The sequence below is a fragment of the Hippopotamus amphibius genome, chromosome 4 (assembly GCF_030028045.1).
Source record: "Hippopotamus amphibius kiboko isolate mHipAmp2 chromosome 4, mHipAmp2.hap2, whole genome shotgun sequence".
Classification (NCBI taxonomy): Eukaryota; Metazoa; Chordata; class Mammalia; order Artiodactyla; family Hippopotamidae; genus Hippopotamus; species Hippopotamus amphibius.
In genome coordinates, this window is record NC_080189.1 from 19,479,425 (window position 1) to 19,551,513 (window position 72,089).

The window sequence follows — 72,089 nt, forward strand, 5'->3', positions numbered from 1 at the left end:
AAGGAAGTGGGGAGGGTGTTCCTATTGTAGATGGGTGGCCAGATACAGTGTGTCTAACAAGTTGGTGTTTAAGCAGAAAGCTGAATGCAGTGAGGAAGTGAGCCACGTGGATATTGGAGGGAGAAGCATCCCAGGCAGAGGGAACAGCAAAAGGCAGAGTCTCAGCACTGCTCAGTGTCGCAGTCACAAAAGGGACAAGGATGTGCCTCCTCCAGTGGAGGCTGAGAAAGCTGAGGTCCAGAGAGAGGCAGGGACCCGGCCCAATCCCTGAGCATCCAGGGTCTGGAGGGAAGCAGGGTAGAGACCTGGAGGTCTGATTGCTGTCCATGGTCCCTGCCATTCTGGCAGGTAGCTGACAACCTGAGCCTGTGTTCAGAGCTGAGCTGCGGCAGCCTCTATGGTTTTCTGAGATGTATTTCTCGGACTATGAAGGTCTTCTACTTTTTTCTGTAAAACAGGGTTGAATTTTGTGTGTCTCTGTAAATGGCAGTGGAAAACCTGGTAAGCGGTCTTACTTTTACAAAACAACCATCTCGTCCACCTCCACTCCGCCCAGTGGGCAGCGGGCAAAACACAGCCAGGGCCCTGCACTTCATATGCAAAGTGCCCATTACCATCTCACTAAATATTATTTTTTTGCAAAAGCTTTAGCTAAATTGCAAGCCATTTTATAGCCTGAATACATCCCACTGTAGGGTGTATATTATACTGAGCTATAAAATGTTTTGAGGTTTCTGAGGATGGGAATAGGTATAAAATTACAGTCCATTATTATTATATATTTCTTTTCATTACTCTTTGTTATATTTCTTAGGTCTAACCAAAATAATTCTTACTCTGCTGACTGTGTACAACCTTCAGATATGAGTAGATGGTCCCCAAGTTCCCCCAGAGCATCATTTATGGAGCTCTACCATTCAGCTCTTTTAATCTTTCTTCATAAATCCAGTTTTCCTCCTCCATCACTCTTGTATCTTTCCTCCCAACACTCACCCCATTTGTCGGTACCCGGCTGGTAATTAGATGCTCAGAGCTGAGCACAGTCTTCCAGGTGGGGTCTCAGCAGGGTCGTCTGTTTCTCCAAGAATTGCCTTGCAAATCCATTTCTTTTTTACCCTGGGCCCCACATTTCACTCCAGACAGGATAAGCCAAAGAGAGCACAAAGGAGAAAAGCACAAATATTACCCAGACCCAGTGGGTCGTGGGAGGGAAGATGACAAAACTTCTTCACACCTCTCTGGCTGTGTTCCACTTACAGCCCAGAAGCGGTCTCAGGAAGATGGTGTAAGGAGAGCAGGGATCCATTTTCTCCTCCATCTTCAGCAGCAGAGACATTTTGTCTTAAATGTTATTAACCTCTGCATGGGGCTGAGCATTCTCGGTTCTCATTCTAGAAGTCACCAGTAGCGTCCTCTATGGTGAGGTGAGATGCAGGGAGGAAGGTCCCATTCCAGGAGCGTGCTGAGGGCAGCACTCAGCACTGTCCACACCCCTCACCTCTGCACCTACTCCTTCCTCTCCCAAGGCACCTCAAGAGCACTTTCCTAGCTACTCATTCACCATGATCTGGGATTCATTCATTTTTTCATCAGCAGGTTTATGGAAGGAGAGAAAACCACATCAGCAGATAGCCTGGATGAGTTTGCATGAATCAATTACACTTCTCTGGCAATTTTTAAGCCCTGTTTTTCCTCCCCTTGGGTGCTCACCCCAGCCCTGTATGTCACATGTATCACAGTGCAGGTATCTGATAAACCCTTCGGAGATGGCTCAAAACAGTGGGTTAGGATGCGCTTTTAAAGCAGACAGCACTGGGCCTGATGCCTCATTCTGTCAGCCGTGGGAATTGGGATAGGTTACCTCCCCATCCAGGCCTCAGTGTCCTCATCAATAAGACAGAAGCAATCATCTCATTGGAGTTCTATGAGATATGAGAGGGCAGAAGTAAAGCCCCTGACATATAACAGACATTTATATGATTTTAGTGTCTCTCCCTTGGAGGGAAACCCGATAACAGTGGCTGGCTCTGGTAGCCCTCACAATCCCTCAAGCTTACAAAATTTCTGTAATCATCTCTGCTTAGGGAAAGTTAGTGTTTGGAGAGGAAAAAAAATTCAAAGAATACAGTGAGTCTAATCCATTAGCAAGACAGCACAGAAGTTCATAACCCAGCTTTGATCTGCAATTTGGAGGAAGGAGTTTCCAAATACTTGGGGGATCATTTCTCCCCCTTGACGTGATGTTGGAATTTAACTCCCATTAACCATTACAGGCTTAATGAGTCACATCCAGGGGAAACATACCTTCTAGTGCCTAATGAACACAAAATAAAACATTTCCTTTTATCTTCGACATCTACCAAAGGCATTTGAATAATGATTTTCATATTCATGATGCGTAAGACCCTTCCATCAGCTCAGAATTGTCACTAAGGCTCCTGTAGAATGCCAATAAGGATGCCGAGATCTTTTTGATGACACTGTGGCAGGGAGGCGGCTGCTGCGGGTGAACCACGGGGTCCCAGGTCAATAGAAGGTAAGAGACATTCTACAGTCTCTGTGTCTTTCCACTCAAACCAGTGGAATTTGGTGACCTCGAAATGATAACCTCCAGGTAGAGCACAAATCAGCTTTAACCCAGCAGGTATGCTCTACCACCTGATAAGATCAAAACAGGGCAGAGGCAATAGTGAAGGCCCTTCCCCAAGCATGAGGTTCTGCAGTTTGCCCAGCTGGGACTAGAAGGGGCAGACTTGGGGGCTTTAAAAGGACTGGGGAGGGACCAGCACAAATAAAGACACAGAGGTGGTACAGGAAGTGGGGGTAGATGGTTCTAGAACAGCACTGTGCCGTAGAACTTTCTGTTCTGTTCTGATTTGCTGGTCATGGAATGTTCTCTACATCGTTCCAACACAAGCCATACATTTCTATTGAGTACTTGGAATGTGGCTCACGTGACTAAGAGCTGAATTTTCCATTTTATTTGTTTTTAAATTCTTTACGTTTACATAGCCACACGAGGCTAGCAGCTACCACATTGGTCAATGCAGTTCTAGAAGGAAAGGTTAGGGGAGGGTTCACAGAGCAAGAGGGCCACAGATCTGATGCCACACTTCAGACCTTATCCTGTGGGCCATGGGAAGCCACTGAGGAGTGTCAGTCTGGAAATGACTGGTGGTCAGATCTGTGCAGCACTGTGCAGGATACACAAAGCACGGGGTGCCACAGGAGCTTTCAAGACGGAGCCCCAACTCAGGATGTGGTCAGGGGAAACTGCCCGGAAGAGGAGGTCACACCTGAGCAGAATTGAAGAAATGAGCAGACATTTGCCAGGTGACTCTAAAGCGAGGGCTTTAAAAGTTCTTAAAAATAAATAAATAAATAAAATAAAGTGAGGGCTTTGGAGACGGAAATAATAGATGTAAGACAGCAAGGGCCGGACGAAGGTGGTCTGCACATGCTCGGGGAGGCCCAGGGGCTCCTTGTAGCCCAAGCCCTGGTGCATGGGATAGCGTGAAATGAGGCTGGGAAGACAGGGCGAGAAGGGCCCTGGAAGGAAGTTTGGATTTTTTTTTTTTTTTCTGTAAAGATATAGGAGATCAATGAAGCCTTTTAAATAGAGAAGTGAATTTTAGGTAAGTAACCTTGAGTTAGCTATCAACCCCTTTGAGCATCTATGTCACTGGGGATTGCAAAACTGCGGATAATGAGGTCCACCCCACAGATCTGTGTAAGGACTGCCCTGCAGCCGAGTAGTTTCACAGAAACGCTAGTTTCCTAGGCTCCCCCAGCTGCCCCATCCACACATGGCATCTCGGGATGAGCTGCAGCCTCCTTTCTCAACTGTCACCCCCACAGTCCTGACGCTGAGCAGACTAGCACTTCCTTTTTTCAAATCCACCCCCCACCCTGTACCACGCCTCACATTGTTGCATGAAATTGTGGGTGTTGGGGTTCTGGGGCAGGAAGCCAATGCTGACTCTATAACAATAACAAAAAGAGCATCTGTATAGTTACAGGGTTTGTTAATAATGAAATGCTGAAACTTCTATTTTTGACAAAAACTCAGACTACCACATTGGTCCCTCAGGGGAAAGAGAGTTGATGTTAATTCCGGGTTGTTTTGATTTTGCATGAAAGAACCACCTTCCCAAACCCTTCTCCTCAAGACCAAGCTAAAGCTAATGGGGTAGTTTTGTTAGAGATGGAATCTTCCAGGTCCACATTCAGAGAATGGTTATTCTCCAGCAGGAGATCAGGGACTGACGCTGTGCTTTCCAAGGGCATGATGCAACCTCCAGCAATCAGAGCTGTGTGAGGAAAGCAGAATGCAAATCCCACACTTGGAAAAAAAAAAACCTGTTGACACATCATCAAAAACTTTGGAAAATATTCTATGTTGGAACACGTTTCCTTGTTTTTAAGAAGTAGGCAGGAACACAAAACCTTGGAGGTCCTCTGACCACTCCTTGTTACTGCTTAGCAGAGTGATTTATTCCTTATAAGCCATCTGTCACGGCTGAAATAAAAAGTAAGGGAAGCTAAAGCATCCTGGAGGAAATCGGCCCTGGACCAGCAGCTGTTCTGTATGCTACCCTGGTGAGACTGTGCTGTAGACACTAGGATGAAGCTTGAAAAGCTCATCTTCTAGTTATCTTCTCTGTCCTCTTAGAACCTGTTAAAATGTGCAAAATGAAAGAGAAGCTACTTTCTGCTAAAAGTTATAGAGAAATAGACTGCAGCTATGCCGGAAATAAAAGCCCTGGGAGAATGAACTCTCAGGACATAATCTGTAGTGGGAAAGGGCATGTTCACATCCCCCTTCGGCCACTAACTGTCCTGGAGCAGGTTAATCAACCTATCCAAATGTCGGTTTCCTTGTCTATGCCTGTAAAATGAGAAGAAAATAATATACCTTTCTCATAGGGATGTGGCAAAGTAATATATGAGATGCTGTAACATGAAACATCTGGCAAAATGCCTGGCACAGAAATGCTGTTCAATACTTGCCAATTATCTTAAAGAACAATTATCTTAATGATCTTAATTGGTTCATTCGACAGGTATATTAAGTGCTACTATATACCAGGCACTGTTTTTGTTGCTGGAGGTACACACAAAGTCCCTGGCTTCCTGGAGTCTGCTATCTAGTGGAAGACACAGAAAATAAAAAAAATAAATAAGTCTTTAAAAAAGTAATTACCATCATGTTAGTAGGAATTGGTAAAATAAAGAAAATAAAGCAGGGCAGGGCCAGATAGAACGTCAGAGGATGCTATTTTAGATATGGTGGTGAAAAACGGTCTCTCTGAGGAAGTAACATTTAAGCACAAAATTGAATGAAATGAGGAAGAAAGTCAGGGGTGTACCTGGGGGAAGAGTGTTCCAGGCAGAAGGAATAGCAAGTGCAAAGGCCCTGGGGCAGGAATGTGCTCAGCATCCTGCAAAAAAAGCAAGGAACCCAGAGTGGCTGGAGAGCAGATGCACAGGAAGAGTGGTAGATGAGCAGAAGAGAGGTAACAGGGGCTGGGTTATAGCTGGACTGTTCTGGGACACCTTGGTGGTTTCATGGGTGTTTATCTTGTCTCTGATGAAACAGAAAACTTCGTGGGTCAGTGGAGCAGAGCAGTTATGACTCTGGTGTCTAGTATCAGACAGATCTGGGTGTTAGCCAAGCTCACAACTGTACATCACCTTGGAAAGATCTCAACCTCTCTAAGCCTCACTTTCCTCCCCTAAAAAATGGAGATCATAATAGTTCCTATGCCTATCTCATTGGATTTTTATGAAGATGAAGTGAGATAATTTGGGAAAGGTGCCCGGCGTTAAGTGCTCCAAATGTTAGCTATTATTATTGAGGGCAGTGGACCCATGCTCTGCACTTTTCCTTTATCCATCAACAGATCCGTATGAAGCACTTACCATGGGCAAACCTTGTGATGTATAATCCCCTACTTCCTAGCATCGTGTTGACCACATAACCCAGCACCTCATGAATTTTTGTAGACTTACAAAACAGCAGTAACTTTCTAACCCAGCAATTAGCTGACTGACAACTCTATTCAGAACCCAAGAACCAGAAGGAAAACAAAATATGTCTTTAAATTCCCAAAACACCTGTCAGAAAGATGAAGAGCTTAAGGTTAGAAATTTGAATCTTGCAGAGCTCTCTATTCCTAACTTGTATTTAAACGTGCTTAATCAGTCGGGTTTCTTAGGTTACACAGAGTTGGAAGGGACAGTGGCCAAAGCCCAACAGGCTTAATGTAACAATGTATAGAGAGCAGCAGTGCGAAAGATCAAATGAAAACCATAAAAAGCAGGGAGAACTCAAAAAAGAAATAGAGGAAGCTATTCACTTACTCCATTCAATTCAATAATTCATTCACTCAACAAATATTTATGGGTGACTACTGTTGGCTCAGGCACTATTATCGAGAGCTGGGTGCACAAAAGTGGCAAGAACCTCACCCTTGCCCTCACACAGCTTGCAGTGTTGGTGGGGGAAGACCCCCAAGGGAAAAATTTCAATCCAGTGTTAAGTGATAGACCAGGGTGAGAACAGGACACTAGAGGGCGCTAGAGGAGCATCGCTCAGCCTTCATCTGGCAGAATGCGTTTCCTGGAGAAAATCTGAGGCCATTCGGTATCAGGGCACTCAGAGGCCGTGGTTCACGCAGTGACTCGGTAAGAATCACCACACTGCAATAATGGATGCTCAAAACCGCAATGCACAAGATAAGGATAGTCAGTGTTCCCTGTATTATATTTGATAAAGCAGGGAATAACATGAAGATTTCCATTAAAAATTATTTCAGTACAATTTTCAGTTCTTAAATCGATGCGTTATCTGGAAATTTTTGCTTGGTTGGAATCTTGCCCTTGTGGCACTAACATTTATTTCCTAGTGATATTAGATCTATGAGGAATTATTGTTAGGCCATAGTTTTTCAGACAATGTATGAGGCGTGCTATATAATATTTTGTCCTGTACCTAAATATTAGATTAAGTATCTACTTTGTTTTTTTTAACTATCTGGTTATGGGAAAGGGTTTAGGAAGAAGTATCCTCCTCTGTGAGAGTCCTGTGAAAGCTTGGCACTATTTTTTTTCCAATTTTTTTATTTTAGTAAAAAGATAAATAATATTTTAATGCAATGCTTTAAAAAAAATCAAAATCAATGCAGAAAAATCCACAATGAATGAGTAACAGTAAGGTGGGTGAGGTGCATTTGCAGACTGAGGGTTGGTTCCTGGTGTTTTGTTTTGTTTTTATTGATGTATGATTGACATACACTATTACATTCGTTTCAGGTGTGCACCATGACGATTCATTTGTATACGCTGAGAAATGATCACCAGAATAATTCCAAGTGTCATATGTCATGATAGAAAGTTACTGTAATATTATTGACTGCATTCCGCATGAGGTACTGTACATCCCCATGACATTTATTTCATAACTGGAAGCTTGTACTTTTTGATCCCCTTCACCTGTTTTGCACCGCCCCAACTTGCCTCCCCTCTAGAAACCACCAATCTGTTCTCTGTACCTATGAGTCTGGGTTTTTTGTTTTGTATGTTTGTTTTGTTTTTTTAGATTCCGCGTGTAAGTGAAATCATGTGGTATTTGTCTTTCTCTGACTTATTTCACTTAGCATAAAACCCTCAAGGTCCATCTATGTTGTTGAAAATGGCAAGATCTCATTCTTTTTTATGGCTGAGTAGTGTTCCATTGTGTGTGTGTGTGTGTGTGTGTGTGTGTGTGTGTAACATCTTCTTTCATCCGTTGATGGGCATTTAGGTTGTTTCCATACCTTGACTATCGTAAATAATGCTGCATTGAAAAAGCTTGGTACTATTAATGGTACCAGTCTAAAACATGAATCTAAAACATGAGTCAGTCAGTTAACGGGACTATGTTTCCTAGCTAAGTCATGACCAATTGTCCACTTCTTCAGTTTACTCAAAAATACATACCATTGGGATTCAATGCAGTGCTATTTGTTAGAGCAAAATATTGCAAGCAACCTAAAGATCCAACAACAGGGAACTGGTGAAATAAAGGATAGCACCTCCATAAATAGAATATTATATGGTTATTAAAAAGAACAACACAATGCTACAATGGAATATTCTCCAAGATGTATTGTTAAAGAAAAAAAAATAGCGTCTCCGTGAGAAAAACCTACATATTTTGTAGCAAATGGGAGATGCACAAAACATCAGTGACAATGGTAGCCTCAAAGTAGGGGTGCTGGGTGACTGGGGTTTAGGAAAGGAAAGCAAATTGTATTACACTGGTATCCTTTGTGCCTTTTGAATTTTGTACCATATGCATGTGTTACAAATTCAAAAATAAATCTACAAAAAGTTTTTTTTTTAAATGAAGAAAAAGCAAGAGATGTCATCACTCACAAAGGGAACCTGCTTGGGTGAGGTGGTGGAGCAGACTGAGCAGGTGCCAAATGAGGGCTGGGCAAGGGCCGCCTCCCCCTCGTCCTGGGCCCGTCCCTTAGGGCATGACCCGGGGTCAGAAGCCATCAGCCTGCAGAAAGAACCTGACTCAAAACTCCATGCTTTAAAACTGTGAATTCGAAGGACTTGAATTCATGTTTCTCCAAAGCAGATATACAAATGGCTGGTGAGCACATGAAAAGATGCTCAATTCACTAATCACTAGAGAAAAGCAAATCAAAACCACCCACGAGATACCACCTCACACTTATTAGGATGGCTACTATTGAAAACAAACTAACAAAAAACAGAAAATAAGCGTTGGCGAGGAGACAGAAAAATGCGAATCTTTGTGCACTGTTGGTAGAAATAGAAAGTGGTGTGGCTGCTGTGGAAAATAGTATGATGGTTTCTCAAAAAATTAAACATAGAATTACCATCTGATCCAGCAATTCCATTTCTGAGTATATTCACAATAGAATTGAAAGCAGGGTCTCAAAGAGATATTTGTACACCCATGTTCATAACACCATTACTGACAACAGCCAAGAGATGGAAGCAACTCAAGTGTCCCTAAGTTAATGAATGGACAAACAAATTGTGGTGTATACAGACAGTGGAATAGTATTCACCCTTAAAAATGGAAGGAAATTCTGACACCTGCTACCACATGGATGAACCTTGAGGACGTTATGTTAAGTGAATAAGACCATCATAAAAAGACAAATACTGTGTGATTCTTTTCCCATGAAGTATCTAGAGTAGTCAAATTCACAGAAGCGGAAACTAGAATGGTGGTTGCCAGGGGCTAGGGGGGAGGAAGGAAGGCTGAATGGTTGTTTAATGGAGACAGAGTTTCACTTTTGCAAGATAAAAAAGTTCTGGGCATGGATGGTGGTGATGGTTGCAGAGCAGTGCAAATGTATTTAATACCATGGAACTGTGCACTTAAGAGCAATTAAGATGGTAAAGTGTAATATACATGTTACCACAATTAAAAATAACATTAAAAAATTTGAATTTGAATGTGCCCAGACACGGTTTACACCTTCTGATTCCCCCTAAAAAACAATGCATTTTGCAGTCAGTTTCACACATTTGCCTTGAAAATCAGTTTCACATTGAGCTCACCTGCCTGGCCCCACATGCATTCAAATTTGTGAGCCTTAGCAAATGTATTTAAACTTTTGACCCTCAGATTTTCTGGTAGGAATAATAATCCCCATCTACCTCACATAATTGACGTAGGGGTAGATGGGCCCTGTGCGGAAGTGTATAGAAACTGAAGCAGTCACTGTCATGTGCAGCATTCAACCCCCGGGGAATAGCAGATCGACGCGTGTTTCAGCAGGTGGGTTAGGAACATTGTTTAATGCCTGAGATGGGGAAAAGGTGATGGAACCAGGGTAGGAAAATCAACATGTAATGACCCCATGGGTTAGTATTATTCCTTTAAAATATTATCAATTATCCTAGGAGTGGGGGAAGGTAGAACATAGTAACTTAGAGACATGTCACACCTGATGCAAACACCTGATTCTCTGACATCATTTTTTTCCTACAAGTGGTTTAACAGTATCTTTTCCTCATGGTGAGATTTACCACCTCAACTCAATAATACAATTTCACAAACATCAGTTCAGCAACAATGAAGGGGGAAACAGGGAGGCACACAGATCAAGTAGACATAGTTCCTGCCATCAGGAGCTCGACCATAGGCCTGAGCACTCAGGACTATTTCTTCAGGTTTTTAACCTGCTTAGTAGTTTCCACCATAGCAGGTACCATTTTCAACCCCTCACGTGTTTTGTATATAAGTTTCTTAAATAGGCACTGGTTTTTCTAAAGGTCCTTCATCCTTCCTCCCTCCCTCCATCCCTCCCTCTCCCCCTCACTCTGTCCCTCCATCCCTCTGTCCCTCAATTCCTTTCTTCCCTCCTTTCTACCTCCCACTCATATTCAGTGAGCATCTGCTATATGCCAGATGCCATCGAGATGTGGAAGGTACGTGGCTAATAAGACAAAGTCCTTGACCTTATGCCACCCACACTCTGGTCGAGAAAGTTTCCTTCCTGGCCAAAACTCTATGTGCCTTAACTATAGTACTCTGAAAAAGGTCATCTGTCTTTGAAAAACATCCTTGAAGAAGCTAGATTACATAAATCCATCAACACACTGGAGCATTGCTTGAATCTGACTTATGAAACAAGTAACAAAAAATATTTGACTTTATAAATAATACCTTATATATATTTACAGTGTGCCTTTCCTGTGCACAGCTCCAAGCATCTCAAGATTTATGTGATAGAGGAGAAAATCATCCTCACGTGATAGATATGAAAACGGATTTTTAAAAAAATCAAGTGACAGATCTCTGTAGCATTGTCAACTTGAGGACACTTGTCAAGCAGTATCCCACAGGAGTCATCTTAATTTTTGTCAACAACTTGGTTAAGTGGATTTAATAAATGATTCAAAATACCTCTGAGTGGCTGGAGCTAGAAGCACAAATGGCTTCGAAGACAAGCTTGACAGCTTTTTCCTGCTGACAACACAGGGGCAAGATGATGAACGTTCCCAAAGCGTGAGGTCCTTCCACACAAGGGAAGCGGATTGTGTGAAGGTGTAAACACATTGAGCCCAGCTGCCAAGATGCCGCTGTCCATTCAAAGATGCTAGAATTTTGAACTCAGAGGGGAACGCAGAAAAAAGCCTGGGAGATGAAGCCTTGCCTGCACTTCATCACTTTGGTTTGATGATGAAACAATGAAAATATGGAAGTTGAAATGACCCCCACCACCCCTCCCCGCTCCCCGGGGAGTCCCGGTTGTCGAGTTACAGCTCCAGATCCACCCCTCCCATCCCCGCTTGTGTTGCTGCAGCTACACCCTCTGGCCATTTCTCCTCTGCCAGGTGGCGCGATGCGGACCTTTGTCACCACACGCTGCAGGAGCACTACGGGTGGAAGGGTCTTGCCTCCCTGGTTCTGGTGTTTTTTCCTCTCTTCTTGTCCCTGCAACACATGGGACATGCCTTGGTATTCGCCTCAGTGACTTCAGTGGTACCCTCCCAGGTGATTACCAGGAAATTCTCCAGAGTGCCAGCTAGCTTCCTGGAAAGCACAACACCCCCACAGCAGCTTCCCAATGACTTGGCCAGTGCCCCTGCCAGACCCCAGAGGGTGGTTCATAGCTAGTTTTATCAGCATCTTACTGAACTTCACTAGCCAGAGGGCTATAACCATGTCTTCTTCAGTAAAGCCTGAGTCTCAGTTTACAAGAGGGAAGGCCCTCTTCCAAATCAATTCCTTCCTCAAGTGGTCTGCTTCAGTCCTAGGCTGTAGCTACTATTCCTATAATCTTGGGACTTTCTTAACCCCTTATGGTAACTAATCCTCTGTTATTGGTAATAATTCTTTACATTAAACTTTCCCTGTTTGTTACTGTATGATTTCTGTTTCTTGACTAAGGACCTTGATTAATCAACGGATATCCAACAGAAATGTGTTTATGTTCACCAAAAGTTATGTACAAGTTATTTCAGGGGCTTCCCTGGTAGCACAGTGGTTAAGAATCCACCTGCCAATGCAGGGGACACTGGTTTGATCCTTGGTCCAGGAAGATCCCACATGCCTCGGAGCAACTAAGCCCGTGCACCACAACTACTGAGCCTGCACTCTAGGGCCTGAGAGCCACAACTACTGAGCCCACGCTCCACAACTACTGAAGCCACCACAATGAGAAGCCTGTGCACCGCAACGGAGAGTAGCCCCCACTCGCTGCAACTACAGAAAGCCTATGGGCAGCAATGAAGACACAAGGCAGCCAATAAGTAAAAATAAATAAATAAATACATTTATTAAAAAAAAAAAAAGAAATTTCATAGTTGCACTATTGATAATAGCCAAAATGTCCATCACCAGGAGAAGAGGTAAATTGTGGTACATTCATCCAAAGGGAAGTTATCCAGCAATGAGAATAAATGAACTACAAGTAAATACATGCAACAACACAGATGACCTGACAAATAATGTTGAGTGAAAGAAGCAGACACATATGAAAATATTCTGTATGATTCCATTTATGTGAAGTCCAAAACCAGGGAAAACTAATCTCTGGTTCTAGAAAGTAAAAAATGGGGTTATTCCTGGAGGGGATTAGTGATTTGAAGGGGGCACAGGGATCTTCTGGGGTGCTGGTAGTGTTCTGTTTCCTGGCCAAGGGCATTGGTTATATATCATTGTTTACGCAAATTCACTGAGCTGTGTATTTTTGATGTGTACATTTTAGAGATGAGTCAAGCTGAGAAATATATATTTATTGAATTTATGAGGTTTGAATTATTTAACCCAAATAATGAAGTCAAGCTCATTCATTCATTCATTTATTCAACAAAAAGTATATGTAGATATTATATACCAGTCACTGTAAATGATGCTAAGGATCTAGAGATGAATTAATTATTCTTGGTTCCTGTCCACAAAGGGACATGGTCTAAAGGGGGAGACCAGCATGAACATGTATAACTACAGTACAACATGATTCACGGATTGGTTTAGGTATAGATGCAGTGCTAGAGGAGGGCGCTGTGAATGGTACACTGAAAAACTACACACAGAAAGGTGATGTCTGAGCAGGGGACCTTCCCCCTGTACAGTGTAGAAGTATCTACTCACTCCTCTGTCCTCCGCTGCCATAAGAGGATGAGTAGGAGTTGGCCAAAGAGGAAAGGGTATTCAGAGCAGGCAGAACAGCATGTGCACAGATGTGAATTTTGAAAGTCACTATGAACTCAGGGAACAGAGCGTTTAATGTGGCAGGGGTCCAGGTAGCACTGGAAAGAATAGCAGGAGAGGAAATTACAAAGGTAAACTGAGGCTTGATGGTGATATGTTTGTATACCTAATACAGAGTGTGAATTTCACACAAGGCGCCAAGAAGCATCATATTACTAGTCTTTGAAGATGCCTCTCCTCCTCCCCGCCCACCCCCAACACGCAGCTGATGCTTTTGCTAGTCCTCTCCCACAATGAATCTGTGTTGGCCAATGGAACCAAGAGAATTTGGTGCACGTGACACTGTGTGACATCTGAGGCCATTACAGCTTCTGACTTGATTTCTTGGAACGCTTGTTCTAGGGATAGCTAGTCATCTTGTAAGAAGTCTGGCTATCCTGAGTCCACAATATTGTGAGGAAGCACAGCCTAAGAGATGCCATGAGGAGAGAGCCATTCATCAGTGCAGTCAAGCCTTCGGATGACTCCAGCCTCAGCTAACATCTGGCCACAACTGCATCTGAAACCCCAATGGAGAACGGACTAGCTGTGTGTCAAACGTTGTCAACATACAGAACTGCGGGCAAGAGAAAATCTTTTTGTTCTATACTACATTTTGAATCACCACATTTGGGGGCGGTTTGTTACACAGTACTAGTAATTGAAACAGACATCTTGGAATAGCAGCGTGACAAAGAGTTTGAGTTTGTTTTTGGAAACAGTGTGGAGACAGCATGGAAGATGGGTTGAAGAAGGCAGAGGCTGAAGGCACCAAGATATGTTAGGAGGATAAGTGGACATCAATGTAAACAGAAAGGAGAGACTGGAATCTAGAAATACTTTTGTGGTAGAACTGACAGGATGTAGAGATAAAATAAATGTGTGATGGGATGGAAAGGAAGACTGAATATCTTTCAGGTTTTTGCCCAAAGAGAACAGGTGGTGGATAATGTCCTTAATAGAAATAAGGGCCGATTTGGGAGGGTAGATAATGAACTGTGTGTATGCTGATGTTGAGGGGTTTTACAAGGATTTATTGGTGAAAATGTCTAATAAGCAGTTGGAAACTTTGATTTAAGGCACACAGGAGACTGGGGCTGTATGTATACATGCACATATGATCTCAGTTACATATGGTGAGGTTGAAGTTATGGAGATGAGATCACCAATAGAAAGTGTTTAGGGCCACAAGAGGAGGCACAGATGATGGAGCTTTGTTAGGAGAACTCAGTGCGCAGAGGAGGAAAACCACAAAAAGAAAACTGAAAAAAATAAATCAGAGAAGTAGGAAGAGAAACAGGACGCCCATGTCTTATAAGCAGAGGGACAAGAGAATATCAAGAGGATTGAGATTTCCTGTCAAAAGCCGTCGCAAGACCAAGTAAGATGAGCCTGTGGTATTTGCTTTTGACCATTAAGAGGTCATTAGGGCTCTAAATGAGACTACCTTCAATAACCTGGCTTTGATAAGAGTAAAAAGCAGAGGCCGTGAATATAGATTACCCTTTAAAGATATTCGCTGTTAAAGTGAAGGAGAAGGACAAGTTAGTTTGAGCGTGATTGTAGGCTACAGGGAAAGGGGAACCTGCTCGGCTGGTTGGCTGGCAGAAAGTCCCTGAGCCAATGAGACGAATGGGATAGAAAGGTCTCCAGAGTCAGCTGGTTTACAGGCATGTGATCGTCAAAGGTGGCAGACAGATCTATAGCATCACTGACACCTGGAAACTTGTTGGAAGTGCAGGACCTCAGGCCCCACTGCGGGTCTAGTGAATCAGAACCTGCCTTTTCACAAGATCCCCAGGTGATCATAGCTTTTAATCCTCACAGCAAGCAGGTAAGATGGGCATTACTGTTTCCATCTTCACCTATGATGAGAAAGCGGTTGCCCAAGATAGGCGAGCTGATTAGTGGCTGAGCCAAGATTCAATCCCAGAACTTCCTGAGTGCAATGTTCTTTTCCAAAGGTAGAGAAGGAAGCTCAGAGAATTTATACTTTCTCCCAATTCAGGAGAATTTTCAGATACTAGAGCATCTCTAACGATCAATCAATCACTGACGTGCAGTTCCAGGGCCGTCAGCTGTGTGTTTGCCGTGAAAGTGATGGACGAATACCTTTCAGAGCCTTAGGGCCGCCTGGTAGGAAACAACATCGACAGCTTTGGAACTTCACATCCCAGCAAGCCCCGCAGCCTGCTGCCGCGCGAGGCATGACGGGCACCTCGCGCCGCTCTCCGGTGGAGCTACCGGGTAGAGGCGGGATACGTCGCAGCCTGACGTAGAGGCTCGCGGCATTCTGGGAAGTGTAGTCTGACCCGGATTCGGACGCCCCCTCGAATGAATGGGGCCTCGGCTGACTGCGAACTACAGCTCCTCCGCCGGCAGCGTTGGGGGCGGCCTCTGAGACAAGGGAGACCGCGACGGCCCCGGGAGAGCAGCGCTCCGGGACGGTGGTGATGTTCAGCGCCGCGGCGAGATAGCAGCCGGGCTTCTTGGGGTAGTGGTCTACGCGGGCGCTGCGCGCTCGCTCCCTTTCTCCTGCCCCGGCCATGCGCCCGGCCTTGGCGGTGGGCCTGGTTTTCTCAGGCTGCTGCAGTAACGTGATCTTCTTAGAGCTGCTGGCCCGGTGAGTGACCCCCGCCGGTTGCACTAAAGAAGCCAGAGGAGGCACCCCCCCCCCCCCCCCCGCCAGAGGTGCGGGGCCGGGGTGGGACCGCCCGCGCCCAGGGTCCGCTCTGGGCTGCCTGGGACCCGGCAGAGACGGCTGTGCCGTCATTCTGCGCGCCGTCCGCTCTCCCGCCCCGTAGTTTCTCAGCCTCCCTCGAGAGGATCACCGGGGGTGTTTGCTGTCGTCACCCGCTTTTCACACCTTTGGGGATTGAAGCCTGGAGAGTTTTTTTTCCCAAGGTCGGCAGGGAGCTCGCGGCAGAACCCAGGGTTCCTCCAGCTCTTTTCTCGATCCTGCTAATGCCACATATATGACTTGAGAAAAGCTTGGATTTAGAAAGCAGTCTGATTTGGTACACGCTGCAAAGAAAGTTTCAGTTGTATTAAAGTAACCTGCATAGCGTTTGTTTTATTGGCCTTAGAGATGTTTATGAGTATTTTGCCCAACATACCTCTCGGGGATGCAGTAGAACGAATTCTTATGCAGAAGGTCGGTCCAGTTGACCCGAGATAGCCTTTCCAGCCTTAAGCTATTAAATCAGGAAGCTTGCATTTTGAGGCGTAACTTTATAAGTTAAGATTGGTTATGACACTTTCCCAAAGGGACACGAGGGTAACTTTATCGAGGCGGCACGTAAATAATGTTGAGTAATAATGTACAAAGTTCACTGAGTAGAAGCTGTTACAGAAAAGGCAACAGGTGGACTTTTGAGATAATTATTTCTTGGCCTGTGTTAAGAAAAACACAGGACTGAAAATCTCTAGAGTTTCAATCTTTGGCTCCGTCATTCTGTGGCTGTGTGATGTTTTCAAGTTATTTAGCCTCTCTGGATTTCCTTTTTCCACCTCTGAAATAGTATCTATGGTGCTGTTTTGCACCATGTTTTTAAATCTGCACATTATCTCCATTGACCATCAGAACAATCTTGTGTACAAAATAGGTCAAAAATTATATTCTCTGTGTTACCGGAAGTGAAACAGCTCTCAAGAAGTTAAGTGCCTCTTACTGCTTGTAAGTGGCAGAACCAGAACTGGAATCCAGTCCAATACCTTTTTCAACTTTCCTGTTATTTTTGAACTTGAGCAACCCATAGGCTTTGGACACCCAATTCCTCGGGTGGTGCCTACTAGAGATGTATTTTATTTTTACCATACCATTGATTTTTTTGTTTGTTTTTTTTTGATACTATTTATTGTCATTCTGAAGCAACCATTTTGCTTAAGCTAAACTCTGGGGGTGGGGGGGTAATTTTTGCGATTACAGAGCTTGAAATTTTATGATGCAAAAAATGTTAAGGTGTGTCATTTGTCATTCCTGGGCATAGGTGGTGAGAGATATGAAAATGGAAAAAATGTATCCCGATGTCAGCTGGTACACTTCAAAGGAAGGTCACTTTGGAAATTGGTTTAAAAATATAAAAATGTGATAAAATCAGGCCAGCCATGGAAATGAAGGTCAGAGAATAATGGTGTAATGTTTGTGTTGAGTATGCCATTAAGTTAAACCTTGCCAGAGGCTGTGTGACATTGTAATCCGGTAGCAACTGAGGGCATTTTTTTTTTTTTTTTAAATACCAGTTCTGAGCCCTTAGCTAAATTACTTGGTCTCTCTGAGTCTGTTCTCTCAGCTGTGAAAGGGTGGTGATGACTCTGCCAGCCTAGCGGGGTTTTGAAGGATTAAATGAGATGCAGGTGCAAAGCCTGAAGCTCATAGTGGGTTCCCCTTCTAACAACTCTTGTTTCAGTATACGTATATCCTGTTTTATGGGCTGTTGCTGAAAAGTTGTGGGTAAATCTAACTTTACAGAATGTTTTTCTGCATTATTGGAGCTTCTATTTAGAATACTTGGAATAATTTGTAAAAAAAAAAAAAAAATCATTCCTAATCTCTCTTGTACAACTGAATGTTTGCATACACCGATGGGTTTTCATAAAGCGGTAAGAGGTACATTTGTTAATTTAATGAGTGGTACCCCAAACTGAAGAGCAGCCTTTTCCTCATTTGCTTGGGCAAAATTATCCAACTTATCCACTTTATCATGTTTCAGATCAAGATATCAGAGCTGGTTGGACCAGATGGTCTTTAAGGTTCTTTGTAGATTTGGCCTTCTCATAATTTATGACTTTATCTTGGGACATCACAGTGGAAAGCTAATAAATTTTTATAGAGCAGGAACTGTGCTTCTTATATAGCTTCCTTGGAACACTAAGTGTGAATGGAAATGCTAAAGTGACTTGTAAGAAGTGAGCATTTTTAACCATTTTCCCCCAAATTGGAAAACGAATTTAAGTTTTTCATTCTGATTTCCTATCAATAATTGGGACCTATAATATAAAGCACCCATGCAGTGTACAGGGCAGATGTGAAGTAATGAATAAGTAGTACCTTGATCTCCCTCCTGAGAGACTTTATATTCTACCTTGGAAACAAGATACACATCAGCTCACTAACTAGGAGGTGTCTTAGGAAGACAATCTGAAACGCTTTCTTTTTCGCATTTTATTTTTGAATCAAGTGCCTATGTTGAATCAATAAGGAGATTTTCTAAGTCTGGAATAAGAAATACAGAAGCCATAAACTGTCTGCCTAATTCTTTCTCTTCAGAGTTGCTTCTTTTTTTAAAAGTAAAAATTTGAATTCTTGCCAAAGAAAGTTCAAAGAGAAACTGTTTGCAGTTAGTGATTATAATACCTGAGGAATAAAGTTCAAGAAAACAAGCAATTTAGGGGAAAAGGATCCAGGTTTGTACTCTGAAGTTTTTAAATGAATTATTCAAGTTAAATTAAATCGTTCCATTGGTAGCTATACAGCATTGTGTTCTTAAAAAGCTCTGTAAGTTGTTTTTTTTTAATTGAATCATGTGAGTACATTAGGGAGATTTAAAAATCCTATGGCAATAGAGACAAAGTAGATTAAAATTGTCAAGGGGAGGGGGAAATGGGGAGTGATTCCTAATGGGTATGGGATTTCTTTGGAAGTGTCCTAAAATTAAATAATGGTAATGGCTACACAACTCTAAATATACTAAAAACCACTGAATTGTAAATAATAATAATAATAATGATAATTATAAGGGGGTCTGCAAACACCATTTATTTGCCAAGTGGCCCTGGGAGACTTACCTTACTCGGTACCATTTGGCCCTCAGTGTGTTTGGCAATGAAATGGGCATAATAATAGCTACCTCCATAAAATAAAGATACAATGAAAAATTATTATGATGCCTTTTATCTTTTTAACTTTTTTAATGTTTTCAATAACTTTAACTTTTTTTTATTGGAATATAATTGCTTTATACTCTTGTACCAGCTTTTGAGGTACACCAAAGTCAATCAGCTGTATTTATACACATATCCCCATATTCCCTCCCTCCTGTGACTCCCCTCCACCCTCCCCGTCCTGGCCCTCTAATGCATCATCCATCATCGAGTAATAACTTTAACTTTTTTATACCTTTATTGAGGTGTAATTCATAAACAAAAATTGGACACATTTAATATCTACAATTTGATGAGTACGTGTACACCTCTGAAACCATCATCATAATCAAGGTAATAAGCATCACCTCCAAAATTTCCTTGTGCTCCCTTTTTCTTTATGGTAAAAAAACTGAACATGAGATGTACCCTCTTAACAAATGCTTAAGTGTACAGTACTGAATTGTTAACCATATGCACTACCATGTACGAAGATCTTTTGAACTTATTCACCTTGTATAACTGAAAACTTATGCCCATTGAACAACTCCCCTTTTTCCCTTTCCTCTTGACCCTGGCAGTCCCCATTCTATTGCCTGCTTCTGTAAGTTTGACTATTTTAGGTGCTTCGTGTAAGAAGAATCATGCAGTTCTTTTGTCCTTTTGTGACTGATTGACTTCATTTAGCATGTCTTCCATGTTGTTGCAAATGGTATCATTTCCTTCTTTTTAAAGGCTGAATAATATTTATTGTATGTTTATACCGCATTTTCTGTATCCATTCACCTGTCCATGGACATTTCAGTTGTTTCTCTATCTTCACTAGGTATTGCAAATAGTGCTGCAGTGAATATGGGGGTGGAGCTAACACTTCAAGATCCTGATTTCAATTATGTATGTTTAACATTTCTTTTTTTTTTAAATTCAAGTATAGTTGATTTACAATGTTGTGCCAATCTCTGCTGTACAGCATAGTGACTCAGTTGTACACACATATACATTCTTTTTTAAATATTCCTTTCCATTATGGTTTATCCCAGGAGTTTGGATATAGTTTTCTGTGCTATACAGTAGGACCTTGTTGTTTGTCCATCCTAAATATAATAGTTTGCATCTACCAACCCCAAACTCCCAGGCCATCCTTCCCCCTCCCCACCCTCCTTGGCAACCACAAGTCTGATCTATGTCTGTGCGTCTGTTTCTCTCTCTTTCTATTTCATATATAGGTTCATTTGTGCCATATTTTAGATTCCACATATAAGTGATACCATATGGCATTTGTCTTTCTCTCTCTGACTTCACTCAGTATGATAATCTCTAGTTGCATCCATATTGCTGCAAATGGCATTATTTCATTCTTTTTTATGGCTGAGTAGTATTCCATTATGTATGTGTACCACATCTTCTTTCTCTCTTCCTCTGTCAATGGACATTTAGGTTGTGTCCATGTTTTGGCTATTGTGAATAGTGCTGCTATGAGCACAGGGGTGCATGTATCTTTTTGAATTATAGTCTTGTCCAGGTATTTGCCCAGGAGTGGGATTGCTGGATTATATGGTAATTCTCTTTTTAGTTTTCTGAGGAACCTCCATACTGTTTTCCACAGTCTCTGCACCAACTTATATTCTCACCAACAGTGTAGGAGGCTTCCATTTTCTCCACACCCTCTCCAGCGTTTGTTATTTGTAGACTTTTTTTTAAAATTTATTTATTTATTTTATTTATTTATTGGCTGCATTGGGTCTTCGTTGCTGCACACGGGCTTTCTCTAGTTGCTGTGAGTGGGGGCTACTCTTCATTGTGGTGCGCAGGTTCCTCGTTGTAGTGGCTTCTCTTATTGTGGAGCATGGGCCCTAGGCACGTGAGCTTCAATAGTTGTGGCACATGGGCTCAGTATTTGTGGCTCACGGGCTGTAGAGCACAGGTTCAGTAGTTGCGGCACATGGGCTTAGTTGCTCCATAACATGTGGAATCTTCCCAGGGCAGGGCTCGAACCCGTGTCCCCTGCATTAGCAGGCAGATTCTTTACCACTGCACCACCTAAGAAGTCCATTTGTAGACTTTTTAATAATGGCCTTTCTGACCAGTGTGAGGTGGTACCTCATTGTAGTTTTGATTTGCATTTCTCTAATAATTAGTGATGTTGAGCATCTTTTCATGTGCCTACTGGCCATCTGTATGTCTTCTTTGGAGAAATGTCTATTAAGGTCTTCTGCCCACTAGGTTGTTTGTTTTTGTCATTGTTGTTAAGTTGTGTGAGCTGTTTGTATATTTTGGAGATTAAACCCTTGTTGGTTGTATCATTTTGCAAATATTTTCTCCCATTCTGTAGGTTGTCTTTTCTTTCTTTCTTTCTTTCTTCTTTTTTTTTTTTTGTTTTGCTGTGCAAAAGCTTTTAAGTTTGATTAGGTCCCATTTGTTTATTTTTGTTTTTATTTCTATTGCCTTGGGAGACTGACCTAAGAAAACATTGGTACTATTTATGTCAGAGAATGATTTGCCTATGCTCTCTTATAAGAGTTTTATGGTGTCGTGTCTTATGTTTAAGTCTTTAAGCCATTTTGAGTTTATTTTTGTGCTTGGTGTGAGGGTGTGTTCTAAATTCCTTGCTTTACATGCAGCTGTCCAGCTTTCCTAGCACCACTAACTGAAGAGACTGTCTTTTTCCCATTTTGTATTCTTGCCTCCCTTGTCAAAGCTTGATTGACTGTAGGTGTGTGGGTTTATTTCTGGGCTCTCTATTCTGTACCATTGATCCCTATATCTGTTTTTGTACCAATACCACACTGTTTTGATTACTGTAGCTTTGTAGCATTGTGTGAAGTCTGGGAGAGTTATGTCTCCTGCTTTTGTTTTTTTTTTTTTTGTTTGTTTTCCTCAAGATTGCTGTGGCAATTCTGGGTCTTTTATGGTTCCATATAAATTTTTGGATTATTTGTTCTAATTATGTGAAAAATGTCATGGGTAATTTGATAGGGATCGCATTAAATCTGTAGATTGCTTGGGTAGTATTGCCATTTTAACAATATTAATTCTTACAATCCAAGAGTATGATACATCTTTCCATTTCTTTGAATCCTCTAATTTCTTTTATTAATGTTTTATAGTTCTCAGTGTATAAATGTTTCACCTCCTTGGTCAGGTTTATTCCTGGGTGGTTTTTGTGTGTGTATGTGTGATTTTTTTTTTTTTTGGCACACGGGCTTAGTTGCTCTGCGGCATGTGGGATCTTCCTGGAGCTAGGATCGAACCCGTGACCTCTGCATTGGCAGGTGGACTCTTAACCACTGAGCCACCTAGGAAGCCCTGTGTGATTTTTAAAAGGTATTTTTTTTACATTCCCTTTCTGATATTTTATTAGTGTAAAGAAATGCAGCTGATTTCTGAATGTTAATCTTGTATCCTGCTACTTTCCTGAATTCATTTATTAGATCTAGTGGCTTTTGTATGGAATCCTTAGGGTTATATATATATATATATAATCATGTCATTTGCATATAGTGACAGTTTTACTTCTTTCCTTCCAATTTGGATACGTTTTATTTCTCTTTCTTGTCTAACTGCTACGGGTAGGACTTCCAATACTATGTTGAACAGAATTGGTGAGAGTGGGCATCTTTGTCTTGTTGCATATTTTAGCAGGAAGGCTGTCAGCTTTTCACCATTGAGTATTATATTGGCTGTGGGCTTGTCATAAATGGCTTTTATTATGTTGAGATATGTTCCCTCTGTACCCACTTGGTAAGAGTTTTTATCATGAATGGATGTTGAATTTTGTCAAATGCTTTTTCAGCATCTGTTGAGATGATCATGTGGTTTTTGACTTTTCTTTCGTTAATGTGGTGTATTACATTGATTGATTTGCATGTGTTGAACCATCCTTGTGAACCTGGGATAAATCCCACTTGGTTGTGGTGTATGAGCTTTTTTATGTGTTGCGGGATTCAATTTGCCAGTATTTTGTTGAGAATTTTTGCATCTATATTCATCCAAGATACTGGCCTGTAATTTTCTTTTTCTGGTGGTATCTTTGTCTGGTTTTGATATCAGGGTCATGGTGGCTTGGTAAAATGTCTGTGGGAGTGTTCCCTCCTCTTTAATCCTTTGGAAGAGTTTGAGAACAATCAAGTATAAGTTCTTATTTGTATGTTTGGTAGAATTTGCCTGTGAAGTCATCTGGTCCTGGACTTTTGTTTGTAGGGCTTTTTTTGTTTTTAAGGTTTATTTTTAATGTGGACCATTTTTAAAGTATTGAATTGGTTACAATATTGCTTCTGTTTTATGTTTTGGTTTCTTGGCCATGAGGCAAATGGGGTCTTAACTCCCTGATCAGGGATCAGACCTGCACCCCCTGCATTGGAAGGCGAAGTCTTAACCTCTGGACCACCAGGGAAGTCCATGTAGGATGTTTTTTTAAATTACAGATTCTACTTCACTTGCAGTGGTTGGTCTGTTCAAATTATCTATTTCTTTTTGATTCAGTTTGGTGGGCTGTATGTTTCTAGAAAGTTGTCCATTTCTTCTAGGTTTTCATATTTGTTGGCATATAATCATTTATTCTCTTACAGTTTTTTGTATTTGTGCAGTATCAGTTTGAGATTTCTCCTTTTTCATTTCTTATTTTGTTTATTTGGGTTCTCTTTCTTTTTTTCTTGGTAAGCCTGACCAGAGGTTTGTCAGTTTTGTTTACCCTTTCAGAGAATCAGCTCTTGGTTTTATTGATTTTTTTTCTATTGTTTTTTTAATCTCTATTCTATTTATTTCCCCCCTGATCTTTATTATTTCCTTCCTTCTGCTGACTTCAGGGTTTGTTTGTTCTTTTTCTAATTCATTTAGGTAGTAGGTTACATTGTGTATTTGAGATTTTTCTTGTTTTTTGAGGAAGGCCTGTATCACTATGAACTTCCCTCTAAGAACTGCTTTTGCTGCATCACATAGATTTTGTGTGGTTGTATTTTCATTGTCATTTGTATCAAGGTGTTTTTTAATTTCCTTTTTGATTCCCTCATTGACCCATTGGCTTTTTAGTAGCATGTTTAGTCCCCATGTAATCGTTTTTTTCTCATTTCTTTTCCTCATTTCTTTGTGGTTGATTTCTAGTTTCATGCCTTTGTGGTCAGAAAAGATGCTTGAAAGAATTTCTGTACTCTTAAATTTGTTGAGATTAGTTTTGTGCCCTAGTATGTGGTCAATCCTAGAGACTGTTCCATGTGCACTTGAAAAGAATGTGTATTCTGGTTTTTTTGGATATGATGTTCTGAAAATATCAATTAGATCTAACTGTTCTATTGTATCATATAGGATCTCTGTCCATTGATGTGAGTAGGGTGTTAAAATCTCCTACTATTATTGTATTCCCATCAATTTCTCCTTTATGTCTGTTAGTATTTGTTTTATGTATTTGGGTGCTTCTTTACTAGGTACTTATAAGTTGATGAGTGTAAAATCCTTTTTTTAAACCATTATTTTTATTTTATTTATTGTCTACTTATTTTGGCTGCATTGGGTCTTAGTTGCAGCATGCAGGAACTTTGTTGAGGCATGTGGGATCTTTTCATTGTGGTGCTTGGACTTCTCTCTGTTGCAGCGCTTGGGCTTCTCTCTAGTTGTGGCATGCGGGTTTTCTCTCTCTAGTTGTGGTGCACGAGCTCCAGGGCATGTGGGCTCTGTAGTTTGCGGCACGTGGGCACTCTCTCATTGAGGCTCCTGAGCTCAGTAGTTGTGGCATGCAGGCTTAGTTGCCTTGTGGCATGTGGGATCTTAGTTCCCTGACCAGGGATCAAACCTGAGTCCCCTGCATTGCAAGACAGATTCTTTACCACTGGATCACCAGGGAAGTCCCAGCTCTCATTTTTTTAATCCAGTCTGCCACTCTATGTCTTTTGATTGGAGCATTCAGTTCATTGACATTTAAGGTAATTATTGACACATATGTCTATACTTATTGCCATTTTAAATCTTTTCTAGTTGATTATTTCTTCTTTGTTTTTCTTTTTGTGGTTTGATGATTTCCTTTTATTTTATGCTTGTGTTCTTTTTGGTTTTTGTGGATCTATTGTATGTTTTTGATTTGCGGTTGCGCTGGTTTTCAAGTACGTTAACCCCTTCCTATCTCTGCTTGCTTTAGACTGATAGTCATATAGGCTCAAACACATTCTAAAAAAAAAAAAAGTCTGCATTTTCTTACTCTCCTTCCCCAGATTTGTTGATTTTGATGTCTTTTTTACATCTTCACGTTTATCCTTTTGCTGTTCCTTATGTTTATCTTCACTTTCACAGAGTTTTTTTGTTTTCTGTTTTAAATCTGGCTAATTTAAGTGATTTGCTTTCCAATTGTGATTTCCTCCTTCCTATATCTTCTTGCTTTTCTATTTAGAGAAGACCTTTCAATATTACTTTTAAGATAGGTTTAGAATTGCGGTATTCTTTTAGTTTTTGCTTGTCTGAGAAATTCTTTATTTCTCCTCCCTTTCAAGACTTTGAATATATTTTGCCACTCCCTTCTGACTTGCAGTGTTTCTGTAGAGATAGCCTTACCTCCATAAGGTTCCTTTGTAATTAACTCTTTGTTTTTTGCTTACTGCCTTTAGAATCCTCTCTTTATCTTTAACTTTTGCCATTTTTATTATGACATGTCTTGGTGTGGGTCTGTTTGGGTTCGTCTTGTTTGGGACTCTCTGTGCTTCCTGTATCTGGACGTCTGTTTCCTTCTTCAGGTTTGGGAAGCTTTCAGCCATAATTTCTTCAAATACATTTTAAACCCCCTTTTTGCTTTCTTCTCCTTCTGGAATCCCTGTTATGCATAGATTGGCACCCTTTATATTATCCCACAGGTCTCTTACATTGCTTTCATTTTTTTTTTCATTTGGCTTCCTGTCTGCTGTTTTGATTGGGTGATTTCCATTCTGTCTTCCAGACCACTTATTCTTTCTTCTGCGTTATTCATTCTAGTCATTGCCTTTAGCTCAGCTTTTGTCTTGGCAAATGAACTTTTAAATTTTTAATATTTTCTTGTCTCCTCCTTATAGCATCTAGTTCCTTTTTACAGTAATTTGCATTCCTGTCCGTAGCCTTTCTTAGTTCTTTCAGTGTTTTCATTATCTCTTTTTGGAGCTCAGTGTCTGTTAGACTGAAAAGGTCTGTTTCACTGGTTGTTCCTTCAGGGGAATTTTCTTGGTCTTTTCACTGGGAGGGGTTCCTCTGCTTCTTCATTTTGCTTTTAGTTCTCTTATTCTGTGAGTTTAGGGGAAACAATTAGCGACTGTAGTCTTGGAGGGCTATTTATATGCGGGAGTGTCCCTGCGTCGCTTGTGTGGGTTTAATATTTTTTGGCGTGAGGGCTGTTTTGGCTGGGATGCTTACTGTCTCTTTCCTCGGCATGTGCTGGCCGGTATCCCCTTGATAGGGGGTGTTGGGGGGTGTGCGGGTACCCAGCCTGAGTGCACTCCCAGGAGGGTGGGGGCAGCAGTTGGGGCTGGGTCACTGGCCCCCCCTCTCCTGACACCCCCCCCAGCAGCAGCCCCTTGCCTCTCTGGCAGGTCCAGTCTTCTCCCCCTGCTCCCTCGCTTGCGGCACTCGTGGCGCACCGCACCCTAGCCAGCCCCCTCAGTCTGTCTCCTCACAGCCAGCCCCAGTCCTCTCTCCAGGGTCTGACCTCCGAAGCCGGAGCCTCAGCACCCAGCCCCCGCCCGCCCCAGCGGACAAGTGACCCGGGCCGGGGCACACCGGGCAGCACTGACCACTTACGCGGGTCCCTCTCTGCCTTGCCCTCCGCAAACAGGTTGTCGCGCTTCCCTCCGAGCGTCCCCCTCTGTCCCGGCTGATCTCCTCACCAGTGAGGGGACTTCCCTGGGCGCAGGAACATTTCCTCCTTCACAGCTCCCTGCTAGGGGCAGAGATCCCATCCCGATTCCTTTCTCTCTTTTTTATCTTTTTTCTTTCGCCCTACCTAGTTACGTAGAGGTCTTCTAGCCCTTTTGGAAGTCTGAGGTCTTCTGCCAGCGTTCGGTAGATAGTCTGTGAGAATCATTCCACGTGTCGATGTATTTTTGAAGTATTTGTGGGAGAAGGTGAGCTACATGTCCTACGCCTCCACCATCTTGACCTGATCCTATTATGATGCCTTTTAAAACATCCTGTGAAGAATACACATTTAAAGTGAATCCTTTTTTGCAATAGTTTCTAAGTTTCATACAGTCCTAATATTCTAGATTGTTTCCTTCAAGTGAGGCACCCCACATTCATTCAGCTGCTTGAGGGAAGGCCGGACTCGGTGCCCAGAGATTGGTGGTGTGAAGATGAATAGGACGGTCCTCTAACCATCCCCACAGGGCACTGGGGTCCTACTGCCTCGTACTCTGTGTTTGGCAGGGATCAGGTCTCATTCAACTGGGAGCTCCCTTGCAGCCAGCACCTACCTGCACACACAGTAGGCTCTTGATAATTATTCTTCAATTGAATTGTCCTAAGCTTTTGGTAAAGAGAAAATGGAAGGGAAAACAAGATGTATAATGAGCCCTTTTGGGACCAAATCTTGTGCTTGGCGATTTATGTGTATTTTCTCATTGAATCCTTACGATGACGTTAAAAACACACCACTTCTATTTCACAGGTGAGAAAAATTGGTCAACATAAATGTCTTTACAAGGGTTCCTATACTTAGATTGAAGGTATCCTAGTGTTCTAGTCTTTGCCTTTTTCCCTCTAAGTGCTTTTCAAGGACTGGCGTATTTACTCTACAACAAACCAATGAGAGACGCCCTAATACTGTTCCCATTTTAAAGATAAGAAAACTAAACTTAGGTAGGGTAATTGACTTCTGCTGTCATAAGGTTAGCGGCATAGCTGGATCCTGCATGTCACTGTGTGCTTTTAAGCACTGTGGAGCACACTGGCTCTCAACCCTGTGACAGCACGTAAGATACGCATGCACGCACGCACGCACACACACACACACACACACCTCCCAGCCCTTTCCCCAGACCTACACTAGTGGTTTTCAGTTCTCGATGTACATTAGGACCTAGTGAGAGGCTTTCAAACGTACAGATTCCAGGGCCCCACCCCACCTGGGAGGGTGAAGCTTCTCAGGCCTGTGGGGTTTTTTGGTTTTGTTTTGTTTTAAACACACTTTTTAAAAAAAAAAAAATTATTTTTGGCTGTATTGGGATTTCGTTGCTTTCTCTAGTTGTGACAAGTGGGGGCTGCTCTTTGTTGCAATGCACGGGCTTCTGAGTGCAGTGACTTCTCCTGTTGCGGAGCACGGGCTCTAGGCGTGCCGGCTTCAGTAGTTGCAGCACACAGGCTCAGTAGTTGTGGCACGTGGGTCCTGGGGCACATGGGCTTCGGTAGTTGTGGCGCGCTCAGTAGTTGTGGTGCACGGGCTTAGTTGCTCTGTGGCACGTGGGATCTTCCCAGACCAGGACTCGAACCCGTGTCCCCTGCATTGGCAGGCGGATTCTTAACCCCTGCGCCACCAGGGAAGTCTCCGTTTATGGGGTTTTAAAGAGTCAGAGTTGGAAAGCACTGCGCTGGGAGCTACCTGGAGCCCAAGTTCCCTCTGTGGTTGCTCATATTTCATTAGCTCCTTGAATGAGGTAGATGTTTTACGTGATTATTTATGGACTCCTGCAACGTTTAGCCCTGTCCCTCGAACATAAGGAGCGCGAAAAGAAATCGTTGAATTAGATACAGAGCAGTAGTTTTCAAGGAAACCGTCATAGGCAGTAGAGCCTAAAGAGGAGCAACAGTTCTGCTTCAGATGGTAAGCACAGCTCTGTACAGGAATGGCTTATGCTTGGCCTGGTTTATTTTTGTTTATTATGCCTGATGGGGGTATTTAAGAATGTGATCCTTGGCATTGCCGTTTAATATTAATACCACCAATAGAGAATGGAGTTGTTTTTAATAAATAGCATCATATTAAAGTATAATAATACAGTTAAATCCCGCTAATCATTAGGTTTGGGTAAATGTCTTTGGTTAAGATGAAAGTACAGAATAGGGCACTGTATTTTGTAATACGGGATTACTGGTAACGTGGAAACTCTGGGGGCCTCCGGAGAACAAAAACAACTGCTCACTTTGTCCTTCTACCAGTGACTGGGCAGCACCTCATGGAGGACAAGCTCAAGAAAGCCACAGCATTTTAAGTAACCAACTGTCACAGAGTGCCTCAAGAGGGGTGCCAGAGGAATTTTTCTACCTTGTAGACGTGTTCCTAACAAGCACTGTGGAAGATTCCCCAGCCCTTGCATAGATCACAGAAGAGGTTCCCTTGAATTCCACGAACGTTTGTTGAGTGCCTGATACGTTTGTGTGAAGGGTGGTGGAGACTGGTAGACTGTAGCAGCGCTCCTCAGTCTCGTCTTCATTATTGCCCCTCCCCCCAACCCCCACCAAAGACCCCTTTGTAGACTTTTTCCCCTAATCATCCCTCTGCAGATTCACTGTATATGGACTTATATGCTATATGTTTATCCTGTGCTTTATACTTAGCAAAATAGTAACTTACACCCCCACCCCCACCAAACCATTGTTGCCCCCTTGGGGGCTCTGTCTATGGTGACATCCCTGTCATTAACTGGATAGGAGTCTTTGATTGACAGCAGTCTCGGAGATTCCTGGTGGGGAGGATATGTAAACATCCCAGGAGACCTGAGCGCATTTCTGTGCTTGGGCTTTGCGCCCAAGCTGAGGAGGATCTGGACTAAAGTTACCCTCTTGGGTTAAGAGAGGATCCCAGCGAGAACCTGTGACCAACTTCCTACAGTTTACTGGGAAAGTTGTATCATAGTTCTAAATGGGCACCTGCAGAAGAGTAAAGGAAGAAAGTTGACGTTCTTCTCTGTGGGTCTGTTGCTAAGCATGTGTGATATGAAAACTGAAATAAAGAAGGACAGTGGGTAATAGAAATCCATCTTCCCTGTTATTCTGAACTATGAATAAAACAAGTCTCAGTCCCCTTTATCTCAGTCTTCTGTGCCGTTTTTTTTCATTTTTCTTTTTGTTATTCGCTACACAGGAAGCATCCAGGATGCGGGAACATCGTGACATTTGCACAGTTTTTATTTATCGCTGCGGAAGGCTTCCTCTTTGAAGCTGATTTGGGAAGGAAGCGTCCAGCTATCCCAATAAGGTATGGCACATGGAAGTCTCTCTTTTTTTTTTTTTGGAAGTCTCTTTTTAACCCTTTTTTATTTTTAGGTTAAGAGCTTTTCTGGTACCTATACAAAAGGAATATGAGGCATCCTTTTATAAGATTTGTATCAAAGAGATCAGTAGAATAATTCATTTTCTAAATTTAATATGTTGTGAAACTCCAGGGAGCCTATTTTTAGAATAAAATTCCTGTCACAACACATAACTCTGATGGAGACAACTGTGTGTGTATGTGTCTGTCTGTCTGTATCTGTCTAGAATATGGTCAGTGAAAGGCCTAGTGTGACAACCAAGTTTTAAATAGTTATGTATGTTCTCCTTATGTTGGTAAAGTTATCAAATATGGTAAGAGTGATATCATTGTTACTTTTAAAAAACTAGTGGCTTTTGGAGATAGAGGAGGTAGTTATGCAACTTTGTAAGTGTCCTAAATACCACTGAATTGTTCAATTTAAAATGGTGGATTTTATGTTTTGTGAATTTCACCTCAATCAAAAGAAAATGAATGGCAAGTTAAGGTAAAATTGTTGCTTCCAGACCTCCATCTATAAGTCCAAATTTGCATAACTGTACTCATGGAGCCAAATAGAAAACAGGGCAGATCTTATAATAAACAATGTGTTGAAAACAGCATTCTTTCTGTGAGAGACTTGAAATCAAAGTGTATTTTTTAAATTTAATTTAATGTTTATTTTATACTGGGGTATAGGTGATTTACAATGTATTAGTTTCAGGAGTATAGCAAAGTGATTCAGTTATACATATACATATATCCATTCTTTTTCAGATTCTTTTCTGTATAGTTTATTACAGAATATTGAGTAGACTTCCCTATGCTATATAGTAGGTCCTTGTTTAATTAAAACACACACACACACACAGAGTGTAATCCACTCTGCCATGAGTATTTACTAGGATGGTGTCACTTAATCTCTGTGAAAGGGACGTTCTGGTGTGAATGCACCCGGGGACTGGCTAAGATTCATCCTTGTTGGTATTATTTTGCAGCCTTCTTGAGTAGCCCACTCTAGAAAATCTGGCTGAATTTTGTTACTAATATTGTATTTTTAAATTTCTCAAGGTGATGCTGCATATGCTGAATACTTTCCCTCCCCTCATTGGCTTTAGTATCTGCATAAACTTTATGCTCCCAAGACCAGCATTTACATCAGAGTAGGAGCCCCAGCACTTTTTAGATTCCTCTGGTCCCTTCCCTCCTTCTGTGCCTGCGGCTAGCGTAGTTCAGGAACGTGTTCACTCTCGCCGTGACTTTTATACCAGTAGCCTCGCTGGCTGACCGCCTGCCTGTTCACCTCCTCATCCCTCTGTTTCAGCTTCCTACGGTTGTCTCGTGACACCCACTCTCACAAGCACTCAGGGGTCACTGTTAGATTCAGAGTGAGACCCAAACTCCCTAAGCTGCCCTTGGAGGCTGCCCATGAACTTGCCCCGACACCTGTGCCCCCACGTGTGCCATTCGTGCTGGCTGTTGTATTTTCTCTCTGGGAGGCCCTCATCAGAACCTTGCTCGTGGCATTCATCCCCGTGAGCGATTTCTAGGCAGCGCTGTGTAGGCAGCGCTGTGGAATAGTTGGAATTAATGATCCTGAAAGAACTTGATGAACTCTCTGTATCTCCAGATGGCATCTCTTCAAGACAAGACTAAGAAAATTGGGCAAGAAAGCTTGTGAAATCACCAATAGTGTATTGTTTAGAAGCTGTGAAATAATTCTTCGCAGTAACTTTGCATGCGTGTATTACTGTGTTCTGCACTCACTGTAAAGCTCTTCAGCCTTTCCAGACTGTGTTAATTTATCCCTGGCGTGGCTGCCTGTGAGGACGGACAGCCCCCTACCTCACCAGGAACGCAAACTTGGTTCTCTTCAGGGAAGATAACTTGAGGCGCGGTGTTGTCACATTCTCCAGGTGTGCCAAGGTGAAAATAACAGGGTAGGGATCTGTGCTCAAAGACGTCCCACATTTCCTGAGGAATGTGCAACCACTTATTCACCTTGGCCCTGCATTCTTTAGCCGGGCGCTTCACATAGTATTTTTCTCTTTTCTGAATGTATTAGATTGAATCATATGAAATTGCTGATGTTCAACCCATTGTGACCTACCAAAAAATGCCATTTTAAATGGTTTAAGCTGATATATATGAAAGGCATCTTAAGAATTTTCTAGATCAAAATGGCGGCATACAAATATAAAATTGTTTATTTGTTTTTAACTTTGTATTTATTTCTTTGTGTTTCTAAGTGATTGGAGTGCCTCAAAATTTTTGGGGTTTTTGTTTTTTATTATTAAAGACCTATACATTCTCAAAAAACAGGGGCCCTAATTTTATTTATTTATTTTTAATGTTTTATTTTTTTAAATACATATTTATTGGAGATGATTGCTTTACAGTGTTGTGTTATTTTCTGCTGTACACCAGAGTGAATCAGCTGTATTTATACATACATCCTCATATCCCCTCCCTGTTGAGCCTCCCTCCCACCCTCCCCATCCTACCCCTCTAGGTCATCACAAAGCATCAAGCTGATCTAGAGTGAAGTAAGTCAGAAAGGGAAAAAAAAAAACCTCGTATGCCAGCGCATACATATGGAATCGAGAAAAATGGCACTGATGAACCTAGTGCCAGGGCAGGAATAAAGACACAGAAGCAGAAAATGGACTTGAGGACACAACAGGGGAAGGGGAGGCTGGGAGGGGCCCTAATTTTAAATATAAATCTATACAAGTCAAGTGATGCCCTCATTAATTCGGAGGCCACTGGTTCAAAAAGTGGGATAATTTTAACAGCTGCTAGCGTGAAAGTAACCCTTGACTTAGCGCATCTTTTCTTGAGAAACACTGAAAATTAATAGTAGGGTATAGAGGAAATATTTGAGAGAGTTCAACAATTTTCAAGTTCTTTAGAGGCATATGCAATTGATATACAAAGAACTGATACAATAATAAAAGTTACCCATTCACCTTAAAAAACCTATTGCTGTCTATTAGGTAACTTTGAAGCCTCATTTTTAGTTGATATATGTGCTAGAAAAATATTAAAATAGTGTTTCTTGCAACACATTCTGTAGTTCACTTTTTCTGTGTTAGTCTGGCTTTGTGAGGTATTTTCATATGTACTTGGTATTTGACTTCACATTATAATAGTGATACGATCTTTCAATATAGAGGAAATAAGCACAATACTTTTTTTTCTTTCCTAGCACAACACTTTTTTAACCAGAAATATGTATTTCCTCCTCTCTACTTGATTTTCTTGAAGTCGTGGATCCTGTGTGATGAGCTGTCGTCTCTGCCTTTCAGGTACTATGCTGTAATGGTGACCATGTTCTTCACTGTCAGCGTGGTGAACAACTACGCCCTGAATCTCAACATCGCCATGCCCCTGCACATGATATTTAGATCTGTAAGTCTGCCGGCTCACGCGCACGCGCTCCCCTGGAGAATGCAGCGAAGTGGGTCCATTAAACACATGGCAAAAGTAGAAAGGTCCTGTGAGAAGTCAAGTCTGGGGTGTAAGAGTAGGTCTCATGGATGAGTGAGCAGAGGCTGGCTTTCATCTGCGAAGTAGGGCAAAAAGAGAAATGTGAAGGTGGATGGTTTACTTCTATTTATCAGAGGTCTTACAGGTGATTAATAAAAGGAAAGTTAAAATTTCCCCGGGTAGCAGATCGTAGCTTTAATTTTCTTCGTCTGGTTGGTTTTATATTCAGTCTTGCTATGAATGTTATTGAACTTCTTTCTCATCACTTTTTGTTTCTTGCATAGAAATACATTTACTTCTAGTACATGATATAGATACTTCTCTTTTCTGATTTTTTTTGAAAGCAGAGACTTGAGATAGTTGCATAAAGGGAAATTCTGGGTTGAAGGTAGGGTTTCTCCCAAAGCAGCAGAGGTTTTCATCTTTGCCTCATGCATGGTGGGAGAGATGCTTTGTATAAAAATAAGAACAGAGTGTTCCCTGAAGAACAGGAAGGAAACTCAAGAGGAATGTAGTTAGGATTGCAGAAGAATGCAAAATGGGTGAAAATTAGAATTATAACTTTTCTGTGTGGCCTGAGATTTTTGTGAGGTGGAATGTGCTATCCCTAAAGGAACTTCCCAGAGCTGATTAATGACTGAGATGACCTTCAGAGCATTGAACACAGAGTAGACTTTCAGTAAACACTTGCTGATGGATTGATAACTTCCCAGAGAAGAGAGAGATCCCTGCACAACTTCATTCAGTCAAATTGTGGCTGAAGAGAAGCTTATTAAAGGCACCTATAAATAAGATAGATGGAAAATTTGACAAAAACAAGTCTGTAACATAATTTATTCCTGCTAGCCCTAGCTTCAGCTTTGGCCCCTTATTGACAGTTGATCATTTTTATTCTCATAATCTTTAAAAGGCTGTATTCTTTTACATGATAGATTGTTATGGTTTGTACTTTCTGCCGTCCTAAGAACATAGCAAACCTCGCTAATCATTCATCCCAACCTCATCCTTTCCACCTGTTTTTCCCCCTTGGTCCATGTTCATACTTATCTTGAATTATGTTATTTTCTTTCGCTGCTGTGCTAAAACTCTTGTCTCTTTTTTACAGGGTTCTCTAATTGCCAACATGATTCTAGGAATTATCATTTTGAAAAAAAGGTAAACAATACACTTTTGTATTTTGTGTATAGGAAAGATAACCTGAGCCCCAGCCATAAGCTCATCTGGATGCCTTTTCTCACAGTGGCGATAGGTTTGCTCTTGACCATCTGCCTTGTTTCTTAGTTCCCTCTGTGACAGTGCTGCCCATGCCTGAGGCAGTGGACCAGGGCAGAGGCCCGCCTGTGGCTCTGGAGCACACCTTCTCTGTGTGGAACTAAGTGGCTCTTGTGATTGTCGACTCTTTAGTACCATACTGACCTATGAAGCCAGTTGATCTAGAACTTCACCGTCCCACGTGGTCACCACTATGACTATTTACATTTAAATATTAAAAAGGAAGTAAAATTAAGTATTATCATTTCTCCATGTGTCTAGTCCCATTTTAAGTGCTCAGCAGCCCCATGTGGCTAGCGGTGACCATTTTGGAGAGCCCAGATGTGGAACATTTCCAGCTTGACTGAAGTTCTGTGGGACAGTGCTGTCCTAGGAAGTGTACAACACAATGAACTAAGGAATCGTTATACGTATTACAAAGAAAATTCTTAACAAAGGCCCAAGTGGCCAACAAGATGTAATGAAAACGTTCAGAATTCTTCTTTGTGATTGTCACCAGTGGCTCTCTCTGGATACGGGTGGGAAATACCAGACAGTACCTCGGTTGCCATTTCTAAGTATTTGTCTCTCACGTTCCTTCAAGCCTCACCCGTCACTCCCAAGGAGGAGGGGCATGGGGGAGAGACAGCACGTGCAGCCCGGAACATTTCTCAGGGGAAGTTCATCCTCCCTGCTCAGACCAAAACTGTGCAAGTGGATGCCAGCTCTTCAATATATTCAGTACCCAACCCCAGTATTAGAACTGTCTGTACCAGCTGGAAAGTAGCTGTCAAGTCAGTGTGGAAACCTAGGGTTTTTAAGTAATAAGGGCGTGTCATAAAAGGGATCATTGTACTATCCTACTGGCTCCTTATCGTGAGCTCTTTATCTCCTGAGGCTTAGGTATTCCCCAGGTAAGCACCCTTGTAGTTGCTTTATTTTCTCCGTTCTCTCTATTCAAGTATACAGAGGTAATGGTCAGGTTCATAGGTCAGGTCCCCTATGAAGTAACCCCTGTGCTTCTTGGTAGTGTTAAATTCACATCGGGACAGACCTGTGGTCTTTCTAACCTTTGATTTTGGCACATAGCAGAGATACAATAAAAGATCTATAAAGAGGAATGTTTTCACCTGACAGTATCCCAAGTGTTGGGGGCCTTTCTCAAACACCTCAGTTTTCCTTAAGAACGTGTTTTGGAGTCTGTCATCTTGACTCTCTTCTGTGCATATCATCACCCAGAGAGCAGGAATTTCCCTGAGCTGTCCAATACCAAGAGTTAGTAATTTATTATCTCCTTTTGTTTATCTTGAGTAGCACCTCTTCAAGTTTATAGTGTGTTCCCCACTGCAGGATTTGAAGACCAAATCTATAGTCACCTTAACCATGCCCTTCATTATTGCTTAGGCTTGAATTTTAGGCCTCTCTACCTGATCTTTGCAGACGGAAGAGTTCCCTTATGTTTCTATCTGCCTGCAGCGGTGCCTGTCTCCTCACTCGCCTCTCTTCTCTCGCGTGGTGCGCTTGGCCCCTCGCTCTGCCCCTTAGGCAGTTCTGTTGGCCTTTTTCTGAGGCGCTGACCAGAACTATTCAAAGTATTTGAGCAGAAGACTTCAGATGTAAGATTTTAACTTCTTTTCATTCCTGCCCGAGGCTTTTTGCATTTATCACCAGGAGCCTGAGAGGGCTGTTAATTGATACTATTGTAGTTAATGTGAAATGCTGCTGTTATTACTCCTATTAGTTTATTATTGCTTTATCCAACTATGCCAACATTTAAAAACAATATTTAAGTCATTCAGAGACATTCAAACAATACCCTCCCCTGAAAAGGGATGGTTGAATTCTTTTCTGAGTGTGGAATCCTGCCCCTTTCCCCTGACATTCCTTTCGTCCTTCCTCTGCCTGCTGTGTCTCTTCACACTCAGGTTTGTGCCCCAGAAGCCAGGAAAAGCAACAGGCGTCCCTTAAGATCTTAGTCAGGCTTTCATTTGGACTCCGAGCGGGATGGGCTGTCATGTCTGGTCTGTCTTTTTTTTTGTTTTCTGATGAACCAATCTCTTGGTACACAAACTGTTGGATACATACTGTTTTAAACACCACCAGAAAGGGTGCTGTTTAAAAACTAGTCAGCATCCTGATGCTTTCACGCACAGACTTACATGGACCCTGCTGGGAAGCGATCCCCTTGATGGTGTTTTGGTGATTTGTACTTTCATGAACCATCTGACTGTCAGCATCCTGTGGACATTCGTATCTGTGCTTCCCTGAGGTGCTCTTTTTCTTATCTTTGCAGATACAGTATATTCAAATATACCTCCATCGCCCTGGTGTCTGTGGGGATATTTATTTGCACTTTCATGTCAGCAAAGCAGGTGGTAAGAATCTGTTCACAAATCATTTCTATTCACTACTTGCCATGGGGGCCCAGGTACTTAATAGTGATACAATAAGTGTAAATGCTTATGTAATACAAGGATTTAAATCTCTGAAAAAGAAGAGTAGAGGGAAATGGGGAACATAAATACTTCCCTGGTATCAAGGCCCCTTGCATAAAGTTCTGGTCTCTGTACCTTGTGTTTTTTCTTATTTCCTAGACTTCCCAGTCCAGCTCAAGTGAGAATGATGGATTCCAGGCATTTGCATGGTGGTTGCTAGGCAAGTACAGTAATTACAGTAAAGCTAATTGCCTCGGCAGTTCTGTTTTCAGAGTTTTCTCCTAAGGGATATGTTTCTTGGCAAGAAGCTTTGCCTAAACAGATTATGCCATGGAAGAGAGAGGCACCTGGGATTATATATCTCTGAACCTTAGTGTTCAAGAAATGAAAAAAAAAATGTCTGTGTTCACGGTAGCATGTTCTACACCATGGGTGTTTTCTTGGTTGCCACTCGTTTAGAAAGAAAAGTCTATGTCTAGTTGCCTATCACACTCTCTGGGAGCAATCCTTAGAGTGCCATCCATTTCTTTATGATCTGTCTGCCGGGCAGAAGCTTCTGCAAAAAGAGGGCACATTACAGCAGTTGACTCTTTAAATTTCCAAGGAACCCATTTCTAAATCATAGATTTATTTTCTTCAGAAGCTGTTCCACACGGCAGTGTTCCCAAACCTGACTGATCATCAGAATTTCCTGGGGAATTTTTTAAAATACAAACATCTCTTTGTTGAATTAATTTAAAAACTCCTATAGCGCTTTGCCCTTGCTGTGTATGGTAGAGAAGGGAAAGTTAGTGATAGCAGTAAGAGATGGAGACTGACCAAATGGGAGAAAAGTAGCAGTGAATGAACTGTGTTCTCCTCGCTTCTTGACTTTGAAACGTCATCCCTGTAGGTTGCTATTCTTACCATAGAAAGATCTTTATGAGCTATTAGAAAGATACTTTATCCAATAAGAAGAACTTGCAAAAGATATGAACATACAATTCATGGGGACAAAATTATTGTTCAGTAAACTTATGTTCCCCTCCCTAGTCTAGTAATCAAAGAAGTGCAAATTGAAACCAAAATGCAGGACCTTTTTATTTTGGTTTACTATGTTGGCAAGATAATAAATGATTCTTCTCATTGCTGCTGAGGGTGCAGTAAGGCAACCATTTTCATATAAACTGTTTGTGGTAAATTGACCCAGCCTTTCTGGGAAAAAAAAATTATGTGTTGCATTTTTACAGTGTCTACAACCTTTGACTCAGTAATCCCCCTTGTGGGAGTTTATCCTAAGGAAATAATCAACATTTTGTTTTAAGATTTATGTACTAGGATATACATTGATTTTAGTGATGAAATAATTGGGAGTAATCTAACCATTCTCCTATTGTGAGACATTAAGCATGGTACATCCACGTGATAGAATAATAGGCACCCATACTTTTGGAAAAATTGTAATGAATGACTCGAAGGAAAATCCAGGAAAAAGATGGTGAAGAAAGCAAGATATAAAATTATATATACATTATGATCCTGTCTTAGCATAAAACATCTACATAAGTATGTGTACAGAGAGGTAGCAAACTATTTAGGACTGGATATTGTGGTTGATTTGTTTCTTTTTAAATTTTGTACATGTTCCGCATTTAGTGTGTAGTATTTGTAGAACTTACTAAATGTTCTTCAAGAAAAGATCTGGAAGTTAGCAAATGTAGGCATCTTGTAACTCAATGTTTGCTTTTTAGGTATTGGGGCACTGACTTTCGCTCTGCTGATGTCAGCAAGGATGGGTATTTTCCAAGAGACTCTGTACAAACAATTCGGGAAGCACTCCAAGGAGGCTTTGTTTTATAATGTAAGCAATTTCTTGAACCCGGGGAAGATGAAAATTACTAAGTTGTTACTGTAGCATGTTATTTCAAATACGATATGCCATCCTTCCGATGTAGTCGAAGGATCAATTTATATCTGGTAAACTGCTTTGGGGCTCACGGACTTTGGCACTTTTAATAGGCTGCCACAGTTCTCTGCACGAGGTGATCATCACCAGTCAGTGTGAACAGAACAGGTCTGCCAACCAGAAACAACCCCAAGGGACAAGGAGACCAGTGTTCCTGTAGATGAAATCAAGTTAAAACCAATATGGAAACCTGAAAAGGGAATAGAAGTTCTCAAAACCCCCATGCCAAGGAAAATATGTGCAGGCAGGCATTTGGGAGAGTTGGGGAGGATGGGGTTTGAGGAGTAAGTCCCTCAGGTGGGCTTCATTCCTTTGATGGAGAGTTTAATTAGTTAATTATATATGCTTTCACTTCTTGTTTGAAACTGCTGATCTAGAGCCACCTCCTCTAACTTTCCTCTTTCTCCTCCCTCTTTCCTGTTGAGATGATGCCCAGCTCCTCAAAGTCACAGTGGTAGCATTGCCTCCAGGTTCAATAACCTCAGGGATTCCTTCCCTGCCAACCTTCTGTACTGAAGTTGCAGACAGGCAGTTTGAGATATTTAATTGGAACTAGAGTATGTGGCTGGGAATTTAAAAAGTAAAGGTACATTCTGTTCAGTTTCTGTGTTTCTTTTAGCACAGCACCTGGTGCATAATTCAGTGCTTGGTAAATGTTTACTGTGATTCCTTCTTATTGTGGTGGTGGTTGGTTGTTGTCAAGCACCTTATCTTTACTTACCTATAGTTTCCCCTTCCTCTGCAATCTCTTTTTATTCTTGTCTTCATTTCTTTTCCCCTGACTTCATATGGTCCTCCAATCTCTTTTCCCACTAGTTTCCTGCACTCCCTAAAATCTGCCTGCACATTTCATATAATTTTTAAATCTGTTATATTTGTTTAACTGTTCTCACAAATAGTAAAATGGGGACTTCACTGGTGATCCAGGGGTTAAGAGTTTGCCTTCCAATGCAAGGGGTGAGGACTTGATCCCTGGTCAGGGAGCTAAGATCCCACATACCTCGTGGCCAAAAAACGACAACATAAAACAGAAGCAGTATTGTAATAAATTCAATAAAAACTTTAAAAATGGTCCACATCAAAAAAAAAATCTTTAAAAAAAATAGTAGAATGTAGCAGATCCTTTGGGCAGAATGAATGTGTGTTTCCATTTCCCATTCCCTTTTGTTGAGGAAGTGATGCTGGCTCTGTTTGTTTTGTGTGTAATGACCATCAGTCTTCATAGGGCAAGAACTGTAATTTGGGGTTGATATCATACCATACAAGGTCAAGTGGTCAGTAGCACTGGATACTTTTAATAAGTCTGACTTGCTTTTCTTGATATTGCTTTGTTAAACAACTTGTAAAACTTTCAATCATTGTAAATAGACACACTAATTCTTCTGTGATGTTTTTGCATTTAAATTTGCATGAAATGTTTCTTTCCCTAGCATGCCCTTCCACTTCCTGGTTTCATCTTCTTGGCTTCTGACATTTATGACCATGCAGTTCTATTCAATAATTCTGGTGAGTTTGGGGTTATCCAAGAATTACCTGACAGTTTCAGAGGCAGAGTCTCAGTTTTACTCTTGACTTGACCACTGCTTTTTTCATGATCTTATCCAAATCATCTGTTCCCCCTGGAAGAAGTCCCCATTCCACCTTCCAGGAATACAGTGCCATTCATCAGTGGTTGCAGCATCAAAAGCTTTTATAGGCACTTCTCGATTATTTGCAAATGAAGTAAGACAATACCTTTAAGTTTTCTGTTTAGCTTTAGAATTTTTGTGTTTGCGTTTGAATGTGGAATGTATGATGTTCTGAGAATGCAAACAAATAGTAATAATACTGCAGTGACTGGAGCCTCGAGAAGTTGGGCTTTTTGACTCCTCTTCATCCCTCTCTGCTGGGAAAGGCAGATCTGCTCACAGATCAGGCCGAGCTGCCTCCAAACAAGGAGGAGCAAAAATGACAACAGGGCTTTTTCCTGGTTACGAGGTACATAGGCAGCAGGAATAAGCAAAATTAGTTCAGATGTCTACAGTGCAAGTTAGCTATTACTTTTTAAAGTGGCTATTTAATGAATTAGCTAATAATTGCCAGTTAATTTGAAAGTAATTACTGATAAATCCGATTATCTACTAAAAGACATAGAGTGTTATACAGACAAATGAATACACAAAGAACAAATAAACATTTTTAAAATTAGGCTTTATGTTGCTCAGACCTAAAATGGTAAGTGTATTTTGTAGAATGACAGTAGGTGCTCAGTAAACATTTGTTTGCCCTCTGGTCATTGTGAAGTTGTGACTGTTCTCTGAGTTTGCAAAGTTGCCTCTCCCACTTTGCCTGCAAAAAAGTGTGATGTTGGTAGCACGTAAGAAAGTTTTTAAGGCTTTTTACTGAGATGTAATTGACATATGGCTGATTTTTGATGCAGTGGTTTTTAAGGTCTCTTAGAGTCCCCACATAGCAAAGGGCTATTGAAATAAGCACATTATCAAATTCCCTGAGATTGATATTGATTTAGTTATTAGAATGCTCCTTCTAAAAGTCACAGGGATGGGTATTTTTATAAAATTTTTTTAAGGTCTGCCTTCAACTTCTTTAGAATCATCCCTAAGTTAAGTATACATTTTTTTCTCTTGCTTAAGTGTCTCAGATGAACCTGTTATCCTTGAATTTTCTAAGGGAACTGAACATCCATCTAAATACTTGATGTCATGCTGGTTGTCTTCCCCCAGCAAATTGATACAGCGAATCTCTAAAGTTATTAAATAGTAATACTGTTTGTTAACTTTCTTTTCATTTCAGTACTTGCTAAATGTTTCAAAGACAATAGAAAACCAAATTATCGGGATTTCCCACTAGTCCAGACACACAATTTAAAAAGTTACTTATATATATATATATGAATTTTTTTTTTTTTGCAAAAGAAAATTGATGTTCATTTACTAACCAGATCTCAACATCACTTTGTTAGACCTTCCTCAGTTGTGCTATATAATTCAAGCCCCCCAAACAATTTAGCCATGTAAAAAAACTGACCCTTCAAGGATTACTATGTCCTCGTTCTGTTTGATCTTGGATATTTTATTTCCTTCCACGTATTTACTGTGCAAGCTTCATTATGTAAAACTAACATAAGAATGTATTTAAAGGAAGGAAAGTTACAGTTCAGTCACCGTGCACAGGAGCTAATTTCATCTTAGCAGTTTCCTCCCTGATATTGTTTACATATATTCTCACGTGGTCATAATCCTTGTGCAAATATAATTTTATACTTTTTCACTTTCATTCTGAGTTTTTTACGTGACTATATATAATCTTTATGATTTTTTTTAATCAAGTGTATAACACCACATCTGGTTAAAGTACCTTTGCTTACATAGTCCTTGTTCTGTCATTGGACATTTAGATTGATTCAGAGTTTTTCCTTATTGTAAATATGACTGTAAAATATATAGAACTTTTTTTCTTTCGAATTAACTAGGATTAATTCCTAACAATAAGAAGCAACACTTTTATGGCCCCTTAATACATACTATGAAATTGATTTTTGAAACGTCAGTTTATACTATCACCCACTGAATGGCTGCTCGCTCCACTGCCACCTTGCCAGGTTAGGATATTATTTATAAATGTTTAATTCCTAACTTAATAGATCTAGAAGGGTACAGCCTTGTATAATTTAGAATTCTTTGGTTACTAGTAGGATTGAATGTATTTCTAAATGACATTTAGTCTCTCATCTAAATGTTGTCTCTCATCTTGTGTTAACCATCAGTTAAGACCATATCATTTTGAACTTCTCTGTGTTGCAGTTTTTCTTTGTAAAGTGGGGTCCTATTCAGGTGAATGGTAGAGAGTTTATTTTAAAATTAAAATAATTATAATTAGTTTTAAGAAACCAATGTAATGACTCTTGAGCTAATGTACCCTGGAATCAAGGTGTGTAAAGTGGTGTATGATCCAAATCAATTTGCAAGAGAAGTAATGTTGCTATTTCCTTATGTTCATCTGTGTTACTTTGTTCAAAAAGATGAAAACATAAGCTGCCTCTCTCCTCTTCATCTTTGCAGAATTATATCAGGTTCCAGTCCTTGGTGTGACGGTGCCCATCATGTGGTTCTACCTCCTCATGAACGTCATCACTCAGTATCCTTTGCACTCCTTTGCCATATGGTCTTCGCTGTGTTATTTTGGCGTAGGAACATTTATTCTTTTCTTCTAATGGTGCAGTGACGTGAGTTTTGTTTTTGCCTTGATCTATTCAGCAGTAACCAGGAGACAGACAGGCCCATCCAGTGAACTGCTTTGCGGGGCACCGTGAAGGAAAAGCTCTGGGTGGAGGTGTAGAAATCAGTGGGTAATTAAGAATTAGCATATGACAGAAATGCTCTGTGATTTCTACCTGGAGTTTTCCAGTATCCTAGGATATTTCACAAGCGGCCATAAAATTCTGCAAGAAATTTCAAAGTAACTAAAACCTAATTTTTAAAATGGCTCTTTTGAACCACCATAAGTCCATTATAAAAATCATTGAGTTTTGAAACAATGAAACAGATTGAGATTGACCTCATTCCTCTGACATCACCTCTTACGGTTGCCCTACAGAGTTCCTTTTTGGAGGAGGTGTAACCTCCCATCATTACTTGGGAGGCGACCTGCACTGTAAACTGTGGAAAGAATCCAAAATAAGAATAATAGGTTTTCAAGCAGTTTCAAATTAGGATCCACAAATGGAAAGGCAGGACAGGAATTCTGCAGGATGTTCTACCGAGGAGGAGCCTCAGGGCAGGCATAGCCGACCCCCGTGTTTTCTGGTTCCTAGAATATGAACACTGAAGCCAAGAACCTTGCCAGAAGGTTCTGCCACTGATCTCTGGGTTGTCTACAGAAAACCACCTTAACCCCGCCCCTCCAGGTACGTGTGCATCCGGGGCGTCTTCATCCTCACCACGGAATGCGCCTCCCTCACCGTCACCCTCGTCGTGACTCTACGCAAGTTCGTGAGCCTCATCTTCTCCATCTTGTACTTCCAGAACCCTTTCACTCTGTGGCATTGGCTGGGCACCTTGTTTGTCTTCGTTGGGACCCTAATGTACACAGAGGTGTGGAACAACCTGGGGACCACCAAAGGCCAGCCTCAGAAGGAGGACAAGAAGAACTGAGGCCTGCCTGGAGTAGAGACCAGAGGCTAGTGAGCTGGGGTCTGGCCACCATTTCACCTTGGTTAATGCTGAATTACCCCCCGTGTATCAGAGGATCGTCAGAAGGAGGAATTTCTCTGATTTCTCATGACTACACAGAGCGACATTTGTGGACCCTGAATAGAAGCCCCTCAACCCTGAAACAGCAAAAAGAGCAGTTCTCCACTACTGAACAGCCTATCCATTTGTTATTTCTGTTTTGTTTATCAAAGTATTTAGCACTATACTTGTTTATTGAAATCTGAGTCCCCAGAGCTACTAGTTTTACATCCATGGTCTCGGACAAGATTGCCCCGTTCTGTTGATTCTCTGCTGTAACAGTCATTATCCTCCTGTGGCCTTTCCCCTTGTTCCGTCACCCTGCCACCCACAGCAGCACTTTTCAGTCAGACGCTCCAGGCACCTCCACCAGGAACAACTGAGTGGCCGAGTGGACTGAGGCACTGGTGATACTGGGGCTGGGCTTTCTCCTGTGTGTTGGGGAAGAAGCAAGTATCCCTGTGTGCACTGTGACCCTGGGGCAGGACTGGTGGGAATCCTTTCCCAAGTTTTTCCATTTTTTGTTTCTGTGCAGAAGTCGTATGCTTTCACGCCTTTTGCTTTCTGTGCTTAGAACAAAGTGCAGCATCTCTCTGGCGCAGTGCTAGTAAGAAAAAAAGGTTGTGCATGAATTGGGAAAGAGAGACTTTTTCTCTCCGTCTTCTGTTTTCTGAGTCATTAGCCTCGAGCTGAGAGGGTGACGCCAGGATGGCCCAGGAGAAACTGGCCCTGGGGAGGGGGCACCCAGAGGACCACGGCTCCCCTGCTAGACCCAGCCAGGCACTCAGGGCTGGTTCCACATGGGGGAGGTTAGGTCTTTGGAATGCTTCTTAACCAGAGAAGTTCAGCTCTGCCTGGCAACTTTGATAGAGTTATGACCAGTCAGGCTGATGAGTAAACCAATGTATTCAGTGGGTGTAGGTGTGGTGTATCAGTCAAGCCAAATCACAAAATAAGGTATCTTAATGTTCTTGATGGATATGGGTGTGTGTGTGTTTTATTCAATGTAGAAACATGCCCCCCTTTTGCTAATCATTTTTCAAAGGTCTGGTTTTCCTCCCGTGGGATGATTTTGAGAAAGAGGAACAGTGTCAGGGTGGCATGTGTCGGTGTGTGTGTACTCTTCTGTGGTTTGTGATCACTCGGGAGGAGGGGAGAGCACGAAAGTCAGTGTTTTTGTTTCGTTGTCCTTCACTCAGTCCGGACCTTCACTGCCTCACCCAGGTACGTGCTCTGAAGGCCGTCAGACTTACCAGCCTGTCTTTTTGCACACAGAGGCTTCTCCTTCTGCACTGGGATCAGATTGTGTTCTTAAATCGAGATTTGGCTCTCCGGGTCTCTTGAGCTCACCCAGGGTGTGGGGTGTTTATTCCACTATCTGGAGCTATTCTCTGATGGGGTCTAAGTGCCGTAGAACCACTGGGTTGCCTTGGGGAAGTCACTTAGGCTGCTCGGGTTTTTTGTCACATAAAATGTTGATACTGTTTCTCCTAACTCACAGGGTTTTGAGATCGATTTGTTGTTCTGGACATTGACAGCTGTTCAGTGCCAGTGAAGGTCTTTACTAAAAGATGCTGACTTAGGTGTGGACTTGTTCATGGACTCAAAGGTACTTTGAAATATGTAGAGTTCCTCAGACTAATGGTGCTATAAATACCATGTGTTAAATATCCTCTTAAAAACAAGAACAACAAAAGCTACTTTTCTTATTGTTTAATAGAAGAACCCGTCCCCAGGGGCTATTTGATGGCTGCATATCTGGAGTCTTGACAGGATAACTCTTAACAGGATAGAGCCTTACATGACATACTATCACTTTTTTTATGTTGATGGGAAATACTGCAATTTTTAGTTACTGAAACAGTGTTGATGTACACAGACAGCATTTAACTGGGTCCATAAGGTTTTAGATTCTGGCTTTAGAGAGTGTTCCTCTCAGTCTGAACACTTCTGCTGGTCTTATTAACAGGAGGATGTGTATGGACAGAGTAGGGCACTCATGCAAGGGATGAAGAACAGAATGTCAGAAATGCCCTGGGAATTGTTTTTTTTTTCCTCTAGTAGTTGGAAATAAGGTAATCAGTCTAACAGACACTAGTTAATACTTTCTTTAAACAATTTTTCCCCCTTGGTTATTTTTCAATCCAAGTTGAAACTGATTTCAATCCCTGTAAAAAAGGGCAAATAAACCATTTTGTAGAGGGTCAGACTCATCCCTAACTGGAGGAGAAATGTCTATTAAATGCTACTCCTCTTTCTCTGGGTCAAGACTATGTAATTTTGTGCCCCAGAGAAAGAGGGTATAGTTTGTTTACAAAAGAGATTGGTGTTTAAGGCATCTAAAACCCTACCGTTAGAGCAAAGATCAAATAGCAGATGACTAGCCAGAAAATAGTGTGTGTGTGTGTGTATGTACACCTGTGTACCCACTTCACAGCTTGACCAGAGTCATAAGTGAGGTACCAGGAGAAAATGGGGGATACTTGAATTGTTCTATTTAATGTCTACAAATCCTTTACCACAGTTCTATTGTCATATTATAAATGCTTTTTCATTTTTTATTAGGAATTTATTTTTGATCTTTTATTTTCTTTTTCATCCAACTAAAACTGTTAAATGCATTTGATAAGTTTCTGTCACGTTCTAAAGTATTTAGACACAATCCAAGCAGTTTTTCCCTTCTTCCTGCCCACTTCTCCAAAATGAGTACAGTACTTCAGTCTGGTCCTTGCATCAAGTGAGAAAAAACCATGAAAGCTGAGTTCACCTGTGCCTCCCCAACCAAACCCCTTCCATGCTTCTGGGAAGATGACCTGATATTTTTTAAGGATTCTAATAAATATCTTGTGGTCATTCCCTGAGCACCTTTCCTCCCTTCTGCATATTTTTTCACTTCCTAACTCCCACCTCCCGTTTCTTCAGCAGCCTCTGGTCACTGGTGTAGTTTTCTACTGAGCAGCACCTATAATCTTGTATTGTTTATGCCTCTATTCTTTGGGGCCTCGGGTGTTTTTTTGTGAATTTTTACAGGGTATGCATATCTGTGTAGTGTGTATTTTGTTACACATTGTTTCAAGCACTGATACTAGGGGTGTGTGTCCATAAGGATGCAAATATCTGGCAGAGTATATGAATGTATGTGTAGAGGAATATGAACATGAAGGGTTAATGTAAAAATGTTTATGTTCTGCTACAGCTCATAGTGGGACTGAGAATCCTTACTATGTTCCTGTCTGTATTTGGAAAGCAGTAATATCTGTATTTTGCTCATTTTACCCTCTCTCTAGCTGACTTCACTCTGCGCCAGAGGCCTGTGGTGAGGGGAGGTGGAAAGCTTTAGGTCAGGAGTAATTGTAAACAAATGAATTAGCTCTGGGCTGGTGGACATGCTCATTGGTGGACCAGCTGGCATATAAGACAATGTAGCAAAGACCTGAGCATCTCCACAGATGCATACTGAGAGGCACCCCAACATAGAGATCTGAAATCAAGATCCTACATTTGTTGTCGTTTCTCTTTGGCTAGGAGTAAAAAGAATTATGAGCATTTTGGTCTCAATAACTTTATTCTGAAAAATGTGCATGGAACCTACCTGTGGCAGTTCAGTCTTAGGTTGAAAGAACTGTCAATGTAGATAAAATCCATTTTTATTACAGATGCGTGACCTTTGAAAATGAGTATAAACAACATCAGTAAAATAGCTAGTCATAGCATCGGAATATGTTCAGTGTGTACCAGGCTGGGGTGGGAGACTCTGTAGTGTGCTGTCTTTCTAGCAGCTTCCTTACAGTGGACATTGTAGAGAAGGGAAGGACCAGGGTCTGACATGCAGGGTCTGACTTGCATCCCATGAATAAATAAATCCTTGCCAAGATCTCTTATTCCCTCAAGTTTCTGAGAAACCTTCTAATGGTTCCGGATACCTGTTCCCACTCTTCATCAGTTGATGAGCAAGAAAGCAAATAAGGTGAAACATTCTTAAGATTCTAAGCCAGAGAAGGAAAGGAGGATACACACCAGGAGCTGTTAGGGGTTCAGCTTTTTGCTCTTCCGTTGCCTGGTGGGAGGAGGGCAGAGCATTACATATTTAGCACCTTCCATCGTTTGATGTTCAGTGCAAGGAGATGCCCTCAGGGTACCATTAAAGATGCTTAAAAGTTTTTGGAGTAGGCTGCCTGGGGTGACCCTTATATCTCCAAAGCTGGTATAGTTGGTTTGCATCGGCTGATGCCTGGAGCTTGTTGTCTTTTTGTCTCCTCAGTATCATACTGAGACACTCCTCTGAGCTTTACTACTTAAATCACTAAGTATCCTACAAAATGTCCTCAATTTCAATCAGGTAAGGCAAGCTGCGAGGCTACCAGAGATAGGTGCGGGGGGGGGGGGGGGGGGGGGACAGCTTGGTCTACATTTGGAAGAAATAAGACCCATAGTTTTTAAGGAAAAAGTTGTAATAATTCTTTGGCACATTGAATTATTTATAGTTTCTAAGATGTAAAGAAGACTCCCCTGAACCGAGAGAAGCAGTAGTTATTCCCCAATGCAATAAAAATGTCTTTGTGTATCACTTGCAATCACAAGTCATTTCTATGCTAGTTGCTTTTGTTCCAGAGAATGTCATCACCCTCCAAAAATGAGGATGATTTTTAAAGTAGGATTTCGTAACAGATTATGTGTTGTGGGGCTGGGGAGGGTTGATAGGGATTTGATTTATCCAGCCTCTGAGCTCTTCATTCATATTGCAATTTAAGAACAAAGATTAGGGGAGGAGGTGACTAGATGGCAGTAGAGTATGTAGAACAGCTAAGACATTAGTGAGTATTCAGATTTTGAGCTGTGTAAATATCAAATGTCGGCTTCCAGCCTTATGAGTTATTTGAGCAGGGAGTTAAGGAGGAAAGGGAGATTTTTGTGAATAAAATATTTTGCCAAACAAATTGAATGAGTCTTTTTACCATTATTTCTCATAAAGAGCAATTTTCTACCTTCAGAAACAACTCATCAGACACCTGGTTTTTATCTTGAATTGTATAATCATTGTTTCTTAATAAAAGTGATAAATTTCTTGCAGGTGTTTCCAATCACCATTACCTTTCAAGTGCTTGTGTGCAGTTTCAAAAGCTCTACACTTTTTGCCTTGTATACTGGTGGGATGTTTTACTACACACAATCGTAAGCAACCTGTCTCCTAATGCCTGGCAGCTGGATCAATCCCAAAACACTTCTCGCGCTACAGGTCAGTTTCTACTTCAGAAATTTAAAGAGGATCGGCTTACTTTGGGAGATTTTAGAGGTTCATGGCAGTAAGTTTCTGTAGCAAATCTCTCAAAACCTCTTTGCCTTAATAGAAACGTATTGATTTTTGTAATGTCGCAATGGCCAGCTCTCTTCATCTTCCATCTGTTGCCTTTAAATGAATCTCAATGTGAAAGCGACTTTAAAGCAGTTTACCACACCCAATCTTTTTTTTTTTATTGCAGTATAGTTGATTTATAATAATAGTTTCAGGTGTACAACATAGTGACTCAAAAGTTTTATAGATTACACTACATTTATAGTTATTATAAAATACTGGCTATATTCCCTGTGCTGTATAATATATCCTTGTAGCTTGTTTACTTTATATATATATTTTTTATCTATATCTGTATCTCTTAATCCTTTACCCCTATCTTGCCCTTCCCTCCTCCCTCTCCCGACTGATAACCGCTAGTTTGTTCTATATATCTATGAGTCTGTTCCTTTTTTGTTATATTCACTAGTTTTATTTTTTAGATTTCATAGATAAGTGATAACGTACAGTATTTATCTTTCTCTGCCTGACTTATTTCACTAAGCATAACGCCCTCCAGGTCCATCCATGTTGTTGCAAGTGTCAAAATTTCATTCTTTTGTTTGGCTGAGTACTGTTCCATTGTATATGTACAAATCTTTATCCGTTCATCAGTTGATGGGCACTTAGGTTGCTTCCATGTCTTGGCTATTGTAAATAATGCTGCTATGAACATTATTAATGTTTTCATTTTCTTTGGTTATATACCCAGGAGTGAAATTGCTGGATCATAAGGTAGTTCTATTTTTAGTTTTTGAGAAACGTCTATACTGTTTTCCACAGCGGCTGCACCAATTTACGTTCCCACCAACAGTGTATGAGGGTTCCCTTTTCTCCACATCCTCACCAACATTTGTTTTTTATGGTCTTTTTGATGATAGCCCTTCTGACGAATGAGAAGAAATATCTCATTGTGGTTTTTGATTTCCATTTCTCTGATGATTAGTGATGTTGACCATCTTTTGATGTGCCTGTTGGCCATTTGTATGTCTTCTTTGGAAAAATGTCTATCAGGTCTTCTGCCCATTTTTAATTGGGTTCTTTGTTTCTTGATATTGAGTTGTATGAGCTGTTTCTATATTTTGGATATTAACCCCTTATCAGTCTTATCATTTGCAAATATCTTCTCCCATTCAGTAGGTTGTCTTTTTGTTTCATTGATGGTTTCCTTTGCTGTGCAAAAGCTTTTAATTTTTGCTTTTGTTTCCTTTGCCCTAGGACACGGATTCAAAAAAATATTGCTATGATTGATGTGAAAGTGTTCTATATATGTTCTCTTCTTTTTGGTTTTCATTCTTACATTTAAGTCTTTAATCCATTTTGAATCTATTTTTGTATATGGTGTTAGAGACTGTTCTAATTTCATTCTTTTACATGTAGCTGTCAAGTTTTCACACCCACTTTTATTTTTCTTTTTTAAGGACTTTTATTGAGATGTAATTGACATACAATAAACTGTATATATTTAAAGTGTACAGTTTTATATATTTTTTCTCATTAGTAATGTATATATGGCAATCCCAATCTCCCAATTCATCCCCCCATCCCCCCACCCCCCTTGGTGTCCATATGTTTGTTCTCTACATCTGTGTCTCTATTTCTGCCTTGCAAACTGGTTGATCTGTACCTTTTTGTTATATTCCTCATATATGCATTACTACATGATATTTGTTTTTCTCTTTCTGACTTACTTCACTCTTTATGACAGTCTCTAGGTCCATCCATGTCTCTACAAACATCCCAATTTCATTACTTTTTATAGCTGAGTAATATTCCATTGTATATATGTACAACATCTTCCTTATCCATTCATCTGTTGATGGACATTTAGGTTGCTTCCATGTCCTGGCTGTTGTAAATATTGCTGCAGTGAACATTGGGGTGCATGGGTCTTTTTGAATTATGGTTTTCTCTGGGTATATGCCCAGTAGTGGGATTGCTGGGTCATATGGTAATTCCATTTTTAGTTTTTCAAGGAACCTCCATACTGTTCTCCATAGTGGCTGTATCAATTTACATATCCACCAACAGTGCAAGAGGGTTCCCTTTTCTCCACACTCTCTCCATCATTTATTGTTTGTAGATTTCCTGATGATGCCCATTCTGACCAGTGTGAGGTGATACCTCATTGTCATTTTGATTTGCATTTCTCTAATAATTAGTGATGTTGAGCAGCTTTTCATGTGCCTCTTGGCCATCTGTATGTCTTCTTTGGAGAAATGCCTATTTAGCTTTTCTGCCCATTTTTTGATTGGGTTGTTTGGTTTTTTGTTTTTGATATTGAGCTGCATGAACTGTTTATATGTTTTGGAGATTAATCCTTTGTCTGTTGATCCGTTTGCAAATATTTTCTCCCTTTCTAAGGGTTGTCTTTTCATCTTGCTTATAGTTTCCTTTGCTGTACAAAAGCTTTTAAGTTTCATTAGGTCCCATTTGTTTATTTTTGGTTTTATTTCTATTACTCTAGGAGGTGTGTCAAAAAAGATCTTGCTGTGATTTATGTCAGAGAGTGTTCTTCCTCTGTTTTTCTCTAGGAGTTTTATAGTGTCTGGCCTTACATTTAGCTCTTTAATCCATTTTGAGTTTATTTTTGTGTATGGTGTTAGGGAGGGTTCTAATTTCATTCTTTTACATGTAGCTGTCCCAGCACCACTTATTGAAGAGACTGCCTTTTCTCCATTGTATATCCTTGCCACCTTTGTCATAGATTAGTTGACCATAGTTTATCTTTGGGCTTTCTATCCTGTTCCATTGAACTATATTTCTGTTTTTGTGCCAGTACCATATTGTCTTGATTACTGTAGCTTTGTAGTATAGTCTGAAGTCAGGGAATCTGATTCTTCCAACTCCGTTTTTTTTCTTCAAGATTGCTTTAGCTATTCGGGTTCTAATGTGTCTCCATACAAATTTTAGAATTTTTGTTCTAGTTCTGTAAAAAATGCCATTGGTAATTTGATAAGGATTGCATTGAATCTGTAGATTGCTTTGGGTAGTATAGTCATTTTCACAATGTTGATTCTTTCAATCCAAGAACATGGTATGTCTCTCCATCTGTTTGTGTCGTCTTTGATTTCTTTCATCAGTGTCTTACAGTTTTCTGATTACAGGTCTTTTACCTCCTTAGTTAGGTTTATTCCTAGGTATTTTATTCTTTTTGTTGCAATGGTGAATGAGATTGTTTCCTTAATTTCTCTTTCTGATCTTTCATTGTTAGTGTATAGGAATGCAGGAGATTGTGTGTTAATTTTGCATCCTGCAACTTTACCAAAATCATTGCTTAGTTCAAGTAGTTTTCTGGTGGCATCTTTAGGATTTTCTATGTATAGTATCATGTCATCTGCAAATAGTGACAGTTTTACTTCTTTTCCAATTTGGATTCCTTTTCTTTCTTTTTCATCTCTGATTACTCTGGCAAGGACTTCCAAAACTATGTTGAATTGTAGTGGTGAGAGTGGACATCCTTGTCTTGTTCCTGATCTTAGAGGGAATGCTTTCAGTTTTTCACCATTGAGAATGATGTTTGCTGTAGGTATGTCATATATGGCCTTTATTATGTTGAGGTAGGTTCCCTTTGTGCTCACTTTCTGGATAGTTTTTATCATAAATGGTGTTGAATTTTGTCAAAAGCTTTCTCTGTATCTATTGCGATGATCATATGGTTTTTATCCTTCAGTTTGTTAATATGGTATATCACATTGATTGATTTGCATTGATATATTGAAGAATCCTTGCATCCCTGAGATAAATCCCACTTGATCATGGTATATGATCCTTTTAATGTGTTGTTGGATTCTGTTTGCTAGAATTGATAATGAACATTATCAATTCAACTTCATTACTGATACTGTTCATATTTCTAGTTCTTCATGGTTCAGTCTTGGGAGATTGTATGTTACTAGGTATTTGTGTTTCTTGTAGGTTGTCCATTTTATTGGCATGTAGTTGTTCACAGTAATCTCTTATGATCCTTTGTATTTTGTAGTTTTGGTTATAATTTCTCTTTTTTCATTTCTGATTTTATTGACTTGATGAGTACAGCTAGAGGTTTGTTACTTTTGTTTCTTATCTTTTCAAAAAACCAGCTCTTTCATTGTTATTTTCTATTGTTTTTTTAGTCTTTATTTCATTTATTTCTGCTCTGATCTTAATGATTGCTTTCCTTCTACTAACTTTGTGTTTTATTTGTCCTTATTTTTCTAGTTCGTTTAGGTATAAAGATAGGTTGTTTGAGATTTTTCTTGTTTCCTGAGATAAGCTTGTATCACTATAAGCTTCCCTCTTAGAATTGCTTTTGCTCTGTCCAGTAGGTTTTAAATCTTTGTGTTTTCATTTTAATTTGCCTCCAGGTATTTTTAATTTCTTCTCTGATTTCTTCAGTAATGCACTGATTGTTTAGTAGCATATTGTTTAGCCTCCATGTGTTTATGGGTTTTGCGGTGTTTTTTCTTGTATTTGATTTCTAGTATCAAAGCATTGTGGTTGGAAAAGAGGCTTGATAATGGTTTCAGTTTCTTAAATTTACTGAGGCTTGTTTTGTGGCCTAGCCTGTGATTTTTCCTGGAAATTGTAAAATATGCACTTGAAGGTGTAGTCAGCTGCTTTTTCTATATATATCTATTAAGTCTATCTGGTCTAATGTGTCATTTAAGGCCAGTATTTCCATGTTGATTTTCTGTCTGGATGACCTGTCCATTGATGTAAGAAGGGTATGTTACTACCATTATTGTGTTACTGTATATTTCTCCTTTTATGTCTGTTAATATTTGCTTTATGTATTTAGGTGTTCAGATGTTGGATGCATATATATTTACAATTGTTATTCTTCTTGGATTGATACCTGGATCATTGTGTAATGTCCTTCTTTGTCCCTTATAATGATCTTTGTTTGTCTATTTTGTCTCAGATTAAGTATTGCTACCCCAGTTTTCTTTTGATTTCCATTTGCACTGTAGTAATATTTTCCATCCCCTTATTTTCAGTCTGTGTGTACCTTTATATCTAAAGTGAGTCTCTTTTAGGCAGCATATATACAGATCTTATTTTTGTATCCATTGAGCCACTCTATGTCTTGTGATTGAGCATTTATTCCATTTCATTTAAGGTAATTATTGATATGCATGTACTTTATTGTAGTTCTTCTTTGTTCCTTCTTTTGTTCTCTTCCCTTGTGATGATGACTGTCTTTAGTGTTATGTTTGGATTCCTTCCTTATGTTTGTGCATGTACTACAGAGTTTTGGTTTGTGGTTACCATTAGGTGTATGAATGTATAAGTGTATGTCTGTGTGTGTGTACACATACATATGATTAAGTTGTTGATTTCTTAATTTTAAACACATCTTAATAACCCTGCATTTTTACTCTTGTCTGTTTTGTATATCCCTTAACTGCTTATTGTGGATATATTTTGCTACTTTTGTCTTTTAACCTTCCTACTAGCTTTGTATGTGGTTGATTTACTAACTTTACTGTATATTTGCCTTTACTGATGACCTTTTTCCTTTCTTGATTTTCATGTTGCCCTTTGCTTTTTGCTTAGAGAAGTCCCTGTAACATTTCTTGTAAAGCTGGTTTGGTGGTACTGAACTCTTTTATTTTTTGCTTATCTGTAAAACTTTTGATCTCTCCATCAAATCTGAATGAGAGCCTTGCTAAGTAGAGTATTCTTGGTTGTAGGTTTTTCCCTTTCATCACTTTAATTATATCTTGCCACTGCTTCTGGCCTACAGAGTTTCTGCTAAAAAGTCAGCCTTATGGGAATTCCCTTGTACATAAATTGCTGCTTTTCCCTTGCAACTCTCTATCTTTAATTTTTGCCATTTTAAGTGTGGTCTTCTTTGAGTTGCTCCTGTTTGGGATTCTCTGTGCTTCCTGGACTTGCATGTCTGTTTCCTAGGTTAGGGATATTTTCAGCTATTATTGATTCAAATATGTTCTCTGCCTGTTCTCTTTCTCCTTCTTCGGAGGCCTCCATAATGCAAATGTTAGTATGCTGATGATGTCCCAGAGGTCTCTTAAACAGTCCTCATTTCTTTTTATTCTTTTTGCTGCTCAGCCTTAGTGATTTCCACTACTGTCTTCCGGCTCACTGATCCATTCCTGTGTATCATTTAGTCATCTGTTGATTCCTTCTAGTGTATTTTTTTCATTTCAGTTACTGTATTCTTCATCTGCTTTGTTCTGTATATTTTCTAACTCTTTGTTAAAAACTTAAAACTTTTCACTTGGTACTCTCAAGTTCTTTGATTATCATTATAATCCTTACCTTGAACTCTTTCTCAGGTACATTGCTTATCAATACTTCACTTAGTTCTTCTGGGGTTTTTATCTTATTCCTTTGTTTGGAACATTTTCCTCTGTCATTTTGCCCAACTTGCTGTTTTTATTTCAATGAATATGGCAGGTTGGTTATGTTTCCTGACCTTGGAGAAGTGTAGGAGACTTCCTGTGAGTCCGAGCAGTCACTCCTCTCTGGTCAGCAGAGCTATATGCTCTAGCAGTGCCCCCTGTGAGGGCTGCTTGGGTCCTTCTGTTGTGGTGGGCTGACTACTGTGAGAAGTCTGGTAGGCATGGCTTGCTTCCACTCTGGTTGGTTGCCAGGCCCTGCCACATGTGGAGGCTGCTGGCCAAAGGTTGTCAGGGCCAGGTCATGATGCAGCTGGCTGTGAAACCCCTGAGAGCCCCAGGGCTAATGCTGGCACACTGGAGTGGGTTCAAGGTCAAGGAGATCTCAGAACTGATGCCTGCCCACCAGTGGGTGAAGTCAGATCCTGGGGCTAGGTCCAGCCAACTGGTGGGCAGAGTTGGGTCCTGGAGTCTGGCTGCAGAGCTGTGGGTGTCCCAAAGCTTGGGCTAGCCTGCTGGTAGGTGGGGCCAGGGCCTAGCAGGTCCCAGAGCTTTTGTCTGCCTGCTGCTGGTAGATGAAACTGGTCCTGAAACTACAGCAGGCTTGCTAGTGGGTGAGGCAAGAGCTCAGGCAGTTCTGAGTCTAGTGCCTGTGCACATGTGTGTGGGACTGGGTCCTGGGCCCTCTGGTGGGCAGGGCTGTGTTCCTTCCCAGTTAGATGCGTGGCCTGAGGTGTCCCAGTACTGTGCCTACAGGTTGGTGGGTGGGTGTGAGGCTGGATTCTGAGGCTGAAAAGCTAGAGGGAGGATTGCAGGATGGTGTTTGCCAGCAGCAGTGTCCACATGGTAGAAAGAGCTCCCCCAGATGGCTGCTGCCAGTGTCTTTCTCCCCAGGGTAAGCTCCAGTTGCCTCTTGCCTCTCCAGGAGACTCTCCAAGATCAGCAGGAATGTCTGCCCATTTCAAATTACTGCTTCTGCCCTGGGTCCCAGAGCATGTGAGATTTTGTGCGTGCCCTTTAAAAGTGCAGTCTCTATTTCCGACCACCCATTGGGTCTCCCAAAAGTAAGCCCCACTGGCCTTCAAAGCCAAACATTCTGGGGACTTATCTTTCCAGTGTGGGACCACCAGGGTGTGGAGCCCTGTATGTTGCTCACATCCCTTGCTCCTTCAGGAGAACCTCTGCAATTGTAATTATTCTCCCATTTGTGGATTGCCTACCCAGGGGTATGGATCTTGATTATACTGCAGCTCCACCCCTCCTACCCATCTCATTGTTCCTTCTATATCTCTTTAGTTGTAGATCTTTTTTGGTAGGTTCCAGTCTTTTTCATTGATAGTTCTGTAAATTGTTTTAATTTTGATGTACCTATGAGAGCAGGTGAGCTTAGGGTCTTTCTACTCTGCCATCTTGAGCCTTTTCCCCAGTCTGTTTTTAATTATGTTATTCAGTGACCCCCTAAGTACAGAACACTATAAGAAAAAACAAATAGGAGATTTTGCACTAAATATAGCATAATTAAAATTCATTTCTTTAAGAATCACAGCATAGACGGGGAGGTAAATGGCAGAGTAAAGGGAGGTGAGCTCATCTCTCCTCATGAGAACACCAAAATCACAACTAACTGCTGGACCCTTATCAATAAAAAAAACACTGGAACATACCCAAAACGCTACACTACATCCAAAGACAAAGAGGAAGCTGCATCGAGGTAGTAGGAGGGACGTAATCATAATAAAAGCAAATCCCATACCCACCAGGTAGGCTACCCACAAACTGGAAAATAATTATATTGCAGAAGCTCTGCCACAGGAGTGAAACTTCTGAGTCCCATGTTGAGCTCCCCAGGCCGAGGGTCTGGCATCAGGAGAAAGAGACACCAGAGCATCTGCTTTGAAGGTCAATGAGATTTGGTTACAGGAATTCCATAGGACTAGGGGAAACAGAAACCCCACTCTTGCAGGGTGCACACAGGGTTTCATGTGCACCAGGACCCAGGGGAAAAAGCAGTGACCTCAGAAGATCCTGGCCCAACCTACCTGCTGGTATTGGAGGGTCTCCTGTGGAGGGGAAGGGCTGCTTAACTCATTGTGGGGACAAGGACACAGGTGGCAGTAGTTTTGGGAAGTGTTCACTGGAATGAGTCCTCCTGGAAGCCACCATTTTCTCACCAAGTCCTGGCCCCACCCAACATCCTGTAGTCTCCAATGCTGGAGTGCCTCAGTCCATACAATCAACAGGGTAGGAATACAGCCCCACCCATCAGCAGACAGGCTGCCTGAAGTTTTCCTGAGCCCACAGCTGCCTGCTAAACACACCCCTTGATACAGCCCTGCCCACCAGAGGGACAAGACCCAGCTCCACCCATCAGTGGGCAGGAATCCACCCACCAGGAAGCCTGCACAATCCTCTTAGACCAGCCTTATCCACCAGGGGACAAATAGCAGAAGCAAGAACTACAACCCTGCAGAACAGAAACTGCAGTCACAGAAAGTTACACAGAATGAGGTGGCAGAGGACTATGTCCCAGATGAAGGACCAAGATAAAACCCTAGAAGAATAACTAAGTGAAGTAGAGACAGGCAATCCACCCGAAAAAGTATTCAAAGTAATGATAGTAAAGATGAACCAAATCTCAGAAAAAGAATGGAGGCACACACTGAGAAGATACAAGAAATGTTTAACAGAGCTAGAAGATCTAAAGAACAAATAGAGATGAACAATATAATAACTAGATCTAGGAACACATACACACTGAAAGTGAGAGGATAGAAAAAGATATTCCATGCAAATGGAAACCAGAAGAAAGCTGGAGTAGCAATACTCAGACAAAATAGACTTTAAAATATAGAATGTTACAAGAGACAAAGAAGGGCACTAAGTAATGATTAAGGGATCAATCCGAGAAGAAAATATAACAATTGTAAATATATATGTAGCCAACATAGGAGCACCTCAATAGATAAGGCAGATACTAACAACCACAAAAGGGAAAGTGGAAAGTAACACAATAATAGCAGGGGACTTTAACACCCCACTTACACCAATGGACAGATTTTTCCAGACAGAAAATAAGGAAACACAGACCTTAAATGACCAGATGCACTTAATTGATATTTATAAAGCATTCCATCCAAAAGCAGCAGGATACACATTCTGTTCAATTGCACATGGAACATTCTCCAGGATTGATCACATGCTGGGCCACAAAGCCAGCCTCAGTAAATTTAAGAAAATTGAAATCATATCAAACATCTTTCCCAACCACACTGAGATTAGAAATCAACTACAAGAAAAAAATGCAAAAAAACAAACATGTAGGCTAAACAGTATGCTTCTAAACAATCAATGGATCACTGAAGAAATCAAAGGGGAAATCAAAAAATACCTAGATACAAATGAAAATGAAAGCATGATGATCCAAAACCTATGGGACACAGCAAAAGCAGTTCTAAGAGGGCAGTTTATAGCAATACAGTCTTACCTCAGGAAACAACAAAAATCTCAAAGAAAAAACCTCACCTTATACCTAAGGTAATTAGAGAAAGAAGAAAAAACAAAACCCAAAGTTAGTAGAAGGAAAAAAATCATAAAGATCAGAGCAGAAATAAATGAAATTGAGACAAAGAAAACAATAGAAAAGATCAATGAAGAGCTGGTTCTTTGAAAAGATAAACAAAATTGATAAAGCTTTAGCCAGACTCATCAAGAAACAAAGGGAGAGGGCTCAAATCAATAAAATTGGAAATGAAAAAGAAGTTACAACAGACATCACAGAAATAAAAAGGATCCTGAGACTACTACAATCGACTATATGCCAATAAAATGGGCAACCTAGAAGAAATGGACAAATTCTTAGAAATGTGCAATCTCTCAAGAATGAACCAGGAAGAAACATAAAATATGAACAGACCAATCACAAGTACTGAAATTGAAACTGTGATTTAAAAAACTCCCAACAAACAAAAGTCCAAGACCATATGGCTTCACAGGTGAATTCTATCAAACATTTAGAGCCGAGTTAACACCAATCCTTCTGAAACTATTCCCAAAATATTGCAGAGGAAGGAATACCCCTAAACTTATTCTATGAGGCCACCACCACCCTGATACCAAAATCAGACAAAGACAGCACAGAAAAAGAAAATTACAGTCCAGAATCACTGATGAACATAGAGGCAAAAATACTCAACAAAATACTAGCAGTGTGAATTCAGTAATACATTAAAAGGATCATACACCATGATCAAGTGGGATTTATCCTGGGGATGCAAGGATTTTTCAATATCCACAAATCAGTCAGTGTGATACACCACGTCAATAGACTGAAGAATAAAAACCATGTGATCATGTCAATAGATGCAGAAAAAGCTTTTGACAAAATTCAACATCCATGTATTATAAACACTCTCCCAGAAAGTGGGCATAGAGGGAACATACCTCAGCATAGTGAAGGCTGATATGACAAACCTCCAGCTAACATCATACTCAGTGGTGGAAAGCTGAAATCCTAGTCATGGCAATCAGAGAAGAAAAAGAAAGAAAAGGAATCCAAATTGGAAAAAGTAGAAGTAAAACTGTCACTGTTTGCAGATGACATGATACTATACATAAAAAATCCTAAACATGCTACCAGAAAACTACTAGAGCTCATTAATGAATTTGGTAAAGTTGTAGGATACAAAATTAATACACAGAAATCTGTTGCATTTCTATACACTAACAATGAAAGATCATAGAAATTAATCCCATTTTCTATTGCATCAAAAAGAATAGAATACCTGGGAATAAACCTGCCTAAGGAGACAAAAGACCTATACTCTGAAAACTATAAGACACTGATGAAAGAAATCAAAGACGACACAGATGGTAAGATATACCATGTTCTTGGATTGGAAGAATCAATATTGTCAGAATGGCTGTACTACCTAAGGCAATTAATATACAACAAAGGAGGCAAGAATATACAATGGAGAAAATAAGTGGTGCTGGGAAAACTGGACAGCTACATTTAAAAGAATGAAATTAAAACATTCTCTAATACCATATACAAAAATAAATTCAAAATGGATTAAAGACCTAAATGTAAGACCAGGTACTATAAAACTCTTAGAGGAAAACAGAACACTCTTTGACGTAAATCACAGCAAATACCTTTTTCGGTCTGTTTCCTAAAATAATAAAAATAAAAATAAACAAATGGGACCTAATTAAACTTAAAAGGTTTTGCACAGCAAAGGAAGGAAACCATAAACGAAATGAAAGGACAACCCACAAAATGGGAGAAAATTTTTGCAAACAATGTGACCAACAAGGGATTAATCTCCAAAATTTACAAACACCTCATGTAGCTCAATATAAAAAACAAAAACAAATGACCCAATCAAAAAATGGGCAGAAGACCTAAATAGGCATTTTTCCAAAGACACACAGATGGCCAAGAGGTACATGAAAAGATGCTCAAAATTGCTAATTATTAGAGAAATGCAAATCAGAACTACAATGAGGTATCACCCCACACCCATCAGAATGGTCATTATCAAAAAATCTAGAAACAATAAATGCTGGAGAGGGTGTGGAGAAAAGGGAACCCACCTACGCTATTGGTGGGAAAGTAAATTGGTACAGCCACCATGGAGAACAGTATGGAGGTTCCTTTAAAAACTAAAAATAGAGCTACCATATGATTCAGCAATCCCACTTCTGGGCATATATGCAGAGAAAATCATGGTTCAAGAGGATACATGCCCCTCCCCCCACTCCCAGTGTTCATTGCATCACTATTTCCAGTAGCCAAGCATTGAAAGCAACCTAAATGTCCATTGACAGATAAATGGATAAAAAAAAAGCTGTGGTACAGGACTTCCTAGGTGGCACAGTGGTTAAGAATCCACTTGGCAATGCAGGGGACCTGGGTTCGAGCCCTGCTCCAGAAGGACTCCACATGCCACAGAGCAACTAAGCCCGTGCTGCACAACTATTGAGCCTGAGCTCTAAAGCCCGTGAGCCACAACTACTGAAGCCCACGTGCCTAGAACCCATGTTCTACAACAAGAGAAGCCATGGCAATGAGGAGCCCACTCACTGCAACAAAGAGTAGCCCCCACTCACCGCAACTAGAGAAAGCCTGTGTGCAGCACCAAAGACCCAACACAGCCAATAAATAAATAAATTTACTTTTTTAAAAAATGTGGTACATATATATGATGAAATACTACTCAGCCATTAAAAAGAATGAAATAATGCCATTTGCAGCAACATGGATGGGCCTGGAGATTATCATACTAAGTGAAATAAGAGAAAAATATGTGATATCACTTATATGCAGAATCTTAAAAAAAATGATATAAATGAACTTATTTACAAAACAGACTCAGAAACAGAAAACAAACTTATGTTTACCAAAGGGGAAAGGGAGGAGGACGGATAAATTAGGAATTTGGGGTTAACAGATACACATTACCATATGTAACAGGTAACCAACAAGGACCTACTGAATAGCATAAGGAACTCAATATTCTGTAATAACCTAAATGGGAAAAGAATTTGAAAAAATATAGATATATGTATATGTATAACTGAATCATTTTGCTGTATGTGTGAAACTAACACAACACTATAAATCAACTATACTCCAATATAAAAAGAAAAAGAAATCACATAGTTAAAAAAAAGAATCACAGCACAGCTGTATCAGATGGACAGGACACAATGTTCTTGAACAATACTAAGCCTGTAATTACATGTTTGGAATGGTCTCAGCTGCTTCTGAAGCCCCTTCACTCTGAAGTCATATAGGCACAGAGGGTGGTAATTCTAAAAAGTTATGAACCCCAAGCCTAAAAAAAAGTAACCATTTGGGAGACTGAATCATGGTTTAACTCCCCAGCAACATGTATAATCTCATCAGTGGAGCAGTCTTCTATAGGGTACCCTGTGATTCCAGTGCTAGCAGCAAGACATAATTGCAGATACTGCAACAGTGTCTCAGCCATAGATATCCCTCATTAATAAGGGCTCAAGCACATAGAGGGAATGTCAGAAAAGATTCCATTTCTTTATCTTCGTCTTACATTCAGCATTCAACTATCAGAAGTGAACATAGATGAATGAATGGAGTGTGCATCAAAACTTCTTTTAAAAAAAAAACACATCTGGCTATGCAAGTATTTAATAGTCAAAGATTTTCAGTGATGTTCTTTATCTGCAAATTAATAAAATCATCCCATCATCAAAATTATGTTCATGTTTGATTGTTTCTTAATCAGCACTTCAAGAACTTAGCATCTGGCTTTATTATTGCATGTGACTCCATGGTGCACAGATGTATTCTGAAGCTGAGGAAACATATGATGATAATTATTGGAGGTTTATTATTTCCTAGAATAGCTTCAGATGAAGTTTACTGCATGAACACGCACCTTTCATGAAGGCCGCACATCTGTATCAATGAAGGCCGCACATCTGTATCAATGAAGGCCGCACATCTGTATCAATTTCCCAGAATATTTAACAGTTATGATAATGGGTTTCACTCCAACAATTAAATGGTATGAAATAGTAGCAATAGCAAATGTATATTTACCATGTGTGAGGCACCTTGCTCCACTTATATTAACTGATGTAATCCTCATGACAGATCACTGAAGTTAGAAAATTACCCTAGTTTCTTAGGCACAGAGGAGCTGAGTTGCCTCAGATACTCATATGTGGGACTGGAGTCAGGATTTGAACCCATAAAGACGGAATCCGGAATCTATACTCTCATCATCACTACACTATGTGACCTCTAAAATCTCAGTAAGGAACTGCCTTTGCCCTATATCTCTCTGTTTGATGTTGATCTCTATATGCCAAATGTCTACAATTAGTTGAATCTGTTTTTGCACCATATGTTAACATGTGTCTTTGAATTCATCTTATTATCTGCTTTTCCTCCTGGAGTTTATGATCTGTTCTGTGGTACTAGCAAAAAGAAAGTATTGATAGAAGAGAAGGATCAGAATGGCAGAGTAGGTGGATGTGCCACTCACCTCCCACCACAAACACATCAAAAATACATCTACATGTGGAAAAATTCTCACAGAAAACTGGAAACTGGCAGAAGACCTCTATACAACCAGGGCTGCAAGAAAGATTCTCATGTAATTGGGAAGGGCAGGGGAAAAAACATCAGCTGGGGACCTGTACTCCTGGGAGGAGACTAAGAGGAAAAGGAAGATTGTAGGGGTGGATACTCATCCTGGGGAGTAAGCAGGCCAAGCCACAGACTGGGCATCCCAATCCAGGGGTCCTACACAGAGGAGACAAGCCCTCTTGGCTGCTTGGAGAACCCCTGGGACAGGTAGAAAGGCTGAAGAAGCCCAGACTCCACTTGTCAGGAGTGTGTAGATGCTAGCTTGCCACCAGACAGGGCAGAGAGAGGTCTGCCCTAGCAGCTGCCACCTTGCCATGCTCCCAAATCCAAGGTGAGTGAACACTCCAGCCCACTCATTCCATGCCACCCCCTGGCACTGGTTCTAGGAAAAATCCAGCCTATAGAGGTAAAGGTGGCCCAGGGGCCTGGGGTGTGGTCCAGATGGGGAGGTGGTGGCTATTGTTGGTGCTCACTCAAAGATACAGAAATTAGCACATTTCTATACACTAATATAAATTTAAAAAACAATCCCATTTAAAATTGCCTTTTTAAAAATACCTAGGAATAAACTTAACCAAGGAGGTGAAAGACTTATAATCTGAAAACTATAAAACATTGATGAAGGAAATCGAAGATGATTCAAAGAAATGGAAAGATATCTCGTGCTCTTGGATTGGAAGTATTAATATTATTAAAATGGCCATACTCTCCAAAGCAATCTACAGATTTAATACAATCCCTATCAAAATACCCAGAACATTTTTCACAAAACTAGAACAAATAATCCTAAAATTTACATGGAAACACAAAAGACCCCAAATTGCCAAAGCAATCCTGAGACAAAAACAAAGCTGGAGGTATAACCCTTCCAGATTTCAGGCTATACTACAAAACTACAGTAATCAAAACAGCATGGTACTGGTGCAAACAGATGCATAGATCAATGGGATGAAATAGCCCAGAAATAAACCCACACACCTATGGTCAATTAATATTCAACAAAGGAGAGAAGATTATACAATGGAGTAAAGACAGTTTCTTCATAAGTTGTGCTGGAAAAGCTGGACAGCCACATGTAAAACAATGCGATTAGAACACTACCTCACACTATATACAAAAATAAACTAAAAATGCTTTAAAGACCTAACTCTAAAACCTGAAGGCATAAAACCCCTAGAAGAGAACATAGGCGTAACACTTTTGTCATAAATCATAGCAATATTTTCTTGGTTCAGTCTCCAAAGGCAAAATAAATAAAAACAAGAATAAAAAAATGGTACCTAATTAAACTTAAAAGCTTTTACACAGCCAAGGAAACCATTGAGAAAATGAAAAGACAAGCCTATGAAATGGGATAAAATATGTTCAAATGATGCAACTGACAGGGGGTTAATACCCATAATATACAAACAGCTCATGTAACTCAATATTAAAAAAAAAAGTCCAGTCAAGAAAAGGGCAGAAGTGGGAACTTCCCTGGTGGCACAGTGGTTAGGAATCTGCCTGCTAATGCAGGGGACACAGGTTTGATCGCTGCACCAGGAAGATTCCACGTGCCACAGAGCAACTAAGCCCATGAGCCACAACTACCAAGTCTGCACTTTAGAGCCTGCGAGCCACAACTACTGAGCCTGAGTGCTACAACTTCTGATGCCTGCATGCCTAGAGTCCATGCTCTGCAACAAGAAAAGCCACTGCAATGAGAAGCCCGTGCACCACAATGAGGAGTAACCCTCACTCACCACAACTTGAGAATGCCCACATGCAGCAACAAAGACCCAACACAACCAATAAATTAATTAATTAATTAATTTAAAAAAAAAAAGACACAAATAGACATTTTTCCAAAGAAGCCCTACAGCTGGCTAACAGGCATATGAAAAGATGCTCAACATTGCTAATTATTAGAAAAATGCAAATAAACCACAATGAGGTATCACCATACACCTATCAGAATGGTTATCATTAAAAAGTCTACAAATTACAAATGTTGAAGATGATGTGGAGAAAAGTGGACCCTCATAAAGTGTTGGTGGGAATGTAAACTGGTGCAGACACCATGGAAAACGGTATAGAGATTCCTTTAAAAAACTGAAAGTAGAACTATCATATGATCTAGGAATTCCACTCCTGGGTATATATCTGAAAAAAAAAACGAAAACACTAATTCAAAAAGATACATGCACCCAAATATTCATAACAGCACTATTTACAGTAAGCAAGATATGGAAGCAACCCAGGTGCCCATCGATGGATGATTGGACTAAGAAGATGTGATAAACACACACAATCTCTCTCCCCCCGCCCCCCACACACAGAGGAATTAGCCATAAAAAAGAATGAAATTCTGCTATTTGCAGAAATGTGGATGGACCCAGAGAATATTATCCTGTTGAAATAAGACAGAAAGATACTATATATCACTTACATGGAATCTAAAAAATAATACAAATGAATGTATATGCAAAACAGAAACAGGTTTACAGGTATAGGAAACAAATCTGTGGTTACCAAAGGGGAGAGTGAAGTGGGGACGGACAAATTATGGGTATGGAATTAACAGATACAAATAACTATTGTATATATATAAAACAGATAAGCAACAAGGATATCCTGTATAGCACAGGGAATTATACCCATTATCTTGTAATAACTATAATGGAATATAATCTGCAAAAATACTGAATCACAATCCTGTATACCTGAAACTAACTTGGTACTGTATCAACTATACTTCAAGTAAAAAAGAAAAAAAACCTGTTTTTTTTTTTGGCCATAAAATGCTATTTTGTATACCCCAAATTGATTTTTGGAATCTTAACAAATGAAGAAGAAGAAGAAGAAAATAAGTACCAGTGAAAACAGGACTCTGAAACAGCTCTGCTTCTTAAATGTTCACATCAGAATGTTCCCATTATTCCTGGTATCTGAAGCAGATGACTTTTGGGTTAATGAACATTATCCAATGTGCAGTGTGGAAACGCAGGTAATTAAATTACAAAGACTTTATCAATGATTTGCCTAAGTAGCTGTAATTTACAGAATGTTTAATGTATGTATTAATCGTTCTTTTAGTTTCTCCAAGTTCTGTCTCAGAAAGCATTTAAATTATGTCATCTCATCTACCTGGAGAAATGCCATCCCTGAATTATACTTGGATAATAATCCTTCAACCATTATACAAGGATCATTACAAGAGTTTTCATTTTCAGTAATTCAGTATCTTTGGCACAAATGGCATTTAACGCATTATACATTATCCACTGGATTGCCTAATATCCCCTTTTCAAACAAGAATAAATGTTATCGTATTGCTCAAATTTTAGTTCTGGAAAACATTGGTCTCTGCAGATGTGTTTGCATATGTCATTTTGTCAGAAAATAAAAACTTAACTGTCATCCATTTTATACAGATTTTATCAGAATTAGGTTTAACTACGTGTTAATATAAACCCAAACTACAGTAACGTAACCTAATGGTTTATTTTTCACAGGAGGTAGGCAGGTCAGGGCTGGTTCAGCCACTCAAGAAAATTGCCAAGAAAAGCAAGTGGAAGCTTCCATAAAATGCACATCTGCAAAAGCCCACATCTGCCCACCATAACCAGAGGAGCAACTATATGGCTCTTGTTCCATTTCTGCCTTCCACATCACACGGGTGCATTCATTAGAGGAATCTGTCCCAGAATACTGCTGGCAAAGATTCAAGACTCCCAAACAGGGGAGAGATTAGGGATTAGATGGAGAAGCAGCTGAATTGCCAGCAGGCAAGCCAACACAGTGTGTCCCATGGCTGGACTATTAAACAATAATATTTAACTTCCAGACTAACAATTCCAGTGAAACAGCATGCTTCTGCCTAATAAGATGTGACATCCCTCACACAAATGAACATGCTCTTATTCTTTCCCCTTAAGTCCCCAGACCCATTATTCTAGTTCGGTCGCAATTCCCCTTTGATATACTATAACCTGAAGCCAAAATTTAGAAGTTAACCACCATATGCCTTATGTAAAATGAAAAAGGTCGGGAAATGGGAGTTTGTTGCTGCAAATAAAACTAATTTGCTAATGTGAATACACTAATAGATTCCTAACAATGCAAGGAGCAATATATGCAGGCCTCTTGTTAGTCCTCATTTTAGCTACTGTTTGTGAGACCACCATGAGTATTTATAACTTTTTCTTCTACTCCTTATGCTGTGTTCCCTTCGGTCAAGTGTCTTTACCTTGTAGAATGACCCAAACCTTCATTCCTGAAGGGTCTGAGCCAGTTGCTGCCTACACTGGTGCTGTCTTCCATTAACTTGGACCTCTGGGCATGTAAGTACTAAGAAAGTTTCCCAGAGGATTCCTTGAATCACAAACATTTTTTATCCCCGTGATGTGGCAGGACGTCTGTTTCCCCTTCATGGTCAGGATCAGTCACCATCCCCTCACCCCTCACCAGCAAAGATAATAATCCCTTACTTTACCTATGGTTTCAGTAACATAACAAGTCAAAAGTGACCAGGTGGCAGTCAGTCTCAACTTCCTCCTCGACTGAATGTATTGCATTCCTAGGCAACAGCATTCCTCCCTTGGTATCTAAACCTTGTAGACCTGCAGCCCTTAAAGTTGTGAGAACAAGAAACACACAGTTTAGAAGTGTTTTGTTAGGGTTAAGGAATGGTGTGAAGCCACTTTACATCTACCTGCTAATTCTTGGACCCATGTTCTCTCTCTGTGGGTGAAAAGGGGCACCGTGGTGGTTGCAGGTTTCAATCACTCTTCCACTCGGCCCACAATGAGACTGATGCAGGCAAATCTAGAGCCTTATTTTCTGGCTGCCACACGAGCAGCCAGGGCTCAGGTGTTTGTTCTGGTTTAGAACAGCTTGAGGGACATGGCGTGGGCCGAGCTTAATCTGTCTGTCTCCGCACCTTCCTCAAATGCTGCTTCAACACATGCAAATGACACACACGCTGTTTGCAGTGTTTCTGGTGTAAAAACTCCTGAACGTGACATTTCTTCTTCTTCTTTTGAAGGTTCCCTGGCGCCCCCACCCCCACTCTCTTTCTCTAATGGGCCCATTTAAAATGTGTTAAATCTAGGAAAAGATGTCCTCAAAAGGAGGAAAACACGTGGGGAGGAAAGAGATGAAAACACTCTGACAGTTCACTTCTGTTTTGCAGCTGTGAGAGCCACAGATTTGAATTGTGTTACCTCCCTCACCAAGATAATTAATTCTCTTTAAAAAAAGAAAAAAACAAAAACCCACATCTCCATCCTTCAATCAATGTCAACAGCCAATTACAATCTTTCATCACCCAAAGTGTAATAACACACGTTATCAAGGAAGGAAACAGTTGGACTGACAAGATTAGCAATTCACTCCTTCTTTCTTAATCTTGTAATCACATGGTAGGCAGCAGTTTACAATAATATACACCCAAGTTTGCCAGTAAATTACTCTAGAAAGGCCTTGTGTAAATTCCCCGTCATGTCATGTCTACTTTTGGCACAGAAGCACATGTCTTCCTGCAGGAGGCACGGGATGAATTAAGATCGACTCCTTAGAGAGTTTTTTCTTCATCCATTAACCAGGGCAGAAGGTTGTTAATTATGCAAAGAGGGGCACCCTTGGTGGAATATATAACCATGAATGGCACTTAGGGGTGTCAGAAAACTGAGACAGCTGATGGTGACAGAAGGTATTTTGCCAATGCTAAGGTTAGCACTTTGCTGTCATGTGCTGGACAACAGAAGGCTTCTTGCCTGATGGGGATCAAATATTTGTTGATATGATTTGGGTTTTTTTCCCTAACATCTTTGGGAAGCCCAACTTTGTTATCGGTGCTCAAGAACCACGTTCCCCACCATCCCAGGTGGGATTGTGAAAGGAATGTCACATATAATTGATACAAAGAAATTGACTTAACTGATTCCCAGCCAGGCTGGTGGGAGTTCCAAGTTCTATCTTTGCCACACTCCCGCATCTGTCTGGGGTTGAACAAAGACCCAGGGGGCTCATGTGATGTTTAGAAAATGAAATGGGTGGGTTGGGGCGGGGGGAGGGGGTTCTGAATTTCTGACCATTCTTGATGGTGGAGGCCCCGAAGCCTGGTGCCCCTCATCTCCAGTGCCTGCCCTGGGAACACTGTCTTGGTGTCCCTTTGGCTGTGTTACTCTTAGCATTTCCCTGGGTCCAAATGACTGACTTACATCAGGTGTGGGAGCACAAAGGCTCTGGAAGGGGAATTAGAGCCAAGCAAAGGCTTTTAATGAAGAAAAAGAACGGAAAGGCAGAGCCAGATCCGTGCTCAGAGAAACACTGTGTGCAATTGTAGATCTTGTTTCTCCTGCCTTGGAAGAAGGAATGGGAGCTCAGTTTAGAGCCTTCTGTCTGCCTGGAATTCTTCTAGCTTTCAAGAGGACTTAACCACCGCCACTAACCCTCCTCCCCCCCCCAGATTGGAGATGGTGCAGCTGGTGTCGGTGTGGTCTGGGGGGGCCCCTGGCATTTGCTGCTGCATCCACACCCACTCCTTGATTCTAGATCCTGAAGGAGGATTTCTCCTTCCTCAGTGGCTACAGGACTTTTGGCCAATCTTAGATCTTATCTGCTTTCAAAGCCCCTCTGCTGAGGAAACTGGAACACACTTCTTACTTTTCCAAAGCCCTCTTTATCACTTCTACCAGGGCTCCTTGACGGCCCTCATGCCAGGAGGAACTTGTTTTTCTATAACTGAATAGCCCAGGAAGGCATGAAGATCAGGCCTAACAATAACCAATGCTGCAGTCACACACTTTTGATACAGGATCAGATCTTGGCAGTCAACAGGTAAGTCAATGAAATCAGAATATTTCTTAATGAAAACATGTGTCCCAAATCTCTGAATCACCTGTAAGTAGCCAAAATATAACCACTGTAGACAGTTTATGGAAGACACAAATTGAGCTCAGCACGCCTAGTGCCTTGTGCTGACAATCTCCCACCAAGAATGAATGAAAATACATCTATTTCAAATCAAAGATGTACACACTCTGCTGTGGATACCGCATGTTGAGTTCATTTCACATAGCTAAGGCATAGATTCCAGAAACACACTTCGCTGAAACAGTTTGCAGGCATTCAAAGGCGCTGGTGACAAATCTGTTATGCACCTCTGCCATTCCCAGTACCCAGACTGCCCTTGCTGCGTGTGGCTGGCGGGCATGCCAGCTGCCTGTTTTGCAAGCCGGAATATATGATGATAAATGAAGTTTTAAAATGCGCAATTAATGATAAATTATTGATAATGGGCTGTGAAGGATTAAGAATTCTTACTATCTTAAAGTGCATTATTCTGATTAATTGTTGGCTATCACAATTCACAAGTGCTGTGCCCAACTATAAAAATATCAACCTGGAAAAACTTGGAACTAATTTTGAGGCATTTACAGTCTAAGGCGTGTGGGAAAACATTCAGAAGCCTTTCTGAAACCTTGAAAATGTTACGAAAAGTAATTAAAGTATGTGGGCCAAGCAACTGGATGCAGGATGTCCTGCTTGAGCAGCGGTGGAACTAAGGGTGCTGGGCGTGGAGGCCATGGGGGCATAGGCTACCGTGGAAACAGAAAATTGACCCTCTCTGGGGGCGCTGCACACCTCATATCACCCTGTTCGGCCCCAGAGGATGGC

At 40.8% G+C, this 72,089-nt stretch overlaps 1 protein-coding gene across 1 annotated transcript; it reads left to right on the forward strand.

The window, feature by feature from the left end:
• The first annotated feature begins 15,524 nt into the window (after window positions 1-15,524).
• SLC35B4 (solute carrier family 35 member B4) lies at window positions 15,525-45,702 on the forward strand. The gene is made up of 10 exons (XM_057733146.1): window positions 15,525-15,854; window positions 30,117-30,230; window positions 33,572-33,674; window positions 34,858-34,907; window positions 37,297-37,378; window positions 37,598-37,658; window positions 39,169-39,278; window positions 40,814-40,889; window positions 43,445-43,520; window positions 44,290-45,702. Exons 1-10 carry the CDS (start codon window positions 15,778-15,780, stop codon window positions 44,534-44,536), a joined length of 996 nt encoding a protein of 331 aa, XP_057589129.1. The 5' UTR covers window positions 15,525-15,777; the 3' UTR covers window positions 44,537-45,702.
• The last annotated feature ends 26,387 nt before the right edge of the window (window positions 45,703-72,089 follow it).

What these genes read in the sequence shown, in the direction of transcription:
- SLC35B4 (XM_057733146.1), top strand. Translation starts at nt 15,778, where the DNA reads ATGCGCCCGGCCTTGGCGGTGGGCCTGGTTTTCTCAGGCTGCTGCAGT. An exon ending in TGCACATGATATTTAGATCT is followed by an intron (nt 33,675 to 34,857) that starts GTAAGTCTGCCG and finishes TCTTTTTTACAG; the next exon opens with GGTTCTCTAATTGCCAACAT. An exon ending in AGGAGGCTTTGTTTTATAAT is followed by an intron (nt 39,279 to 40,813) that starts GTAAGCAATTTC and finishes TTCTTTCCCTAG; the next exon opens with CATGCCCTTCCACTTCCTGG.